The 65445-nt window shown below is 47.9% G+C and overlaps 1 protein-coding gene across 1 annotated transcript; it reads left to right on the top strand.

The window, feature by feature from the left end:
• The first annotated feature begins 37423 nt into the window (after window positions 1-37423).
• Window positions 37424-61617, top strand: ATOH8 (atonal bHLH transcription factor 8). The gene is made up of 3 exons (XM_063157931.1): window positions 37424-37855; window positions 51962-52153; window positions 59994-61617. The coding sequence occupies exons 1-3, from the start codon at window positions 37424-37426 to the stop codon at window positions 59997-59999; spliced, it is 630 nt and encodes a 209-aa protein (XP_063014001.1). The 3' UTR covers window positions 60000-61617.
• Window positions 61618-65445: the final 3828 nt, after the last annotated feature.

Here is a 65445-nt window from a genome sequence, read left to right as displayed (position 1 = left end):
TCTAAAAATTCTTGGCATGTGCAGGACTTTTCCTACTTAGTGACAACCAACAGTGACCTAATTCAGATTTGACTGGACTAAGCTACAGGGCTCCAGTGAACCAGATAAGTCCCAGAACTTCACCAGAATCTGCCAAGAATTCACCAGAACTTCTGCCCAAATTGTCCTCTGGCCCCATTCAGCTTTGGGGTGTCAGTGCACTCCCAGTGCACTCAGAAACTGCCATGGGAAAAGGTCATGTCAGATAAAAAAAGTCCCCCAGATCCCATATTCCAAAGAAAATCAATACAGGCTCTTGGTGAAACATGTCCTGTGGTTAGAAGTTCACAGAATTTGAGCTGCCATTGAAATCACAGCAAATAAAGGTTCTGAACCACCTAAAATGTTCCATTAATGTCTGAATTATGATATCCCTTCTAGGAGAGAGAGCAGAAAAAGAAACTGAACATGAGAACTGAAATATGAGGGCCTGGAAATGTTGTGGTCCAGACAAGGAATATTTAAGTGAGTTAATCAGATTTTTTTTTTATTTGAATGACAGTGGTAAAATTCCAGACTACCCATTTACAATTAGCCATATTCTCAGAATCCCTCTTCACATTTACAACAGAGATGACTACATTTTCAACACAGCTGATAATTCAGCTCCAGCCCAGCTCTGAAACTGCCTTGTCCCAGACAGTCCATTTGGTAGTTCAAGTATTCTATTCTTGGGTTAGTTCAATATTTTATTAATAAAAAGCTTAACTTCAGTGATGTTTTCTTGGTTTTCGGTTAGTTTATTTTACAGCTCCAATAAAATATATAAAAATGAAATTGATACTGAGCCCATCTCTCTGGAGCAACACTGCTCTGAAACCTTGGAGGGCCTAGGGCAGATGCCAGCCAGGTTAAAAGGCAATTTCCCCCCCAATAAATCTGTGTTCTTGCCCTGGGAAGCTGCTCACAGTGGGAGTGGGGAGCTCTGCTGGAACAGGTCTGGCAGCAGAGAACCCCACAAGGTGTAACTGGGTTTAACTGGGCCATGAAATATCACTTTGTTGTGTTCCTGTTTAAATAGCCTCAGGGATGGAAATATTGCCACATGGAGGTTGTCACCCTTCCACTCCACATTTTGCTGTCTTCCACCTCCAGCACATCCCTCCTCTGCCCCAGTGCTCCCCAGACTCTGATGGAGAGATCCTCCACACCTGAACATCACCATCCTCTCCATGGGGCCTCCACTTCCTCCTCCTGGCATGTCCTGTGGATGGGAACAAGATAATTGAGAATTTGGTGCTTTTTAGGCATGTCTTTGGTGTGGATCTTCACTGCACAGCAGTCACAGAGACTCAGGTGCACTGCAGAGGCCACTGGAAGGAGCATTTTGGAGTCATAACTTTGGTGCTCAAAAAGATCAATGTAAAGTATTAAATCAAATTCATCCTTGGAAATTCAAAATTTGCATGAAGAGTTGCTAAAATCCTCCAGGGTATTTATCATTAACTTGAACTTGTTAGGATTTCCTGGACTCAGGAGCATGGTCCTTCCCCACACACTCCATCATCAGAATCGTGGCAACACTGTTCTATCTCTATGTTCTCCTTCTACTGCAGGAAAAATGAAGAAGGCAAATCTGTCTCCTCAATATTTGTCATTTGGCTCAGTTTTCCAGAATTCTTTGGCAAAAATCTTTTTAGAAAAGAGGAAATGGGGAGTTTAGAGAGTTTCTTTTAAAATATACGCGTGCTTATGTCTTGCTCTGTCATCACAAATGGCAATGTGCCAGAAGGCAGAGACCAGAGGCACCAGAAGGATTATGGAGTTATGATCCCTCTGTTTGGAGAGTGGGTAACAGTGCAGCCCTACAGCCTGGTCACATATTTCAGGCAATGCTTTCTGCAATGAAGACCCACATTCCAATGCTCCTGAAGATGCCATGAGCATTTAGCTTCAGTTTTGGACAGACCTTTTTATTTCCCAGTCCATGTCCATGTGTGACATACTCCCTTTTCCTAAATAGTTACAAGAATATTAATTTTGTCAGCTAAAAAAAAAAAAAAAAAAAACCTTTAAAACCACTCAGGTCTTCCACCTGTGGCAAATCATTTAAAATGAGGATGTTCACACATCACATTGGCAGCTGACAGATGGATTCACCTGGATGACAAAGGGAAATTACCTCTCCCACAAAAAGCTCAAGTCCTTCCTCGCAAGGACTCTCTCTGATAACACCAAGAAGAGTAAATGAGCACTTAGCAATCAATACCAAAAGTATTGCACTTGGCAATCAATACAAATACCAAAAGTGATAGGAGGACAGAGGACTTTCATTGTTTCTTCTCCCATGGAATTGCACTCTGTGATATCCATGTGCAGGGGATTTCTGTGATCTCTTCTTCCTGGCAGGCACCTGAACACCTTCCCATCAGCCCAAACTCAAGACTTTCTATTGATGACAGAGCAGAATTTATTTCTGCCAGCCTCCAAGAAGGCCATAAAAATCCAGAAATGTTAAAAATAGAAGAGAACAGTGCCCAGTATTTAACTAAAATCATACTTATCTATGATAAGCAAAGAGACTGCAGGACATGGAGCCTCACCTGGCCAGGAGTTCACTCTGCTCTTGCAGCAGGACAGACAGCCAGCAGAGAGGGCAGGATGAGTTGCCCCTACTCCCCAGAGCAGAGCAGATATTTATGGCTATTCTAAAAATTATGGCACAAGGAAATCCACAAGCTGGAAAGTCGTGCTGGCTGCAGCTCCATAGGAAACAGCAGGGCGGAAAAACAGAGTTTGCCAAATGGAAAAGGAAAAATCTGGTGGGGATGCTTTTTCTTTTTTTTCTTTTTCTTACTTAACAAAAAAATCAAGTTTCTCAGGATGTTTCACAATTGAAGCACATAAGAAAACTGTGCATGGCAGGGAAGGCAGCTCAAGTGGAGCTCAAATTAATGAATGATGGGCACTGTCTCAAGATTTGGGTATCCACATCTTGCCCAGCCTATCTCAGAGCAGCACAGACATCACATACTCCTTCCCTTTACCAGGCCAAACCTTCAAGCTGGCCTTGCTCACTGCAATAAATGTAACTAACAGGAGCATTAGGATCACGTTTCCCTCTACATCTTCCAAACCAGATTTTGCTTTTCCTCTCTCCACCCCAGATGCAGCAAAACCTCCATGCAGCCTTTTTTAAGCCTCGTGTTTGGATCCTGCTTTAGATGAATTCAAGCTCATCCTCAATGCTGGGCTGGATGCAGCACCATCCCTAATAATGTTACACGGCCCCAGCCTTCAGAGCACCAAATACTCAGACTTAGGCTCAGCTGAGGAGATTTTTGGCTTTCCTTCCTCTTCTGCATTGGTCAAGGCACGCGGAACAGGACAGGGCTTCTAGAGGAAGGTTGGAACTAGATAATCTTTAAGGTCTTTCCATCCCAAACCATTCTGTGATTCTAGGAAAAGTGCATCATTCAAAGAAGAAAAGCAAGTGATACATCCCAAAAAACATTGCATGAACACGAACCTCCCATACAACCTCCACCAAGAGTCTAAACCTTGGCTTTTGCCCTGTGGAACACCAATATCTGCATGTCCTCGGTCCCCTTCCCAGCCCTGTGTATATTCCCAGCTAAATAAAGCAGTAAACAAATAATTTCCAAAGAAAAAAAATTTAATTAATTTTAAAAATTTAAGATTTCCATTAAAAAATATTGTCATCTTTGACTGGTTTTAACAAATGTGCTGAGATTTTTCCATGACCTTAACTCAGAATCTCATCCTTGAAGGGCAGAGTTTTGTTCCCTCATTTTCTGTACAAGCTGCTGCTACAATGAAATCTGACTTGAGCTTTAGTTTTAATGATCTGACAGAGACCACTAGGGGAGGGCCTCTCTCATTTTTTACAAATAATCATAATTAAATAAGTCAAATGTAGTCTTTGGGAGACATTTTCCTGAAAGCTCCCATAAAAATAGCTTCAAATCACTGTAGATCCATGTCTTTTTAGTAATTTTAAATTATAAGAGGCTTCAAATACAAAGTTGGTTTTTTTTTTAGGTCACTTTTTAATTAGAAGATTGAATGATTTTTTGTTACACATATTTTTAAATTTTAATGAAAAATATTATTAAGAACACCCAATTGTGAAATCTTAACATCAATTTGAACTCAAACTCAGTTAGAACTCGGTATGCTCAGACCCAGGACTTTGAAATGACCTGTTATGGATAAGAGACAGGAAGTTCCAGTTTATGAGCAGTATTGTCTCACTCAGACCTTGGGGTCAGAGGATCTGCTGGGCCCCTTTTGGAGCCACTCCTGGGAATTTCAATTAAATCCATTTCCTAAACTCTGTGAAGAACCTCACCTTGGCTTGAGGGTCCCCCAGATACAGCAAATATCACAGGGCATTTTCCACCCTGAGGCATCCTGAAACCACAGCATCCAAGGCTCTCCACCCCTCAGAGCAATTCCATCCTTTCCCTGTTGGGAGGTGCCATTGGTTTGGCAGCTCCTGCATAATGCTGACCTTCAGAAGAGGAATTTCAGGAGACAGAGTCCAACTGAAACCTTACAGAAATGCCTCCTTTCCTTTGCAAACACACACCAGAAGCAAAATTTTGGGGCATTAATCTCGTTCCCTGCTTCAGGGAAAGTTGTTTTATAGAGAAAAGCCATCCCTGTTCCTAACCCTGTATAACCCAGCTAAAATCAAATGTCAAATCCCCAAAAGCATCTGTCCCTCGGCCAGAGGTTGTTTTTCTTCATGATGAATCAAACCTTCTGAGTAAATCACATGAATCACCAGCGGAAACATCCTCCTCACAGCTTCATCTCACACTTATGAATGAGGAGCTTGTTTTGCAGGTCCCCAGAGAAGAAATAAAGCCTTTATAGATCAGGCAGAGGCCCAGGACTTTCACAAATGTTTTGTTTTAATAAATTACAAACAATAAGGTGTCTCCCTCTTCCCATGAAAAAAGTTATGGCCAATTGCTTTACAAACCATCTCTCAATTTAGCAGTGCTTTTATTAATAAGAAAATGCCTGCACTGATGACATAACTCAATAACCCAGTTATAAATTGCATAAATCTGTTGCAACAGCTACAAATGAGCAGCATGATTTATGAGTGGGGCCACTGACTTCTACACCTGACATAAAACTTTGTAGGCAATCAGCCACATGTTTCATTTCAGTTTTATATTTGACATATAAATCAGGCAAGTGAAAGGGACTCTGTCCCCACCCCCCTGAAACAGACGGAGCCAATATTTTACAAGCAACATGTAAGTCACTGTAGCAAGGACACAATATGAGCTATGGAAAATATTATGCTGTGATTTCATTAGTTTCATTTGAACCAATGTGGGGCACAGTAACCTGCCTTGGAGAGCAGGGGGGAAAACCCATGCAGGTCACCATGGAAAAGCAAGTTTTCTTGCACTACCTGCCCCGTTTATTTCCAGGCCTTCCAAACCTGTGGAAGGTCAACTGCATCCCCTCCTGAGCTGAGCAAGGTCTGGCCCTGCTTTTAGGGTCAAGGTGTCCAACATAACCCCATAAAGGTGATGTGGTCAGCCACAGAATGGAGCAGAGCAGAAAATCTGACAGTCACTAACTGGATTTTTGAGGTTGCTTTTCACAGGTGTTAATAAAACAACTCAGCACCTTCCACAGGATCCCTTCCATCTTCAGATTCTACAGCAGATGTGCAAAGTAGCTCAGAGCTTCAAATTTGACCCTCAGCTCAATGCTGAATAACCATTTTTTTAAAAAGAAACGTACTGAGTACACACTTTAGGAGATTCAGGTATAACTGGCAAGTTTCTTCTGAGTTTATGTGTGACCCAAAGAGTCTTAAAACTCCTTAAAACTCCTTAAAATTCCTTCATTCATAAGTCAGATCTTTGTGCAAAGTGCTGAGTGAAATTAGGTAGTTAGATATTTGCCTCAGAAACCCAAGGAAAAGCTGCTCCAGTTGTCTAGATGCAAATTCAAATGTCTGATTTTCAGTAAGTGTAAAATCAGACCCACAAACATGAGAAAGTGCTAAAGGTAGGATGTACAAAAGTGAGATGAAGTGTGAAATAATATATAACAACCTAAAGAAAACATTATTTTAAACAAGTGGTATAAGTCTGCAGTACTTTCACCCAATTGCATGAGTTAGTTTATCTCAGCTGGATGAAGCCCTGTCAAAGCTTTTTATATGATCTCCTTCAGGGATGCGAATTTTTCCATAACAGAGGTGTTGGCCATTTCTAGAAAGCTCTTGCAATGAGTCAGTCCTGTACTGCTTTTCCATTTTCTCAGAAGAACTCTTTAAATACCCTTGAGGCAATGGAAAGCCATCTGGATGGGCTGGGACTGCCTGGTTCAGTGGTGCACAGCTCTGAGCAGGGGCTGGGGAATGGACTATCCAACGTCACAGCGAGATTTTACTCACAATTAAGTCCACTATTTCTTTACTTTTCATCTCCAGTGATTTTATGTGATATATTCCATAAATACATTCCTCTTGGAAACTTCAGTGGGGCTCTGATCAGCCACCAGGGTTACACCACTATCGGTATCCAGTGCAGATGAGGCTTTTGCATGTCCTCAGCTGGTAACCACATCTTGAACAGCACAAATTTCTGCAGACCCACTCAGATTGTTAATGTCTTGTCTACTCTAAAAAAAAATATACACTCCAGCTTAACCAGACACCATCTGATTTCTCTAGTGTGTATTCCAGATGGAAAATAGATGATTTGTTTATAAAGATGAGTTTCTAGGGCTATAGCTGAGATCTCATCATTTATTTAAAAATGAGTTGTAAAAATACAGGAGAAAGCAAGCTTGCACCAGCTGAGAATTCCCCCTGCTGCTCATGACCTTACCCCTTCCTCCTCCCTGACAGGGTACAGAGTTGATTTCCCTGTACACAGAAGGAGCACAGGATGCTGGAAAGTTTACACCTCTGAATGTTTGTCCTGATTAAATACGTTGAGTGAGTGCTGAGAGAAGGATAATTAAAATGTTCTCTGCATGCAAATTGATGTTCAGCTGGGGGTGGTGGGACTGAAGCAAACAGAGCAATGGAACAAATCAAGGTCAGGGTCAGACTGAGCTGCCAGGCAGTGCTGGGACAGTGTCAGACCAGGTCTGGGTCTGCCACCAGAGCAATCCAGCACTCACCTTTGCAGAATGAGTTGTTTGTCAGGGATGAGCTGTTTGTTGGGAAAACTTGGGACTCCCAATGTGAGATCAGCAAGCTTCTTTTATTGAAGAGAGAATCAGACATTTATACAGCAAGTAATAAGCTTATGAATATTCTGTAACTGAAACTATCTATTGGCCACACTGCAACATCAGCTCTTCTCTGTTCCTTAGGGGTTACATCTCTCTTTTCTCATGTCTCTTTCACTATTTATCATATTACAGCTAGGTTTAAGGACATGCTATCTTGCAGGTGCAGGACTTGGAATTAGCCACAGCCTTGTACTTTTCTAATTCTTAGCTACTCTCTCAACACTCACCAGTATTTCAGGCCATGGCAAGGAATGCACAAGGATAAATGCGTCCTCACAAGTCCATAGCCCAGTTTTGCTTATTTAGCAGCCAGCCTTTTCAGACATAAATTGCTCTCACCTCCTGCTCTGTGGGTCTTTTCTTAGACTTAAGTTGTGCTTGCAATAACTCCCTGTAATAATGGTGCTGATGTTCTTCAGTGGCCCAAATGAGGATTCCCATTTCTAAAAGTCTCCCACTGGAGATCACATTCTTTTTTTCCTCTCCCCCCACACATTGACTTCAAAACATGAAGTGTATTCAGGAGTAGCCAGCAATGATTTACAAAGGGAAAATCAAGCTTGACCAACCTGATTTCCCCCACAGTGAGGTGATGCACAAGGGCAGAGCAGTGCATGTTGTTTTCTTTGAACTAATATATATTTTGTCATTGCCTCCCATAATATCACAAAAGATAGGATTACAAATTAGAGGTTCAATATGTGGGCAGTAAAATGGATTAAAAACTGGTTGTTGCACTAAACTGAGGGGGTTGTGACCAATGACATGAAGTCAAGTGGCAGGAAAATCACTGAGGATGTGTCCCAGAGCTCTGCTCAGTTCTGGGCTCCCCCAGCGCAAGAGTGACACAGATTTATTGGAACTTTATTTATTGTGACCCAGCACAGGGCCACAAAGATGATTACTGGATTGGAGCATCTCTCTTATCAGGAGATACTGAGACAGCTGGGACTGTTCAGCCTGGAGAGGAGAAGGCTCATGGAGATCTTATCAATGTCTATAAATACCCAATGGAAGAGAATGAACATGAGGGATTAGACTTCACTGACAGGACAAGAGCGACTGGGCGCCAACTAAAGCACGTTAAATATTTACTGGGAGGAAGGTCAAACACTGGACCAGGTTGCCTGGTGATGATCTGGAGATAATTCAAACCAGACTGGACACAGTTCGGAACGACCCTCTCTGGATAACCCTGCTTGAGCAGTGTTGGACTTGATCTCAAGGCTGGACTGGATCTCAGGGTTGGACTGGATCTCAAGGTTGGACTTGATCTCAAAGCTGGACTTGATCTCAGGGTTGGACTGGATCTCAGGGTTGGACTTGATCTCAAGGTTGGACTTGATCTCAAAGCTGGACTTGCTCTCAAGAGCTGCCTCCCACCACAACCACTCCATGATTCTGTGACTCTGTAGCAGCACATGGCACAACAGCAGCACTCATCTTCTTTGAAAGCAAACAATACCCAAAGTACAGCATTGCTCATTATTAATTGTTCATTAGCACAGTTCTCATCGCTATAATAAAGTATGTCTGTTTCCAGACTCTGCTTTCAGTTGCAATTTGACACACTATAATACAATAATTATAACTGGAAGTGCAGCAGTGATCAGATCCAAGAAGCATTTTGGCTGCAGACTCCCAAATTTTCAGGAAGTTCCAGTGCAGATCTGCACCTTGCACCTGGTTCCTGTCTGTGTAATGGGCAGAACCAGCATTTCTTATCTGAACAGCCACCTGCTATTTCAAGACAGCCCAAACCCCACAGCTTTGGAGATATTCTTGTTTAGAGTCAGACTCAAGGTTTTCTAGCCAAGGTCAAGTCTGTTGCTGTAAAATATTCTACCTGCTCCACTGTATCCTGCATCTCTGAATGTATTTTAAAAATGCAGGGTTTAAAATATTTGAAGAGGAGACATTGAATTAGAGCAGAACAAGGCAAGAATAAAAATGTTTTTAAACAGATTTGATTTTTGGTTTTTTAGCAAGTTTTTCAAATTGCTTTTGGTGACGCATATTGCTGAAATGGAGCCAGAAATAAACTGTTTACAAGAAATTTTTTTCCAGTAAGTGAAAATCCAATTATTTTGATTTGAAGGTTTTGGCATTTTGTTTTTTATTTTAATAAACATTTTTAAATATTTGGGAGATGGTTCTCTAAATGAAATAAACAACCAGAGTCTGCAGAGGACTGCTCTCCCAAGGTGATGGTCCTTCTCCAGCTGAAGAACCAGGCACAAGAGGATAAATCCTGGGTCCCAGGTCTTCAATGAGAATTTTTACATCATAGGAAGGTCTGGCCTCAGAAGCTGAGAATGCATTTGCTTGGCACCTGTTTCAACAAGCATGCACTCCATTACAAGTAAATGTGCATTGTTACAGTAACACAATTGCCCTGACAGAGTGTAAATTCAGACTGAATTTTTTTCATTTTGCTTTCTGCCGGGCACTTCTGGTGGCACTTGTTCCTGCATAAAGTTGCCTATATCCCCACTGGGGCTCTCACATACATGTATCACCTATCTGCCTATATCACACAGGAATTCTCTTAAACCACAGCTACTGTGGGTCAGCTCTGAATGAGATTTTCTGAAAAGTTACCCTAAAACAGAGAGCATCATTTCAAGAGCATTATTGATAGACATTGTCTGCCTGGGCTGACAGTGGACATTGTCTGCCTGCACTTCAGGGAGGCCTTTGACACAGCCTCACTTCAGGTCCTCAGAGAGAAGCTGTTGTTCTAATGCTGGATGAGCAGGCAGGGATTTGGCTTGGGACCTGGTTGAGTGGCTGGGACCAGAGATTGGTGGTCCATGGTGTGGAGTCTGCTTGGAGGGCAGCAACCAGAAATTGCACCCAGGGGTGACACACAGAGTCCAGCCCTGTGCAACCCCTCACTGACACCTGGGATGATGGGCAGAGGTTTGGAAGGAAGTCACTGGTGTGCCAGAGGGTTGTCTGTCCATCCAGAGGGACCTCAGCGGGCAGCAGAAATGGGACAACAGGAACCTCATGGAGTTCAAAAATGAGAAGTGACAAATCCTGCACACCTAGTGAGGGAGAAATGCAGGCACCAGGACATGCTGGACACCACCCAGTGGGAAAGCAGCTTGATGGAAAAGGACCTGTGGGTGCTGCTGAACATCGAATTGGGCATGAACCAGCAGCATACTCTTGTGGTCAAGGTCAGTGGTATCCTGGGCTGCATTAGACAAAGAACTGCCAACAGGTCCTCCAGAAGGGTAATCTCACATATTCACAGAATTAAGGCAAAATCTGAAGTTTTCCCCATCCTCAGTGCAGCCAGTCAGAGCCACTGTGGCACATGAGATGCTGTGGTCCCCGTCTCTGACTGCTCCCCATCAGCACAATTTCATGCATTTTGTCCCATCTAGTTTAAAAGATACCTTCCAACACAAACCATTCAAGGATTTTGTGTGCTGAGCCTATTACCTTTTTTTTTCATGATTGTGTGGGTCCACACAAATAATTTTGGCTCCTAACTTTAATAAAGAGAACCCTGCACTCTTTGCCATGCTATGCAAAACGCTGCCAGCCCATGTTGGGAGGGTTAGAGTAACCTGCATGACCACACACCTCTTGCTGTCCTTTTTACTCCGTTTACTGTGTGCCATTTTGGCTCAGGAGGGTTTTCCTTGAAGACAGACCTTCAGCAGTGCTGGTGATGGGGATGCCATAGGGAGGTGCAGTGTCCCATCCTCACTTGCATGCCAAGATATTGTGGGCCACATCTCAAGTACAGGCTCCTTGTCCTCCTGTTACCCCTGGCAGCAGCACAAACCATGCAGCAAAGCTGCTGTGTCTGCCCTAGAGGCTGCTTCGCTTTTGTGTTGAAATTTCATGAAGCCCTAATAACTCTCACTCATAACTTTACAACCAAAACCTCACTGCTATTGACCCTGAAAAAAATGAATATACAAACAAAAGTCTGAGAAGTGAATGCAGAGCTGAAGTAACTTGCTGATGAGGACTGTATTGGCTTTATGGGTGAAGCATGTAAGCTCTGAGTCTCTTGCTTTGGTTTATCTGTGGTGATGAAGAAGAGAGAAAGGCCAGCTGAACACAGGAAATAGGCAGACAAGATCCACCTGTCCTTAGCTATTGGTTATCTTTGCTACCACAAGGACTCTCAGGAAAGAAAACCTAATATCGGACAAGATTTGTTATAAAAATCATCATCACCATCTCCCTCTTACCAGTTTACCACATTCAAAATGGTGGTGTTGGGTAAACACCATGCAAAAGAAATTACAAATGTTGGTAAAAAAATCTCCTCCATCAGAGTTGCACAAGTCCTGAAAACACTGAGCTAAAGCACATTGTGTAAGTGGCAGTCAGGCATAAAACCAAACAGAAAACATCACAAGTTTGGTTCACAGCTCAACAACAGCTCCATACATCCTCATCTACCAAACAAATAAGGAAAATAAAATGCTTAAAGAAAAGCATTGGGCCTCTGTTTTCCCTTCCTGGCACTCAAAACTTGGCCCCAGATCTACTGTGCATTTCACTGACTACTGAGAATGTGTCTGACAAACTTCAATTGAGTTTTGGGCATTTAAGTAAGCAGCTGCTATCCTCCATAGCATTAACTATCCCCAGTCCTGTCCAGTTCAAGAGCCAGAGACAGTGCAGCCCTCCTTCAGCTGCTGGAGGTGTTGATGGTTGCTTGTTGCTGTTCCTTTGGTTTCTTTCAGCTGGGGCATTCTCCTCTGGGAATTAACCCCATCAGTCTTGAAGGTAGCCTTGCAAAAATAGGATTTATGTAAATTAATGAATAAGTTCCCCAGGGAAACTGGGGATTACACACCCCTGGAAGCATCCAAGGCTGGAGGGTGCTCTGAACAACCTGGTCTAGTGGAAGGTGTCCCTGTCCATGGGGAGGAGTTGGAACTAAATGGTTTTTCTAGTCCCTTCCAACCCAAACCTTTTTATGATGCTGAGATAGGACATGTTTGGAGATAAGATATATAGAGAAAAAAGATATATAGAGAAAAAAGCAGCAATGCCCAGGGGAAAAGGGAGGAGACATTTTAATGTTTCAGGAACATTCAGGTTCAGCCCCTGAAGTATAAATGTACTAATCCATTCTGATTTCCTGAAATGATTGAATGCATACTTTAACAATATGGATTCTTGCTTTCAGAGCCCAGCCAGCATAAATCACAAACGTGCTTTGTCTGCAATATATATGCCACATTTTATCACCTTGGTTCACGGCTGATACTTAATTTAATGCTCACCCGTTCATATAATATATTGCAGGATATGCATCACTTCACGGTTCTGCACCACGGTGCTCAAATTGCCCATGGTATTGATCTATATGAAGATTAAACCTCAGCATTCCTTAAGAGCCTGGGCTCTCAGAGCACTAGATGGTGCTAGAGAATGCTCTTAGCCAGCTCCGGGGCTGCATCCCCATAAAATCCTTCCATGTACCATGTGCTTTGTGCTGTGTAACAGCATCCTCTGCATCCAGCACCCACATTCTCAGCAGAGCTTCAGACGGGCTGCTGGCATTGCTCATCACTTCTCCTCTCTGGGTGATGAGAAGTTGTTTGTTGTTGCCAGGGGCAAGCTGTCACCCTCAGGAGTCAAGCACCCAGATCATGACACTGTCTTCAAAAACAGGGCTCACATAAATTTTTAAGTGTACTTTTGTTTGCATTCTGCTTCCTAAGCCCAAGGAGTGCTATGATGCTATTTATGTGCTCCCTGGGAAAGCATGGCAGTGCTGGGCACTAAAAAATCAGAGCCAGGCATGGGTCTGAGCAACAAAGTTCAAACCACAGCTCAGACCTGACTGGGGGGAGAAGGGAAGTTTGGTTTTGAACCATGCAAAGTAAAGAAACCACTGTTAGAAACCAGAGGGAAACCACCCTTGCAAACCAGAGGGAAACCACCCTTGCAAACCAGAGGGAAGCCACCCTTGCAAACCACCCTTTCTCCCCAGATGAGAAAGACAATCAGGACACAAAGCAGGGAGTTGTGCCACTCTGTGTCTGCTAAAAACTAGAGTAATTTTTTTGGCTAGAGCACATGCTGGGAGAGGAGGGTTTTGGGGAGACCAGAGCAGCCTGCACCCAGCAAGAGGTTTTCTTGTGTCATTGAGGGCAGAGGGAATTTTTAGCTGGTCCCGTAGGGTTATGCTGGGAATGTGTCCTGTGACGTGTGCAGAAAGGGAAAGCAAGCGAGCTGCACTTCACCTCAGAGATGACCCTGGCACCAACATCAATGGGTGATTTTGTCACCAGCAGCTGCACCACGTGAGGACAGGCACTTGGAGAGAAACCCAAGTGCTGTTCCTCCTGCTGCCAGTGCCCAAGGACGTGGGGTGTCCCAGGGAACCAGGGCACACAGACCCTGGCCGCATAACAAGGGTGATACAGGCACTTTCCCACCAGGACAGCTCAGCTGTGAGGCTGCACACTGAGCTCTACAAAACCCAGGTGTTCGTGGGGCAGCCATAGAGCCTGGAGCTACTGACGCCAAAACCTTGTGGCTTCAATTCCTGCATGGGCCACTCACTTTGGAGCTGGACTTGGTGATCCCTGTGGGTCCTTTCCAGCTGTGAATACTCTGTGATGCTGTGTTCAAATCAGCAATATTTCATGGCTCTGGTGCTGTGAGGTGCTGTGAGGTGCTGTGAGGTGCTGTGAGATGCTGCCCAGCTGTGCCTATCCACGGGGTGGGCACACTGTGGGATGGCACAAGGTGACACCGAGCCACAGACCGCTGCTGGCAGCTGGAGCAGCCACTGGGACACAGGGACACGGGGCAGCCTTGGGGTTGTGCTGGGGGCACCATAGGGACACAGGGACACGGGGCAGCCTTGGGGTTGTGCTGGGGGCATAGCTGGGACACAGGGACACGGGGCAGCCTTGGGGTTGTGCTGGGGGCACCACAGGGACACAGGGACACGGGGCAGCCTTGGGGTTGTGCTGGGGGCACCATAGGGACACAGGGACACAGGGCAGCCTTGGGGTTGTGCTGGGGGCACAGCTGGCAGCCAGCACCCCTCCTCATCCTCCTCCTGCAGGCAGGACAGCAGCTTCCCCAGGAGCTGACACCACACGGGCTGGGTCCCCTCCTGCCCAGACAGCACCAGCTGCAGCTCCCCCATCCCACCAGGCTGCAGGATCAGCAGGGACCCATCCAAACCACAGCTCCCAGGGCAGGATGGACAAGGCATGGTGGGGCCCAGCACATGGTGGCACATCTCCTGTGGCTGTTCTTCCTAAAAGGGATGCAGCTACCACATGTTGATGCAACACCAGGGTGCAGCCACTGGCCATGCCCTGCCTCATCCCACCAGGAGTGTCCATGAGGAGCAGTGCAGAGTGAAAACCATGGCTTGTAAAACATGGACATCCAGGTGGGTGTCATGGGCCCTGCACTTATGTGCCCCTGATACCACAGACTGACAGCACCTCCTCCTTTTGGCACATTGAACCTTGGTTTCCTTAATGACACGTGTTCCCATTCTGCTCCTGCTTGATGATGGCATTGAAACCAGATGGAAATGCTTTGAAAACTTATATATGATGTCATGGAATTACAACATCATCACTAAATCAACCAATCAGACAACAGCTAAAGAATGACATATCCAGGGAACTGAACTTTGTTTTCAGCACCATTAAGATGTTTGAGGGACACACTCCGATCTCATTAGGCCCACAGCCTGTTTTGAGATGTCAGTGGAATCATTACCATTTTTCTTCTTGTTGAAATCAAATGAATTGTTTGTATGAATTTCAAGAAATCCCTCGAGCACTTAGAGAAGGTGAAACTACAAACCAAAGGGGAAACCCCACTGCTGGGCTGGCTCTCCCAGTTCAGCAATGTGCTTAAAATCTCTGCACTGCTGAAGGAACTTGCCATGGTGCCTCATCCCTGTCTCATGTTATATCACCACAGCCTTCTAACGTCACACAAGGAGGGAAATTTGCTTTTAATTGATTGTTAACCTACCCGTGTCCCTCTGTGTGCCTTTTATTTACATTAGCAGTCTGAAAGAGCAAAGTATTCCCCTTCACATTTCACTCTGCTGGAGAAACGGGTTTGCTGTCATCACTCCTCAGAAGCACAGCCTGAGACCCGCTTTCCCAAGCTCTCCCTTCCACCATTTGTCTTTACTACCTCATAGCTGTCAGCTTTTCTTCTAGCTGCTACTATGAAATGAGCACAGGGTCGTTTTGGCCAAAATCCACTCAGGAATCAAGAGTTGGAGGAGGAGGGGAGCAATTGCTGATCTTCGAAGGGAAAACTGGAGAAATCTGGGAAAGTATCAATTGAGTGTTACAACCCTCAGCCTCCAGATCAAAAATCACCATTAATCTTACCCAATAATACATTCAAAGGAGCTGTAAGCATTTATTCCAGCATCACCAGGGTTCTCTAATCCTTCTGCCACAAAGAAACCTCTTCTCTTCCCAAATAATTTGAAATGTGGAGAAACCTTAAAGTGGCATTCAGTTCTCCTATTGCAACAGCTGTATTAAACAAAGATTGAGATTGACTGTGCTCTGTGACTGCCTGATCCAACAGGATTTTCCTTAAGCAATTTATTTCATCCATGCTGCCTCAGTTTCCCCACCTGTAAAATGGACTGAGTGGGAGCCTCTGGTTTGACAGTGTGTGCCAAGATCTGTCCAAGGAGAAATGAGTTTTCTAAGAGCTCACTGATTTTCTTTCCCAAGCTGAATGGGTACTCAAACACATAGAGATTTAGGTGAGAAACATTCCCAAGAACCTGAGAGAAGTAAATAGCTCAAATTACTACAGAGAGTCCTTGTTTGACCATCCCATTAAAAACCAGTACATCATGTTCAAGCTCTTTAGATGTTAGATGTTTTAATAGACAATCAGATAAATACATTTATTTTCCCCAAAGAAAGAAACCTTCTGCAGAAAAGGCCTACTACATTCCAATGTACTGCAACTTCCAACTGGGCCAGAAAGTTTAGACATTTCTTTCCAGGCTTTTGGTTTCTCAGAAGATGGAGGCTTTTCACTGGCTAGTGAAAATTCAGATGATTGTGTCAAATACTGCCAGGATTTCAGAATGAAGGAAGAGGTCCATCAGGACCAGAAAGAGAAGGCAAAGAATAGGCAAAGTATAGGCAAAGAGAAGGCAAAGAGAAGGCAAAGAGAAGGCAAAGAGAAGGCACCTTTCTTTACTCTGTTCAAGCATCTTGGCATCCTGCTGGGTAATTTACCCCCATTTTGGGGACACAGAGAGAGCCCAATGAAAACTTGAAGATGGAAGGGGGCTGAATTCTCACTTTTTCAGTGAAGTCCTAGCTAAGAACAGCCCACCAGAGGGGTGCTGGCTCACTGCACAATCAGATACAAACACTCCAACACCCACTCTGCGCTCCGAGTGGTGACCAGTGGCGGCCCCGATTGTCACCTGGGCGCTGCTGGCGCTGTCCCCACCTGCCTGGCACCAGCCCCCAGCAGCCCCAAGCCGGGTCTGCCAGGGCACTCCGGAGCCAGGCTGTCCCCTCGCTGCCCTCCCACCTCCCCCTCGCCGGCAGCCAGGACTTTGTGTCCTAAAAGCTCATTCTTTCCATAGCGTAAAAAATAAACCAGCATGTGCTCCTCCGGCTCCACCACGGCCCCGGGTGGGTTGTTGTTGTTGTCGCCGGGCTCTGCCTCTCCTTAAATAACAGAATCACAGCGGGTCTGATCCTGCCGAGTGCTGAGTAACAGCTCGTCCCCAATAAATTAGGCAGGCGCTCAGCGCCGATATTCGCATCCGTGTCCTCCCGGATTATCGGGCTCTCCTCCTCGCTCTCTGCCCGGCCCCTCGGGGAGCAATTATCTGTGAATGAGAACAGAATAACTCTTTTAACAGAAGGTTTCCACACTCGCGCACAAGGAGCGCTCTGAATGGATTTATCATGCTTGCTAAAAAGGGAGGTGGCAAAAAATCCTCTCTTCTCCCCCTCCCCTTTTTTTTTTCCCCCCTATATTTTAAGGAGAAATCCCTGAAGCGGCAGCTGTTCCCTGGTGGCTCCACACACCAGGGGGAAAAGAAAAAAAAAAAGAGGAAAAAAATCGAGAAAAAAAATGGATATAGTAAAACTTTTTAAGGGAGGCATGAATCGGTTCTTCAGAAAAACAAGGCAGCGGTGCCAACTGGAAATGTTTGCTTTGGGGGTGAGTTAGATGGCTGGCGTCAGCCAGGGCTAAAGACATGCCAGCGGAATGCAATATTGGGGAAGCAGCAGGTCACTCAATCACTGGCAATTTGCCCAGGAGCAACTGGATGCCTTCAGATTTTTCTTTTTTTTTTTCCTTGTGTGTGCATGTTGCTTTTTTTTCCCTTTTTTTGCTAGGCAAACAGAGCCCCAGCAGTTTTGAGGCTGGGGAGCTGGAGAATGGTATTTCTGAAAGGCACGTTTTTCCTGCAGGAATACCCCCGTGGGTCTGCTGGCCTGCACAGCGGTGACATCTGGGACATCTGGCAGAAGTGTCTGTGTCGGGATGGAGGCTGAATCCTGCTGCAGATGCAGAGCAGTGGGCAGCCCCAAAGAGGGGATGGAGCAGAAAGATGGGGCAGTGCTGCCAAAAATACCCTCCAGCAAACTAGAATATTTTTTTCCTCCAGTAGCAAGTATCAAACAATACAGAACAAACTTTTATTTGTACTTTTGGGAAGCAGTAGGATTTTTTTTTTCAAGGTCAATATGCTTTATGGGAGTGGAGAAATGAGGTAAAAGACAAAAAGAGAAATTTCCCCTAATGAACAATGCCCATTAACTCCCCACAGCACAGGAGGAGGGAAAGACCCAACAGGCATTTTTGTCTGCACATCTGTAGTTTTTCATTGCTATATCATTTGTGCAGAGGGCCAGGCTGCACACAGAGCCCAAATAAACCAGGGAGGGAAAGTGTCCCAGCAGGAGAGGCTCTAAACGAGGTGCTGGTGCCTGACTTGCAGCAAGCAGCAGCATTAGGGATCTGCCTTTTTGCTAACACGGGAAATCAGCGCGCAGCCAGCAGATGAATGCAGCGCAGTCACCAGCACATGATGGGCTGATGTCGGCCGTGGCAGCTCTCCAGAGGTAAAAAGGAGCAGCAAAATTGCCCTCCTTGTTGCCTTCTCCATCCATATGAATAAAACCCAATGTGTGAGAGGGAGGGCACTGCTTGTGAAAGCAAACCAAAGACCAAGTTTTACCTGAGACTCCAAACTTGCAGGGTTCAGTCCCACTCTGAAGCATTTTCACACTCAAACAGCACCATCATGCCCACCCAATTTCCACCACAGTTTCACCACTCCACAAAAAGTCACTCGGGAGATTGAGGCTGCAGGAGGATGAGAGGCAAACTCCTGCAAGAACAAATCTTACCAAGCCATGAAAAAACTGGAGAGAAAGTAGAGATGTTGGGAAGCAAACCACAGCTATGGTCAGCAGGTAGGGATCCCTGAGGGGTCTCCTAAGCAAGGTCTGTACCTGAGCTCTTCTGATGTCTCCTGACCTGGCAGCTGCCCTTGCACAGTTGTGACACAGCCACCAGCCCACCCAGGTCCAAAGACCACTAGGCTTTGAGCTGCAACACCAGTGCAGGACACAGTACCCATTTGAAATGCAGCTTTTCCCCCCCGCTTTTGGTTTCCAGAGTCATTGGTCCAGCAAAAATGGTTTTAGTTTGATCGCTCTTGTCTCCCTATCAACACCTTTCTTTTTACATTTTCATCCTGGTTTTTACTCTTGATCCAGCTATGGGGAGAAGGAACTAAAATGCCCTCAGCATTCAAGGTCTGCATCGCTCTCCTTTTCTGAGTCCATTTCCATCTTATTAAGATGGATCATTTGAACAAGAGTTTGCCATTAGATCACTGGACCAAGGCTTTATTTAATATGGATTGAATCCTCAGGTCAGTCTCCAGCTTCTTGTGTGATCTTGAGAAGGATTTCCTCTCCCCAGATCCTGCTACTGTAAAATGGATATTGTAACTTTTCCTCGCTGTGTTTTTTTTAAATCTCAAGAAAGAGACTGTCTCACACAAAGTGTATGCCCAGCAAAACAGTGACAATTATTTGGTTATATTGTAAAGTATCTTTAACCTCTATTTAACAAAATACCCAAGTTCCTGACAATATATTGGCAAAAAAAAAAAAAAATAAAAAATTCACCAACTGTCTTCCCACATGATTAATTCTTGTAAAGAGTGTCACACTGGTGTGTCCAGCCCTTACAACTAATCTAGGTGCTGTAGTTGTCCATTCAACCTTGACACTAAATTGCCTGCAAGTGCCTTGCTCTTCCCAGGACACCCCAGTGTGGTCCAAGGGAGCACTGATGGGCAGTGAGGAAGGAAAGGGAGGACACACTCAATCACTCCAAAGGATAAAAGTCACGGTGAGTTCTGTCACCCAACCCTGTGTTCCAGGGCTGCAGATCGAGCCAGGGTGGCCAACAGAGTCAGGCAGGACTGAGCCATTTTCTTCTCCTGCCTCAGTGCTGCTGTGTAACTTGGGGAAATAGGTTTTGTTTCCCACGCCTCAGTTTCCCCATCTGGAACAGGGAAATAATTGTCTTGGCTTCTTTTTAAAGGCCTTTCACACGAACGGCCCTTTTAAAGAGGTAAGTTGTATTATAAGCAACGGACTCTCATGTCTGCCAAGAACCAAAAGTGATATGAGGGAGATGAAATTCAGGCCACCTCATCAGCAAAGCATGTTGACCTGGCCTTCAAGACAAGGTTAGGGCTCTTGGTGAGAGCCCATTCCTTTTTGGGATGGAAAGGAGTGGACATAGACCCAGCACATGCTTTCCTATTATTAGGCATTTGTATCCATGTATTGCTGCAAACATGTACAGCCCTCAACAACCCACCAAAGCAAGGGCACAGCAGCTCGACCTCACAATGGGGGATGAGGAGAAGCTGCCAGGTAATTTCCCTGTGATGGCTCGGGCAGGATGGACACAACCAGTCCTCACCAAGCCCCAGCAGCTCCACGAGCCCTCAGTGGGACTGGAGAGGGACAGGAGCAGGCAGCGGGACCTGCCTGGGGACCAGCTGGGCATCCCTGGAGGGCCAGGTGGGTGGCTCGCGTTTGGCCGGGGGAAGCAGGCGAGGTGCAGGTTCGTGAGGAGCTCTCAAACAGGGCTGGAAGCACGGCCGGGAGCTGCTTTGCACGGCGGGGCCAAATCCGCGGCTGGCAGCGCTCCGCTGTGTTTGTGTAAGGATCCGGGCCTGGCCGCGCTGCGAGGCACCGGCTGCGGGGCCGGCATGCCAGCCTGGAGCCCAGACACCGGGACGGTGCCAGATGCCGGGCATATTTTGTCAGCTGTGCAGGCTGTGAGCTGTCACACGGCGCTGGCCGTGCACCTGTGCGACCCCGAGCCGCTGGAACAGCCGGGAACAGGCGGGCTCCGATCGCTGAGGGCTCGGATCGCTGAGGGCCCGTCCCGCCACGGGGCTGAACAGGCCTCACCCCCCGGTAACCGCGGGGCTCCACTGCAGCCGGCACCCATGCAAATGTTAATGCAGCACTGCTCCCTGCTCGCCCATACAAATGTTAATGCAGCACTGCTTGCTACTCGCCCATACAAATGTTAATGCAGCACTGCTTGCTGCCCACCGGGGTTCGGGAGGAGCGGCCAGCCCGGCTCCACCACGCCCGGGTGTAGGGGGATAGAACATAAGTAAATAAAGGTAGTATAGGATGTAATCTTACCCCCTAAAGAGTTGCAGCTCGGTTAATTATTAAGGATTAGGAGCAGGCCTGATTTTAACAGGCCAGGCCTGTAACCAACAAGAAGAAGAGTGTTATAAAAGAGTGGATTGGTTGGCTGAGGGGAACTGGAGTCAGTTGGCTGCTGTGAGGACAAGGAAGAGGCAGTGCCTGGAGGAGCTGCTTACAAGAAACATCAAGGAGGTACAAAACTCCAGCAATATGGAACCCTTGCAATGTAATGACAATAGAACTCTGGCACTATAATGACAACACCTAGCTGCTCTGGATCATACGATGCCCAGAGCTTCTCGTGCTTCTGGTCCAGCCCCTGGAGCTGATGCAGCTCTGAAGGTCTCCCAATGCAAGTGTTGAATGTTTGGGATCCTCCAAGCAAAGATGAGGCCAGTGTCTTTGGAGAAGAGCTAACACAGTGACAACCAACACAAGTGTGTTAGTGTCATGGTTTGACGCTGGTGCAATGCCAGTGCCCCCATGAAGATATATTCTACTTAATGTCTGCTGTGAGATGTGACCAGAACTAGAGCAAAGCAGGAGCAAGAGCAAAGTGAAAAAGCCAAGCAAAAAGCAAGAGTTAAGTGTGTTTAGTACCCAAAGGCAAGAGCTGCAGCAGGCACTGACAATTTGGAGGTTAAAATCCTCTCAGACATGAGAGATAGCATCTGAAGGGGTCAGGGAGGGAGGCATTGAGGACAAAGCTGCATTTACATATTTTATCACCCCCTCCACAACAACATGAGCACCAGCCCTGAGCAATCCCTGCACATCCAGAGGAAAGCTCCTGCCATGTCCAGTCCCTTTGCAGGAAACACTCAGTGTGTGATGGCCTTCACACCTTCACATTCTCTCCCTCCTTTCACTGCTCACCCAAAGTAAGATCAATCTGACTAATAACCAGAGTTAATTAGCATCAGGATGAAACATCCAACATGGACTGCAGACTCTTAGGAAATACATTTTGGTGCCTTGAGACACAGAAAAATGATTTCTCAAGCATCATGTGCACAGCACAGCCAGCTATGTGACTTTTTCTCTTTTTCCCCACCAGTTCTTGGTTCTCACATGAAGATGGTTTTTAATGCCAAAGCATTGTGCTTCATCTCTCTTTATTTCAGGCCACAGGCTCACCACATTTTGGACTGGTTGCAACCCATCTGGTTTCACTAATACTTCTAATATAATATTTATAACTAGCTAAGGGCTGATCATATGACGGGTGTAATCCATAAGTCACGTGCCAGTTGTGGTTATTCTACACCTCAAGCCATTTTTCTGTATTTTGGTGTCCATAGCCTGCTGGGGTATTTCTATGTTTTGTCAATGTTGTACCTTTACATGTTCGAAGAAGGGTGTCTCAGTAACTGAGAGAAAAGGGATCACTTTTTCTCCACTCAGAAATAGGAAATGAGATGAGATAATCAACCAAAGCCTCTGCTTGCCATCATCTTTGGATTTTCTGAAGGAACTTGTGCTTAGGAAAGTTGTTGAATCTAAACAAAAGCATCTTCTCAACAAGTTCCTCCTTGCCACTGCCAGCAGGATCATCCAACAGAAACCAAAACCAGGTCTGACAGCTTTAGCTCAGCCACAGCCAGCTGTGGGAGCCCAACTCCATCTTCAGCAGACACAGGACAATTCCTGGCAGACCATCAGGTGCCAGGGAGGAAGGATCCTCTGTATTAAACAGGGAGTTCCAGCTGCATGCAGGTAACTTCCTTCTTGTCTTGTTCTCTTTGCCCTTCTTACCCCACATTGCCAAGCTGGGCAAGTGAGAGGAATCTCTGCAAAGATGCTCAGACACATCAAGAAATGTTCTTGACCCGTCCCAAATAGCACATCATAAAATACCTTGAAGAAATTTTGAGTGAGACCATATTTGAGGGGTAAAAACCTAAACAAACAAGCAAAAAACCACTTTTTCCTTAGTTTTGAAAAAAATGAATATCATTAGTGTTAAGCCACTGGCACCAGGCTAGGATCTGGCCCCGTGTGGCTGCAGAAGGAGACTGAATTCTCCCTTTCCACGGGTGCTTACAGCTGGCCACAGCCTGCAAAAGCAAATGATTTAATGATTCATGCTGGCAAGCAGGGAAGGATGACTTCAGGTTTGAGCTTCCCACATCACCTCTAGCAGATCCAACACGTCAGTGGCCAAGACCATTGCACAAGGCAGAGCCAAGAGGTGCTGCCTTCTCAGTCTCTGGGACCTGAGCATTTTGTATTTGGGTTCCCCCCAAACAAAAGAAGGAATGATGAATCTGACTCCATGTTCTCAGAAGGTTACTTCATTATTTTATGATACTATATTATATTAAAGAATAGTATATTATACTAATGAATACAGATTCATTATGTTGAATGCTAAATGCTATGAATGCTAAAAAGATAATAATGAAAACTCCTGACTCTCTCCAGAGTCCTGACACAGCTTGGGCCTGATTGGCCAAAGAGTGAAAACAACTCCCAGCAGAATCCAATGGAACAATGACCTGTGGGTGAGCAATCTCCAAACACATTCCACATGTGAGAACAACACAGGAGAAGCAAGTGAGATAATTATTGTTTTGATTTTTCTCTGAGGCTTCTCAGCTTCCCAGGACAGAAAAATCCTGGGCGAAGGGATTTTTCAGAAAATGTGAATGCCACAGGAGCACAAAGCTGGCTCCCTCTGTGGCACATGGGAATTCAACACCAAAGCAGAGGCTGTGCATCAAGCCCAGGAGAAGCTAAACCTCTCCTTTTTATGCAGAGCCTTTCAGCAGCAACAGCCTCTTCCCCGTGGGTCAGTTTATTCAGAACTCAGTAATGGGATTAAGGAGCTCTTCACTGCTTGGATCGCTTCACAGTGGGGAGATCCAAAATCAACGGATGAAAAACAGGATAAGTCCTCCTGCAGAGGGAGCAGGATTGTTTGTGGAACATAATGATCAAACAATGACTCTGAGCACTTCAAACCTGCCATGCCTGGAGACACGTACCCCAACCCTGGGGGCGCTGGGCACAGTGCCAGCGCTGGGTTGGGACCCCATGGGGGATTCTGAGGGGCTCTCTGTGCTTGAAGGTAGCAGAGGTGACAGGGAAAAGGAGAAGTCATCCTCTCAGGCAAATCTCAGCTGTGAACCTCAGGGCTGGAGGCTCAATCCCACGAGGAGCTCTTGAAGGAACTTAAAAACCTCAATTTCCCCAGAATTTGTGACTGAGCAGCCCCAAATAACACATCCACCATCATATGAATGTAGTGTTTGTGAGGTCCCCAGGACAGGTGAGAGATGAGGAATCTGACTCCATGTTCTCAGAAGGCTGATTTATTATTTTACCATATTTATATTATATTAAAGAATACTATACTAGAACCATACTAAAGAATACAGAAAGGATACATCAGAAGGCTTAACAAGAATGATAATGAAAGCTCATGACTGACTCCTCAGTCTGACACAGCTGGCTGTGATTGGTCATTAAGTAAAAACAATTTACATGAAATTAATCAAACATTTACCTGTTGGTAAACAATGTCCAGACCAATTCCAAAGCAGCAAGCACAGGAGAAACAAATCAGATAATTATTATTTACATTTTTCTCTGAGGCTTCTCAACTTCCCAGGAGAAATCCTGACGAAGGGATTTTTCCAGCAAATTTCACAGTGACAATATGAGGATGTACAAAACACTCCTCCCCACTGCAGAACTGGGTTTCCCCTTCCCCACAACACCGTGTGCCTTGTACCTTGCACAAACCCTTATCTCCAAAAAGAAAGATACTCTCAAATTCTTGCAGTATCTACCTTGCCAAACTAATTTTCTGGTTCATCCAGCCCTCCTGGGATCTGGCGCTGGAGAGGGAGAATTGGCTCAGCAGCAGCAGGCACCTAGAGCTTGTGACATTAGAGCAAGGCAAATTTTGGAAACCATCAAGCCTCCACCATCAAGAACAGGAGTCACTCAACCAACCTCTCCAAGAGCCTTCGTGGGTGAAAATATTTCACACTAAAGGCAGTCATACATTTAACATGCACACATTATTTCAACTCTGACACATTTTAGGGGCTTGTCAGAAATTCTTATTAGAGGCTTTGCACATGTCTTGTTTTTCTTCAGTCTCTCCCATGACAGGGAGTGAAGTTGTGACAGTCAAGACCTTACTAAGGGTTTCCAATGTTCACACAGAGCTTGACACCTCAAAGTTACATTATTCAGGGTCCTCTTCATCTGCAAGAGTGAATGGACTACAGCTGGTCTGAAAAATTCAGTTTTCTTCTCTCACAAAAATTCTGACGTTTGCTTAAAATAAATAGAAACAGCTAAAAATAAACTTTCTGCTTTTAGATATACAACTTCAGTAAACATATGAAATTTCATGCCAGAAAGAGACACTTTTCAAGGAAAAATTATTGCTTAATCCACAAAGGCATTTCTGACAGAAAGCATTTGAAAGGTAAATATTTTGGAGCAGCCCTGGAAATGCTCTTTTGCCTAGATCAGTGCAGTGCACATTGCCTATTTTAACTATCAGTTGGAACACAGATATCTGGACCTTTAAACAGAGAAATTTTTATTATCCTCCCCTCCAGGTAAGCTCTGTAATAGATCCTCAGAATGATTCTATGCTTTCCTCACATCCCATTTCCACCTTGATTGTGACCAGGTTTGATACTCATCATGATACATCTGTGGATATGAAAGCAAATTGCTATCTCAGGAATGTATCAGGGGCTCTGAATGTCATCAGGAGCAATCAGTAGCAGGAAAAGGGTTTTAAGTTAGGGTAAATGTGAAAATTAAAGAGCCTCAATGCCTTGTTTGACTGTGCATCATGTTTGGCTCTGCTCAAAGGTGGGTGGAAAGCACAGGAATAAAAATGTCCACATGAAAACTGGAGTCAGATCCACAGCACATATTTCACCAGGCTCCTGTTTCAGGGCAGCCAAGGTTGGCTTTCTGATCAGCTCAGCCCCAGAATCACAAAGAGAAACATTATCAGCTCTTTCTGGTGTGCTAATATCCAATTTATTTTTCAGCAGTGCAATTTCCTGCCTGCTCTTTGAACAGCTATCAAAGGACAAGACACCAGATCATGGCAGACATTCTTCTAGTGCTGACATCTGCTAAACTAGTCAGTCTGTTCCTATACAGCCCACTCAGTGCATCCTAAAATATTTTATAAGCCACCAGTGGAACAGAGAATGGTAATGTGGGTCCCTGACCTTTATTTGAGCCACCTTGATGCTCAGTGCAGATGGGGAATCACAATCCAGCAGCCAGAATTTCTGGGTCCACTCAGTTTAGGGTTTCTGTTATCTCCAAACCCAATGAAATCATTTCATGCCATCTGGCACTTCATATCCTTCACAGCTTTTCATCTGAGAGCATTGGCAAATCTGCATATGAAACTTAATCCAAAAACCTCTGAAAACCAATGGATAGACAGTTTTGGATCGTGTCTAAAAGTGCAAGACTTTATTTAGCAAACTTCAGGACTTTATTTAGAAAACTGCTTTCTACAGCTTTGCTGGAAGGTGTTTGTCCTTTGAACAAGCTCTCAACCAGCAGCAAACACATTCCAAAAAGACATCTGGACACCTAGGAAAAGGTTGGTCCCATTACATTTGGAGAAGCCCAGAAGTATCACTGCTAAGCCATTGCTCAAACTCATATGTGTCAGCTTTGTGGCTATTTTTGCTTTGGGTGACACCATTGATACCATGAATAAATATCAGCCTGTTTCACAAACATAGGCAAGTACAGCAAGGGACTACTCAGAGCCCATTTTCAGAGTTATTCATGGAACCTGGAGTCTCTGTGTCACTGCCTCTCATGTCCTCTCTGGCTGTGTCCCAAAATATTTCCCATACCAGTGCTGACTTCTGCCTTAGTTTTGAGGTCTGCAGCCAGGGGAATAAAAAAAAATGCCTAAGCACCTGATTGTTTTCTTGAAGGTTTGGTTGCAGGTTTGCCTCAACCAGCCACTGTTTAAGGAGCTCTTTTCAGTGCTTTCTGCTCCCTACCATCCTTCTGCATCTCCTGAGCATGACCTCTCCTACCCCTGGTTCACATCTCCCTGACTTCATTCCCATTCCATCTGTCCTTGTCCTGGCTCCTCCCCTGTGCCATTGCTCTTACCAATCTTTAACTTAATCCCAGGCTAAACTTTTATTTTCTTATTGAAAGAGTTCCTAGATGTGTTTTGGCCAAATTTCCAGCCCATCATCTCGCTTATCCAGACCATTGTATCCTTCAAATTCATATCCATTGACCACATTGTTTTCATTCACTTCTTATGAGCCCTGCCCAATCCTGGCCACCTTTCTGAGACTCTCAGCCTAATTTCTCTTTCTCTGTATTCTTTTGGTACAGTGTTCAGCAGGGCCCTGATCAGGATGGAAGTGAGAAGTTCACAGACCAAACTGTCAGAAAGTTGATAATGCCCACAGAGTATGCATTTATGTGCTGTGAAACATGTTAGGAGGCCAAGGTGGAGAAACTGTATTGCAGAACTGCCTTGAATTTTGGCAGGGGTTGTATTTTATATCATATTAAATGTAGGAAGACATTTACTGGCTCGTACAAACCCAAGTCCTGCATTAAACTGATGTATTGGTTACCAATCACATCTTTCATATTTTAAGTAATTGAGCTTTTTCTCTACTTTCAGGATGCTGACAGGCAGTAACACAAAACTGAAGAGTTGTACTGAAAGGAAGCTGAAAGGGAAAGTTAGGAGTCAAATGGTTTCAGGACTCACAGACTTTATTTGAACAGCACCTAAATGTCAGTGGAGTGAAAAACAGAATAAAGTCTATCAGAGGCAAAGTATGGGAATGAAGTTCAGAAAGGGAATGGGGAAGAAACATGCACGCAGGTAAGCCAGTGCTAGAAGTCAATATAAATTTATTAAAAAACCTTCTGAAAAGCAATTTTCTACAGCTCTGAAAGCTCATAACAAAAGCTGCCTCACAGCAGGTAGTTTTCCAGACAGCTGTTCAGACTGATAGATGATCAATATGGGATAGATGAGCACTCAAGACACATTATCTCCTGGTGGCAAAGTCAAATAAATACTGAGGATGCATCCCACACTGCAGCCCTTCCTTCTCAAGAACACATCTGCAGAGATACCTCAAACTGAAACATCAGTAGGAAAGATTTTCCAACAAACTGATAAAATGAATAGGATCAATCTGCAAGACCAGACAGCATTCACCCAAGAGCTCTGTGGAAATCCAAAGAGGAAATTGCTGCATGGTTATCCATGGTGCAGAGCCAGCCAGCTGTTTGAATCAGCCTATGCCAAAAGAATAGAAGCAGTAAATGTGATGCAGAATGAAAAAGCAGTTTCCAGAGAAGGAATGAATAGAGACAAGTGTGATTCCATGTAAGGCAAACTGATAAACATTCTAAAAAGAGCATTAGAGACATCAGAGAGCAAGGTGCAATGGGGAAGAGTCAAGTGTTGTATCTGTAGGATGAAATTCTGATTCACAAATTGAGTTTTTGGGGCTGTCACTGAGGGAATGGGGACATGAGTGATGCCATTCGCTTGACTTTACAAATGTGAGAACCTATGAAAAATTTCATGGTAAGAGCTACCCTGGATGATTTTCTTAAAATGAGAACTTAGTGCTCCATAGGAATTTAAAAAAGCAAAGAGAAAATTAAAAACTAGCAGGAAAATACTTGAGAGCAATATCACAAATTTTTGCACATAGCTCCAATGCAGCAATCTCACAGAGGATAGAACAGAACTACAAAAGGCAAGAAAGGGCAACCAGACCCCAGAGACAGGGAACAGTTTCCAGACATAAGAGCCAGAGTAGTCTGAAACCCTTCATCTTGGGAGAAGAACCAGCAGAGGGGATCTGAGAGAGGTCTGTGAAGTCATGACTTGCATGGAGAAGGTGAACAGGAAATAACTGCAAATTATTATCCAAAATAAGTGCACCATTTCTCAAAACTTCAAGGGACAGACAGGCACTAATGAAATTATGAGGCATCAAGTTAAGAACAGAAAAAAAGGACATTACTCTCACAAATGAGTTATGGGACTGTCATGGGCACTAAAAATTACAAATTAGTACAAATGGGCTTAAAACAGTAATGGTGGCTAGCTCCAGCAGGGCTGTTAAACACAATAACCCAAATTTAACCTCAGGAGATCCCTTTGGCATTTTGCAATTCCCTGGCAGCTGACTGCCAGAAGCTGGAATGAGGGTACCACAGGTAGCACCACTCTGCACTCAATGCGCTTCTTATTTTTTTTTTTTTTTTTTTTAGTTTTTCCAGTTTCTTAGAATCTATTTTATGATTTCAAGATAAGTCACAGCAGCATGACCCTGGACCCTATGTCCTTATTCACTAATATATCACTAAAGAACTGTGTCCAAACATGAAGTTCAAACTTAACCAGAGACAAGGTGCTACATGAGATTTTGTGGAAAAACACACAACTGGTATGCTCAAATAATAAATTCAGCCTTTCTGATGAATGATTTATAGAAGAAAATAATAAACTTTTGCAGATGTAAGACTTCCATGAAGAGGAGCCTCCCTAAGCATCCTCTGCCTTTCCAAAACCTCAATTTCTGCACCATGGTGTGAACAGCCCACTGGAGATGTGGGCACATGAGCTCATGTAAATGGAGCTGTGAGTGATGGTACTCCTCCCTTTTCACCATTAAAAGCTCTTTCACACCTGGAGAATCTGACCAGGATTCTCCAGGTATAAAAGAGCTTTTAATGGTGAAATGAATATGGAGTAATAAATAAATAATTTGGAATAAATACGCCTCTAATTGCACACTCTTTACATAACCACTAAGAGTCACTGGGAGTTCTTGGCACCTTGCAGACCACAATCAACAGCCACCATTGAAAAATCTGGCAAACAAATGTTTGCATTGCCCTCACCCACAAAAGTAAACTTCCACCCCAAATTTATAGGTTTTAACTAAAAGAGAGTCTGTCCTGCACCTATGTCCTATCTAAGGTCAACTGTCCTTTTTCTAAAACAAAAGAATATCAAGTGAAAGACTTTAATATCTTCAGGCCTCAAATTTTTTACTTTTCTGGTTGGTTTTTTTGTTTGGGTTTTCTTTTTTCCAGGGATCCTGAAACTTCAGAAGAGAAAAGCCTAGAGAATGCTGTGTGCACATGGGGTAACTGAGTTTGAGCTGATGTTGATACTGGGCATCTTGCTGGTGCTGCAGGGCCAGGGAGCACAGGGAGGAGGTGGGCTGGGGCCAGGATGGGCACGTTACTGCTGCTTGCCAGGAGCCAGGAGATCAGGAGCACCACAGGGAACAGCCCTCCAGGGGATTTTGGCAGAGCTGGGACTACACCTCACATCCATCTCCACACACAACCCCTCTCCTGACCACAGCAACAACCTCCCAGCCTCAGACAGGTCCTAAGCAAACAAATGGGAGGATTTTTATTGGTTTTAATGATGTATGAGGTCAGATGGAGCTGAAGCCAGAACAGCTGCCAGTGCGACTGTGCATAAATCAGTGCATTGGCTCACAGATGGAGAAACAGTTGAGGTTTCTGCAGGTCCTTACCCAGCCATTCAGCCTCCCATACACCTCACACCCAAGCAATGCTGGAGCCAGCACAGCTCTGGTGCAGTCCAGGGTGAGCTGTCCTTGGCCTCAGCGGCCCCAGGGTCGCTGTCCAAGCTGGCACAGCGTGGCCCAGCCCCTGGCACTCACTGGAGACACTTCAACAGTCCCCCCTCAGCTGGGGAGGCACTGAGTCACTGCTTTGGGTAAGGCAGCACTTCCACAGGGCTAGAATAAGAACTTCAGCTTCTTTTCATTTTAAACAGCATTGCTTTTTCATAAAATTGAGCCTCTCCACCTGCAGCAGAGCGCATCCAAACTGATGCAGTCTGCTTTGCAAAACTGCCAAGGACCCAGTGTCTCCCACCAAGCAGTGTGGTGGTGCATCAGAAAGTCAGATACCTGCTGGGGATTCAGGGCTTGTAGGGCAAGAGGGATCCAGTTTGATTCTTTAGTCCAGCTTTCCACACAGATTCATGCAGTAACTCCTGCATCATGTCCCCAGCTTAAAATGTAACATCTATTTTTAAATTGAGTCCAGTTTTTATTTCTACAATTCCAACAGTATAGACTCCACTATTCTTTTATGTATTGATCATTATGTTTGGCACAACTGCATTGGTCTTCTCACAAGGCTCATTTGTTGTGCCTCTGGGGAATCACTGCAGTTCTTTCTGACAGACAGGAGAGCCATGGGACAGCAGCAACATCCTCCTCATGGAGATGTGGACAGGAAAGAAAAGCATCTCACCCTCTGCTCTGTGCTGAGATACACTGGCAAAAGATATTTTCCAGACCTCAGATGAGGAGAGGAGAGGAGAGGAGAGGAGAGGAGAGGAGAGGAGAGGAGAGGAGAGGAGAGGAGAGGAGAGGAGAGGAGAGGAGAGGAGAGGAGAGGAGAGGAGAGGAGAGGAGAGGAGAGGAGAGGAGAGGAGAGGAGAGGAGAGGAGAGGAGAGGAGAGGAGAGGAGAGGAGAGGAGAGGAGAGGAGAGGAGAGGAGAGGAGAGGAGAGGAGAGGAGAGGAGAGGAGAGGAGAGGAGAGGAGAGGAGAGGAGAGGAGAGGAGACTTAAATCTCATCATTCTAAGCTAAGAGAATAAAATTAAGCTGCAGACTGTCATAAGCACTTCTTTCCCTCTAAATGCATATTGACTGTGTCAAGTAAAAAAATAAGCATTTAAAAAGAAATACAATTTGGAGTCAATGACAGATATGATTCCAATTTACATTGTGTGTGAATAATTCTCATTTCCTATCTCATTTCACTATCCTTCCTCAGTTTCATATTATCCAAGAGGACTCCCATAATCCTGCCCATGCACATTTGCCAAGTCTCCAAATAGCTTTAAAAAACCCACTGATGAGAGACCACCAACTTTACGGGTTCTTACAACTCCCACTGTACATTTTATGGGTATTTAGAAATGCTACAGGGTTTTCATAATGCTGTAGAAATTTCACTTCTCTTCACTAATAATAGACATGTGTTTCAGCAGCCTTTCCTCACTTTTCTTCTCCTTGCCTCCCTATATTCTCAAATTGCTGCTTTTTAAAATGTATTTTTCATAGAACTATAAAACCAGAGACTTTTTTTTTTCATTTCTTTTCTTTTTTTCTTTTTTTTATCCTCAGATTAAGGACTGGACAAAACTTTCAGACTGCCAAGCTTATGCTTTCTTTCTTTTTTGTTTTTTTTGCTTGTTATTTAAATACTTCACAATAAAAGAATGTGCTCCCGATGGAATTTTTACTGCAAAAAGAAAAGTTCTCCCTTTCTTCTTTCTTATAACTTGTACATTTTGAAACACATACTGAAGCTGTGAAACCTCCTGAGGAAGATGGCTGCTGAAATGCTGTCAGACTATTAATGATAATGTCAGGCTGCATGACACATATTTAAACATTAAAAGAAGAAAGATTAAGGCTGCATCTCAGCCTCACTTTGATGATTCAACTTTACATTGATATCCTCAACATGCCACTTGCAATCAGACTTCTGGTTTTGCTCTTCAACAGCATTTTAAAATAATTCCTCTTGCCTAAGGAGGACATTGGAAGCTGTACATGAGAGTGGATGTTCCTTTTGAACAAGGGCAGAGCTCTGTTTTTTCACAGGGTTTGGAGTGTGTTCTGGTTTTCAGAAGTACAAAGCTGTCACCAGCTGAATCATCCTCCAGAAATGTTCAGGATGCTTTCCTGGGGAAAATGTCCCATCCCTTGGGCACTGCTTTGGTGACATCCCCCAGCACCCACCTGCAGCATGTCTTTCCTGGGCTCTGAAGACAAGCCTTTGCAACATCCCAACTGCACCCACAACTAATTCTTGCCACCTAGTAGCTTATTTCAGTGTCCTTTTCCTTCCTACTTTTTTTTTTTTTTTTTTTTAATATATTGTCTGAAGACACATTCTGGGGTTTCACAGTAATTTCTTACAACCACATTAGTTTTTATCAGGGCAGAGAGCCACCCAACAGGCTGTGTCACCCAGTGGCAGAAGGCAGAGACTGATTTAGGGTATGGGGCTGATTTAGGGTAAAGTGAGAGCTTGACCCTGTTTGGGTGGAGTTAATCCATGGCTGAGTAGCTCAGTGACACAGGATGCTGGGAGCACAGGTTAACACCTCTCCAGTGATTTTTACCCAAGACTCTTATGTTCTTCACAGGGGACTGGCAAAGGGTTTACTTCCTTATTTCCAATGCCTGACAATCCTTTTGGTCACAACATTTTTCTTAATATCCAACATAAATTTCCCCTGGTGTAATCTGAGGCCATTTCCTCTTGTCCTTTATCTCCCCTTGAAGGCAAAGGTAGCAGAGCTGCATGACAAGTGGTGCTGGTGCTTATGCTGAAATTATTTTCTCAGTTGGTCTCAAAGCACAGGAGCAACCCCTTTCCCACCTCACCAGTGTGTAGCCATGGCCACATCACCACATCAAAAAATGCCAGGTATATCAAACAGGGCTGGGCTGGGTTAGCTTTGCTCAGCCAAGCACAGAGAATCTCAGAGCTGGCAAAGGGAAGAAATGGGAGTACAGCAAGAAGGAGAAAGGGCAATGGGATAGGACAGTGGCACCATCAGCTTGGCTGTGCCAGAGAGGAAACCTTCCTTGGAGTGTATCTATGTCCTACAAGCAAGTGCATTATCCATATCTGTAAAAAATGGATCCACAGGACACAGCAGGGCTGCTAAAATGATACAGCTCTGAGTGCAGACAAAGCTGACATAATGTGGTCTGCAGAAAGGAGAGGTCAAAAGTTTCACTACCAGTCATAGCCACGGTGCTGTCACTGTGCATTACTCCCCCAGAGCCAGGTGATTCCCTCCATCTGCTCTGCACCTCATGCCATCCTTCTGGCACGCAGGCACAACGCAGCAGGATGAGCTGCTGCATCCATATGGCTCAGAGCAGGCAGCACCACCTGCAGATTTGTTTGCATTTGCTCCCAAAAGCCATGTTTCTCCGGTGGCATTGCAGCAGGACACACTGCTCCCAGCCCAAATTCCAGTGCCAGCACAGGCACAATGCTTTGTTTTCCAGAGGCCAGGTGGGAGCTCGGGCATCACTGCCCATCCCCACTGCCTGCGGCTCTGGGGCTACCGTGGCATGCCCTGAAGGGATGGGTTTGCTCTTCAGGAAACTCACCTTCGCCTGATGAAAGAGTAACCCTTCATCTAAACAACTTAAGCTCTAGAAAATGTTGCACAAACTCTTTCATGCAGTTTAAATCTCTCTCCCTTCAGTCTAGTCCCATGCAAGTTCCAGTTTCAACCTCCGTGTAGGCAAACAGGAGCAACCCAACCGGATGATGACACAGTCCCCACCCAGACTGTCTTTCTTTAACAAAGGAAGGTGACTGTTGGAACCCAGGAAATTCCTTTGGCTGCCCTGGAGGGCTCGAGCCCCTGCCCAGGGGGCTCAGAGACCTTGGCACAGAGCCCAGGACCCCTGTGCCTTTGCTTTAGCCCTTGGAAAAAACAATTGCCAACCTTGTATGAAGGATTACAAGCCATGACAGTTTAAGTAGAATGATAGTGAATTTATCACGGGGTGAAAAATAGATTTTCTGGCATTTTTAGAATGGGGGTTCAGGGGGCAAGATGGAGAAATCTGACCGTGTCCAGCCTTTCTCCTTCTTCCTCTTAGCCTCCATCTTCTGCTGTGATGGTGGCACTTTGGGATTGGTTTACAGTAGAAGCTCACTGTCTAACATAGGTGATAGGTATTGGGAAGTAATTGTAAACATTGTACACGTAGTGTTTAGTATAAAAAGACAGCACCACCTCTGAGGAGGGCAGAGTGCCTCTGACTGTCTTGCTGAGAGGACCTCGGCGAGACAGGAGAAAGAATTTTATAGATAAGGAACAATAAACAACTCTGAGACCGAGAAGTGAAGAGCTCTGACTCCTTTGACCGCCGGGCTGGGAAAAGAGACTTTCCAACGCATCTCAGGGTCACTGACCAGCAAGACCCCGAGAGGTGAGCAGGGTGGGAGCAGGTTTGTGCTCACAGTCTGTGCTCTGGGGCTGGCAGCTGTCACTGCTGTCCCCTCTGGGAACGGGCACGGGCACCGCTCGGTGCGTCACGCGGAGGGACAGGGCCCAGCGTGACTCAGCCCTGAGCTGGGCCACCCCGGCCATGCTGTGATACCCATAACCACGGGGATACTAAAAGGAGAGAAGGGGAAGGTCTGACAGGGGGTTATGTGACTAGGGACACTCAGGTTTAGGTTTCTTCTTGGAAGCACTCCGAAACGCAGCCACCAAGGGAGCAGCTACACAACCAGCACTGAGAGGATAAACATGCCTTAGGGGCAAAATGAGGGGGGAAATGGTGTAAATGGCTGCAAATGCCTTTGGTTTTAATGGCCTTCATCTATTTGTTGCCCAAATGGATTTGATTCATTGAGTCAAGCTGGAAGAGCGAGGGGATTTTAGGGAGGCAGAATTTAATGGCTGATTTTGGGCCATTTAGGGCCAAGTTGCTCCTCTCGTGAGAAGAGCCCCCAAATGTTTCACAGAGGCTCCCACTGAAGGATAGACCCTGCTGGAGGGGCTGGTGCTACTGCCACTCACTGGGATGCTTGGGAGAAACACGGTCAACTGAAAATCCCTTTGCTGGCTCTCAGCTTTGAGAGTTAGAGGAACTAAGATGAAAGATGGAGAAAATAGTCATTAAGGCATGCCCTAGCATTAGCAGCAATAACTCACAGGCTCTAGCTGAGGATATCAGGGCGGTTTGCCAGCACCACCACAAGGCAGGGGGGTGCTGCTACCCACACTGGGAAGTCAGGCACTTGTGAGTTCCACTGACTCACCTAAAGTCCTTCTGCAAGGGAAAATCAAACTGCAGGGACGCTTGGGACGTGGGAGGCAATGGGGGAGGCAGCACCGCTGTCACAGATGCGGTGCTGAACCAGCACTCAGCACATCTTCTCCAGCGCTTTCTCCACAACCTCGGCTTTCTCCACATGAGGAAACCCCTCCAATGTTTGCTCCGGGGCAGCCTGGCCACAGTAGCAAGAGGAAATTAGTCAGCAGGCAAGAGCTTGTGTTGCATCACGGACCTACAGGAGGTCAATAGAAGATCCTTCTCCTCACCCCACACAGTGCTGAGGGCTGCTAGGTTGACACACCACGGGAGGAAGAGGAGGATGAAGAGGGTAAGGAACCAACATCCCTTCCACTGCTGTGAATTCAAGCATCTCACACTTGCATCCCATTGATTCTCAGTACAACTTAATGTCTAAGGGGTTTAGACAGTTTGAAAAGCCAGGTGCCTAAATAACAGAGATACTTTTAAACATTACAAAGGATCTCCTGAACTCCCTTCCACCTCAAAATTTTCCTACAATCTTGACAAATGCAGTTTATTCCCAGCTGTGCCACAGCTCTGACTGTGAACTGCACCTCTCCATCCCTCCCTCCCACCCTGTCTGCCCACTCTGCAGAGACCCCTGGCCCCCCCAGGCTGAGGTGAGGGGAATTGAGGTGTTTTGGGGCGCCAGCAGAAGGCAGCCCAAAGCTGACAGCAGTAACCCACGAGCGCAGGCTCCCTCGTTAGCCGTGTGAAAAACAGGGCAGGCTGTTGCTGCGGAATAATTCTTCCTAGCGGGTCCGAGTCGGTGGCGGGGCAGCCACCGGAGGATTCCGCGAGCGGCGGGAGGGATGTGGGGATGCGTGTGCGAGAAACGCCGGAGCTCCCCCAGCTCCCCATCCCGCCGGGGTGCCCGCGGTGCTCCCGGGCACATTCAGGAAGGCGACGTGAAGTCAGGCACCCCGTGCCTCGCAGATGAGGGTCTTGATGCGGAAAACCAGTGATAAGGGAGGAGAAGCGGAATGAAGCGGGTTGGAAACCGAAGCAAATCCCAGATTTCCCTGGGGAAGCGAGGCAGGGGGCTGGGGGAGAAGCGCACACGGTGGGTCGCGGCGAGTCTCCGGGGGGCAGGATTTCTCTTCCATCGCATGGAAGAGCGAGATTAAAGAAGAAAGTGGGAGTGGGGTGGGAGGGGAGGGAAGGGAAGGGGGGGTAGGGGGGGATGAACAAAGGAGATTGGCAGCACAGCTGTTTTGGGAAGAAAAAAAAAAAAAAAAAAAAAAGCCAGCCTTCCTGTTTCTTTAAAGCCGCTCATCTGCGCGGCTGCCGGCGGCGGGAGGCAGGCGGGCTGTGCGGGAGCTGCGCGGAGCTCGGAGGAACGCACGGACGGACGGAGCTCCGCTGCCCGCCGCGGCCGGGCGGGCGCAGATGGGCGGCAGCGGGGCGGCGGCAGCGGCAGCGGCAGCATCGGGAGCGGCGCAGCAGCGGCGGAGCGGCCGCGGCTGAGCTTCGCCGCGCAGCGCCCCGCGCCATGCGGAGCGCGCCGCTGGCCGAGGGCGAGCCCTGGCCGCGCCTGTGCCCCGCCGAGCTCGGCGGGCTGCGGCGGCTGCGGCGCAAGCACGGCGGCTGCAAAAGTTTCCGCGTGGAGCTCAAAGTGCTGAGCGGGCGGCGGACCGCGCTCCGCGCCCCCCCCGCGATGCCGCCCCCCGCCGCCGCCGCCGCCGCCGCGCCGCCCGCCTGGGAGCCGCGCAGCGCCGCGCTCGGCCCCGCCGCCGCCGGCAGCGCCTTCCCCGCCGCCCCGCCGCCGCCGCCCGCCGCTTCCCCGCGCCCGCGGCCGGCCGAGGCGGCCGGCGTCTCGCCCGAGATCAAAGCGCTGCAGCAGACGCGGCGGCTGCTGGCCAACGCCCGGGAGAGGACCCGCGTCCACACCATCAGCGCCGCCTTCGAGGCGCTGCGCAAGCAGGTACCTGCCGCCGCCCGGGCACCGCTCCGCCCGGCCCGCAGTGCCCGCGGGGCACCGAGCAGCGCTCCGCCGGCCCGGCCCGGGCTCTGCCCGCCGGGACCCGCGCACCCCGCGCTGCCCCGGGGCCAGGGGAGGTGAAGGGCAGGAGCCGAGTGGCCGCCTGACAGGAGGGGAAGTCGGTTCAAAATGCCTGGAAGTACCAACCCTAGAACTGTGCTAACGCTCAAGATAAATAAATAAGGGCCTTTAATTTGCTTGCAGTTAGAAAGTTTTGGACTTTTTTTTTTTTCCTCTCCCAGAGGGAGAGTGGTGTAGAGAGCGAAAAATAAAACAAACCTGATAAATCCCTCCGAGGGAGAACAGAGTGTGTAGAGAGGCACTTGGTCAAGCTGGGAGCTGGGGTGATGCTCCTGTACCTAGAGCACGTGTACTTGCCAGCTGTGCAGCTGCGGTGAGCTGCCCCAAAGGGATCACCGGGAATTTGGGCAGCACCGTGCTCCTGTTGACTTTGATCCCTCAGAGCCCTTGGGGTTCTTGCAGCAGCTTCTGAAACGTTCTATGTGCCCTGTGTGCCAGGGATAGCCGAGCTGAGCTGTGGTCCTCCACCAGTTAGCTTCCCATGGCTTTTACTGTAGGCTGTGTTTGAAGTGTGTCTTGTGCTGGGCTTTCTTGCTGAGAGGACTTGAAAATCCTGATGGTTGGCTGTAAAGGATATGTTCACAGGGTCAGGGTGGCACTTTTGAAAGGTAAATGAAAGGTTTTGGTCAAAATCCTTCCATTACCTGCCCAGGATGAGGAGAGCTGCATAGAAGCCACAAGGCTCTTGTATGTTCTGCACAAGGATAAATCAGTGCCCTGGCCCCCGTACTCAGCCTTCTGTGCATGTAGGCACCGTGTAGAGTGCAGTGATAGACAAAGATGTGCTGTCACACTGTGCAAGCCCAGCTGTGCTGGCTTTTCTGCCTTTCTGTTAAACGTTGATGGGACTGGTCCAGGTGTGCAGGAAGGAGGAGATGCGCAGGGCTCAGAGGGTGGTAAGCTGCAGATGAGTCTGTGAGAAGTGTTCAGCATCACCTCTCCCAGGATGGTCCCTCCAGCCTGGTGGGAGCAGCGTGCTCTGCTTGCAGGGGAGCTCACACACACAGGCTTTTCCCTACCGTCTTCTGGACATTACTAATCTGAGCCATTCCCCAAATGTGCTCACTTTAGGACTCAATCTGCTCCCCTGCTTAGAGGAAATCTGCTTGTTCCTCTCTTCAGCATGCTGCCTGGAGCCCTTCTCAATGGCTGCTGTGTCCTGGGTAGTTGCACCCCAAGAGTTAATCCTTTCCTGTCATCTGCTTTGGCAAACAGATTTCAGGGGCTGAGACCAGGGCTGTGTGTCAGGAGAGAATCGCTGGTGAACAGCTAAACGAGAGCATTTCTGATCACTGTGCTGTGGTGGTATCTCACTGCTCCTGTTATAATCCCAGTAATCCAGTATGTGCTGGGTGCTGTCCCCCGGTGCTGAGGCCACCCCTTGTCTGTGCAAACTCCAGACTTGATATATTTTGTTTCTGTGAGCTGCTTCCATATTTCAGTTGTTTGGTGACTGTGTGTAACACGCCTGGAAGTGTCAGTCTGATTCTCCATGGACAGACATCTACACCACCAAAACCGCAAGGGGAAGTAGCACTGATTTCCCAAATCACTGGCAATCTTGTTCTAGGCTGAGCCTCAAGCACAAGTCAGGCAGGCAACAAATTAAAGCCGCACTCTTTGGGGAAATGGGCAACTCTTGAAAAGCCTCAGATTCCTGGCCTTGGCCCTGTCTCTATAAATCTCTTCAGCCATGGACTCAGCTGGGAGCCCAGGCAGCCTGGAGAACAAGCTGCCGTCCTCTCCTCCCGTGAAAGCCGCTCTCCAGGGTCAGCACAGGAGCGAACTGGCCGAGCTGTGCTCGCTCTGCAGAGAGAAAGCAATCATTCTCTGGGACATGTTTGCCACGAGGTTTTCCTAGCAGTTTGCTGAGGGGTGGGCTGGCTGTCCCGACCATCATTGGATGACATTTGTATTCATTTCTTGTTGGGCTGCCAGCGGCGCGCCGGGTGCCGTCGGTGACATCAGGTGACAGCCAGCTTCATTGCACACGCGCACGGCGCTGCTGCCTTGGCACTCGCAGAGGGGATTCTGGGGGGCTGCTCACATCGGGGGACAGGAGGGTCCTTTCTGTCACACCTTGGCCAGCAGGGCTGTGGAGATGCCCTGCTGGAGGCACACGCGGTAGGGAGGCTTTCTCAGGGCAGCACCGCCTTCCCCCACGCCAGGGCATGCCAAGGGCCTTCAGCCCCTTGAGAGAGGCAATCCCTGCGTGCTGTCTGCTGCAGGCCTCCCCTCTTGTTCCTTGGTTAGTCCTCTGTCCCCTCCTTGTCATCACATATCAGGCTCTTAAGCAGCTGGGAGGCTTTTCCTGAGGCACTGAAACTGATCCGTCCCTGCAGACGGGAGGGCGAGGAGCAGGGGATTGTGCCGTGCCTGCACACAGCCCACCCTGGCCCCGCGCTCCTTTGGCCGGGGTCAGGTGCTGCCCGTGCAGCTGCTGGGAGCAGGAGCCTTCCTCAGCCCCTGGTACCCAACACCCACAGGTGTCCCTGCTGGATGCACGAGTGGAGACAGCCATCCTCACTGGCACACGTGGGACAAAACCCCATTGCTGCAGGATCAGACCCACCACGGCCACGCTGTAGGGAGCCCATCCGTGCTTGCTGAGGAGGAGGAGGAGCAGGAAAGGGAAGTCATGGCTCTCTGCAGGACACTGTCCCTGTCTGAGCAGCCCACCCGAGGGCAGGCGCCTGGCACGCAGCGAGCGCAGCGCACAGATGGGCTGACGGCGGCGGCCCGGCGCTCCACAGCTGCCTGCATATGGCACACATGTTTTGGCTTGTGCTGGCTGACTCTCCAGATGGCAGGAAGGGGTGTGGGTGCTTTTTTTTCCTCCCAGTTCTTGGTGGAGGAAGAGCCAAACGCAGTTGTTTCGCACAAGGAGAGGCTAACCCAGAACCCAGCCGTGTCCCTGAGGACTGAGCTGTGCCCAGCTTGCCTCGGAGGCCAGGGCCCCTCAGAGGTGAGAGGCAGGCGGGCAGCTGCCAGCTCTGGGAAGCTGCCTGCTGTTGGGAGAGACGTGTCCTTGCCATTGTGTTCACCCTTGGTGTCGCAGCCACCAGGAACGAGGGTTTCTCTCCCTCTCTGTGTTGAGCTGCTGTACACCCTGCTGCCTATGCCATACAGCCACAGCACTGAAGTTGGACTGGAGAGCAGATGCTCCTGAGAATCAGCTTCTTCCCTCTGGTCTTGGTATTTGTGGTCTTCAGCTATTAAGTCTGGAAGAGATTTCTCCCCCTTTGTCCCCCAAGTATCATTTGTCTAAGTGATCATTCCACTGACAGCAGGCTCCTGAGGCAAACTGGAGTTCTCCTTGGAAAACACTGACCTGCTCTGAGGCACTTGGGGGTGGTGAGATACTTCTGCTGTACTTGGCTGTCCCTCTGCTGCTGCCTTTCTGGTGTCCCTGTGACTGGGCAGCTCCTGTCTGCAGCACTGCTCTCCTGCCCCCAAATGCCCTGGCAGGTGCTGGTCAGTGAATTCTTGCACTGCCCTGGCTGCTGCAGGACCCTCCACGTGTGACATGGGGTGTTGTCACTTCCATCCCTTTCATCTTCCTCTCCCTGCCAAGGTGGGTGGTTAGAAACCCAAACATCTCTGAGGCAGACAGAGACAGCACTGAGTTCACAGGGACCTGGGGTCACCTTGTCCTCCATGTGAAGATTCCTACCCATCCTTTTCATGTTCAAATTCATGGAGTGGTGCTACCGTCTGGAGGAGGCAAGATGTGACAACAACATTGCCTATCTTCAAAGCAACTGTTCTCCATGCAGTGCAATTCTGTCTCCTTTTTTTGTCTGCAAATTCCTGTTGGCAGCGAGAGACTCATCCTCCAGCAAGTCCCATCTGTGAAACTGAACCACTGTAACTTTTATTGCAGTATGGCCTTAACCACCAGGTTTTCTGCTGGAAGCCCTGGCCAGAAGGGAATTGTGCTCTTCACCATGAGACTGCATGGACAGCCAAGCAAACCAGTATGTTGCACTCCCAGGAGCTGGGACTGAGCTCCTCAGCTGTGCTGACAGCCCTAAGGTGGCAGCAAACTCTCCCTGGATGGATGGAGACAACCAGAGCAGCCTTCCTGATCTGGAGCCTGCCTGGGCTTGCACATCTGGTTTGTCTCTGGAGCACTGCTGTCCAGCTCCTCCTGACGAGAGCGATGCACAGAGCCACGGCGAGCTGGAGTCTGTGCCGGGAGCAAATGTGTCCACAGACATTTATCTTCCCCTGGAGTGCTCTGGCGTTTGCCTCAGTCTTTTCACCACCACGTTGCCAGGACATTCTCTGCCTCAGCAGCTGACAGCCTCGCTCTCTGCACTCGTGTGGGTTCTGGAGATGCTTTAGGTTTTATAGGGCTTTTTAGCTGCTGGAATGGAGGTTTTCCCCCCACACAGGGTTTTCCCTTTCACTCTGTGCCTCCGGCATGCACGTGGCTGCTGTGGCTTGCTGTTCAATCAGTGCAGAGAAGTCCCTGCTCCTTCCCGTTGGGAGCATGGTGAGACATCAGGAGCAGAAGCCTCAAGGCTGCAGGAGGAGATTTTGTGGCTGTGGGGACAAACTGTCTGCAGGGGTTTGGAGGGACAAACCAGGCAGTAAATGGAGGAGCTGTGGCTTGAGCAGTGCCTCAGCCACAACCAGCAGAGGCTGAGGCTGCTCTGTGGGCACATCATTCCGTGCTCACCCTCTCTGTGTGCCATCCCAAGGGTGGCTGTGGTTTGTCACCTCTGCAGGCGGGACCCTGCATGTGACCAGTGTCACTGACGTGTCCTGGCTGAGAGCTGTCCTTGGTCACCTGCTGGCATCTGCCAGCCCTATTCCCAGTGATTCATCCCTCTGTGATCCACCAGCAGGAAACCCTCGGGTGCCTTGAAACCCAGCTCCTGCAGGCAAACCACCCACTGAGCCCTGGGAGTGAAGGCTGGGCAGGAAGGTTGGGCTGTTGGAGGGATGCAGCTGCCCTTCAGGACAGCAGGAGCATCTTCCAGACACAGTGTGCAGTGCCAGTGCTGTGTGTTGTCACTGGGCAGCCCAGTGTTAACCAGAGCATCTCCGTGGCTGCTGCCAGTCCCAAGTGACACTGATGGATATTTGGAACCCAGAGTGGGGCAGCCCTGTGGTTTAACAGCTAAAGAAGATGACAAAATACTGCCCTGAAGCAACACAGGAGGAAAGAAAATAAGGGGGAAACCAAACAAAAGGACAAAAATCCTAAAAACAATGGCTGTGTGTCACCAAGAACAAGGCATTTTTGCTCCCTTGGCTGCTGTCTGGCTGATTTTATCCTTTGCTACAAATCCTGCTCCTGTCAGGAGGTGTTTGCTCTGCCTGCTGCAGCCACCCTGAGTTAACCTCTGTGTTTTCTTATGTCTCCCGCTGAAATTGGAGAAAAGAATCTGCTTTTCTCCATCAAGCTTCGACTCCAGCCTCTGCTCCCTGCCTTAATCCACTGTCAAATTCCTTTCTGGACTGCAGTGGGGAGGTGGGACACTTCTCAGTGCCTTGCAGAGATCTCCCCAGGCTCTTTGTTCCCAGCCTGCATCTCCTTTGGTCAGTGCCATGTGTGTTCCCCAGGTGAAATATCCCATCCTGGTCCTGGTTTGCACTGTTCCCCGTGCCAGGCAGGGATGCAAACAGAGCCATGAGTGTGCTGGGGGAGGTTCTGCTCCTCTGCAGCTGCCACATGGTGACTCATGGTGACAGCTCCTGGGGCTCAGCAGTGACAGCAAGAGAGGGGAAAATCCTGTGGTGTCCAAGAGTCACCAAATCCAAGCTGAGTTAGTGCCATTATCTCCAGTGGAGCTTGCTTTACTATTTACCAGGGGTTTGGATCCATTGGACTTCAGAGATGCAGATGGCCACTACTAAACTACCACCCAAAAAAGTGTTTCCCCACTATAGTGCAGCCCCTTTCTGAGGACATTTTCTGTGCCCAGTAGCCCTGGGATTTCTCCTCTGATAACCCCAGTAATTGTCTGTCTAGTTACTATTTTGGGGAGTGGTTCAAAGAACCAGCAATAAGGTAAGAGATGCAGCTGGACTGGGTCCCTGCTGCAGCCCAGCAGTGTGGTATTTTTCAGGCGTGATACTGAGGGAGTGTTCTGTGTGCCCCGAGGATGTGCAGGAGGCTTTGGGGGTGCAAAACCTCGGTGGGAAGTGCAGGACAACTGTCCCAAAGGGAGCAGAGCCAGGCCTGGGGCAGCATTCACCAGGCTGCCATTTGGAAGGGACTGCTGGTGAACTCTCCCAGCACCACACCTCGGTTTTGTTTGGAGGAAGCCAGTTCGTGCTCCAAGCAGTGAACTCATGTTTGTGTAATGCGAGCGACGGGGCAGCCAGGAGCTGGGAGGGAAGCAGGAGCTGGGATGTTTGACAGCCTGGACCCACCCAGGAGGCAAAGGCACCTCGGTCAGCACTGGGGCTCCTGCCTGAGCGGTGCTGCTGCTGTTCTTGGTGGCATTTTCCAGCTGATTTGGGCCTGGGCTGAGCGCTTTGCTCCCCGTGGTGAGGCAGGGGTGAGGCTTGCTTTCAAACTGCTGGGATTGCATTGCTGGCACAGGGCTGCCCCTTGCTGCCACTGCCTTTGGGGGCAGAGAAAGCAAAAGCCTCTCAGCCCCATGGCATGGAGCAGCTGCTGGAGTAGAGCTCTGTGGAACATCTGACACTGTGACCCCAGGGATGGTCAGGGGAGGTGGCTCTTCCCCTCTGCTCTGTGAGGCCCCACCTGCAGTGCTGCATCTACCTCTGGAATCCTCAGCACAGGAGAGATGTGGATCACAGAGGAAGCCACCAAGCTGATCAAGTGAATGGCTGAGAAAGTTGGGATTGTTCAGCCTGCAGGAGAAAAGGTTCTGGGAGATTTTTTCAGCCCCTTCACCCCTTTCCCTTAAAGGAAGACAAACGGTTTGGTACACCCTGTTGTCATAGGCATAATGGTTTTAAACTAAAATAGAGTAGATTTAGACTAGATATAAGGAAGGTTTTTGCAATGAGGCTTGTAAAACACTGGCACAGGTTGCCAAAGAGAGGTGATACATATCCCATCCCTATAAACATTCAAGGTCAGGCTAGACAGGTCTCTGAGCAACCTGATCCAGTTAAAGATGTCCCTGCACACTGCAGGGGGCTGGACTAGATGACCTTTAAAGGTCCTTTTCAACTCAAACTGTTCTGTGATTCTTTGGGGCCCTTTTCTAGCAGCAGTTCCATGGTTGCCATGCCATCTATCCACACAGCAAGGTCTGGCTTTAGATGTGGCTGGGTTCAAACCCAAGGGTGCTGCCCCAAAGGTCCAGGTCAGGGTAGTGAGCACCAGAGGAGCCATGGGTGGGTCCTGGTTGCTGCTGTGCTGCAGGAGGGGTATTTGGGAATCAGCTCTGAAGGGATCTGGTAGGACTGTGAAAGGATGTCTCAGGAGTACTTGCAGGCTTTTCCATCCTACAGCTGTGTAAGGCATCATTGTCACACCTGGAATATTAGAAGGACTCAGGGCCTGCAGCTGTTGAGACAAGGTAGGGAGACCAAGTCCCCTTGCTGGTGAACCTGAACACACCAAAGTCATTAGATGAGTCCTGCAAGCAGCAAAAGGACACATATGTGTTCACTTCACCCCCAGAACTGGGTGGAAAGAGAAAAGGGCTGGCTCTAAACCCTTCCCTACAATGTAACACATCTTAAATAGAGCCAATGATCTTCTGGGCAAAGCCTTCAGCTTGTTAAGGATCTTACTCATGGAATCACAGAAGGGCTTGGGCTGGAAGGGACCTTGAAGATCATCCAGTCCAAGCCCCACTGCTATGGGCAGGTACCCTTCCTCTAGCCCAGGTCATTCAAAATGACATCCAGCTTGGCCTTGGGATGAGGCATCCTTTCAGTGATGAGCATCCCCACGTCCGCAGCAGCTCTGCAGATAATCTGAGATCATGCAAGAGGGGCTGCCCCTGTCAGGGCTGACAAGGCAGGGGCACTGTCAGTCCTCTGCCCCACCCTGCCACTGCTCCCCAAGGTGCCTGAGCCCCAGGAAGTGTCTGACTCACCCTGGGCTAGAAAGGGATGTGCAACAGCCAGGACTGTGAAGTACTGGACATTCACATGAACCTCTGGAAATGTTTTTGGCAGGAAGCTCAGCACAAACAATGAGGCAGCGCCGCTGGGCTGCGTGTTGGGATGCAGGGAGAGGCAGCCAAATGTTTTCCTGGGGGAGGGGGGCAAGGAGAGGGGCCCTGATGTGTTTTAACTCCCAGAATAAAAAATAAACCAGATGAATTAGCAGGCAGGTAGATTCAGCAGCTTATTATGGCATGTTGAGGAGCTAGCTCAGGAGGGCTTGGCTTGTGCTGCATCTCAAACTCTGCCTTAGAGCAGTGCCTTAGAGCTCTCCACTGCCTTAGAGCTGTCCCATCTTCCCTGCTGGGCCTGGGGGGCCCAATTCTGCCCTGTGTGACCTTCTGTGGAGAGGATCTGTGCACGTCCGTGCTGCTAAATCACATTTGGAGCACAGTCACAGAGACATCTGGACCCCCAGCACTCAACACCCTTCTTTACCCCAGCATTTTCATGCAGTGTGAAAGCAGGCTTGGTTTCACAGATGTTATCTGTACAGGTCCAGAGGGTGTTTTTGGAAATGGTATCTATTTTATAAAGACAGAACTACACAGAAGCTCAATGATGTGAACTGGCTAATGCTCCCAAAGTGCACAGGATGCTCCTGGTTGTTCTCTGCAGAGCCATCACAGTGAACACACTCTGGACCCTCCTCTCTAGCCTGGCTGCCCCTGGCTCTGGATGGACCTGCTCAGCTCACAGCTGCCCCATCAAAGCACTGAATTCTGTTCAGTTCAGGCATGAGGAGCTAGAAGGTGACAGAAGGGAAGGGTTTGGTCCTTGCCAGGAGCAGGACAGATACCTGCTCACGTTCCTGCCTGAGCACACTGTGTCACCCTAGAGATGGGTGACACTTGTGCCCTTTCACCATCTCCTGCTTTCCCCAAGCTCCTCCTGCAGCCTCCTCCCCTGTGCCATGTCAGAAGCAGATGCCAGCCCCTGGCTTTGGTGGGGGACAGTGATGCCCTGGGGAGCTGCAGAGGGTCCCTGCCCCGCTCAGGAGGGCTGGCTGCAGGTCAGGAGCACAGCAGCCTTCCCACGGACTTCAAAGGGAGCATCTCTGGTTTTCCAAGGGCGCTGCCTCCGAGTCTGAGACGTCAAGGATAGACCAGACCTGTTAGGTCACATCCCTTTCTGTTTTCCTGCCAAAGAAGGGCTCTTCTGCACAGGAATATGTCCCAGGAGCATTCATCTTGCCTTGCTTCAACTCCTGCCAGCCTGGGGATCGCTGATAAGACCCATGAGACTCTGCAGAGCCCTTTGCAGACACAACTAACAAACATCCTCTGGCTGGAGCTCTGGTCCCAGCCCACTCTGTGCTGATGTCCCAAAGCTGAGGATGGTGCTGGTGTCCTTGCCTTTCTCGCAGACAGCTGCATTCCTCAGGGCTGGTGTGAAATTTCAGTTGCAGTTCCTTCCTAATTCCTTTTAATCATTGCAGATTTTGCAGGCAAGATGGTGAGCTGTGCTGCTGCTCCCCAGAGACCGGTGAGGTCAGATAAGGGAAATATTTCCATTAACTGCCCAGGAACTCGAGCCTGGCTCCCCCTGGCTCTGGATGGACCTGCTCAGCTCACAGCTGCCCCATCAAAGCACTGGAGTCTGTTCAGTTCAGGCATGAGGAGCAAGAAGGTGGCAGAAGGGAAGGGTTTGGTCCCTGCCAGGAGCAGGACAGATACCTGCTCGCGTTCCTGCCTGCCAAAGTTCTGTGTGGAGGCTCTGTGGGAGCTGGCAGGGTTACACCTGCAGGGCCACACCAGCCTCAGGTGTTTTTCCCACCTCTAAAACACTCTCTCTGTTTTAAGTTGGATTTTGAAGATTTCTCTGTGTGTCACTGACACCCCTTACTGCAGTTTGTACAAATCTGTCCCCTCTTTCCTGTAGACTTTGTGTTAAAGAAGAGGTAATACCAAAGTTACACACAGACACACTTGGGGAAGTTTTGGCTCTGGTTTTGAACTAAGTGGCTCATTCCTCTCTTAATTTCCCATGTTTAATTCAAAAGGAAACATTAAAATGGCAGGAGCTGAGCCAAGACAGGGAGGGTTCCTATGAAATAGTTTTTCTAACACTGTTACCATGGCAAAAAAAACTCTTATCTCTTAATGTTGGAGCCCTGCACCCATCACAGGACTATCTGAACACCTCAAGGTGAAACTCTTCCCATGGGCATACAGGGCAGCTCCAGTTTGGACTCTGCTGCAGCAGTGTGGGAAAAGTGCTGTGTAATCCCAGAGGAGGGTTTTGTCAGCTGTGCTAGCACTGAAATCTTCCTTGCCTTTTGTAGCAAACACGTCCTACAAAATAGTTTGGGTTTTGTTTTGTTTCTTTTTGTTTCCTTAAGAAAAAGAAAAATCCCAAAACACAAAAGAAAGAGCAAAACAGATGAGGAAAGGAGACGTTGGCCTGCCGGCTCGTGTTGTAACTGGACAGCGTCTGTGCATCAGCCTCAAGGATTTCATGGTCTATTTTCCTTCCACTCAATTTAACTTCCCTCTTGCTCTAATTCTGAAATTACTCCCACATTTCACTGAATCCTTCCATTTTAGTTTCCATCTTGCTTTGTTCTTCCCTGGTGCTGTTTGATCTGGGGTCTCTGCTGCTTCCCTGCGCTGGCGTCCAAAGAGCCCTGGGTGTTCCTGCTGCTGCCTGGAGCTCTTGCTTTAAAAGAACTCAGCTCATTGCATCTGGCACCAGGTACTGAGGGCAGGAGCATTGCTGGGAGCAAAAAACAGTGAAGGCAGGGATTTAGAGAGAGGTTTTGTCGGACAAAAAGGAGCTCTTAAACAGAATCTCTGCGATGTCCTTGCCCATAGCAGGGGGAGTGTGGAGTAGGTGACCTTTAAAGGTCCCTCCCAACCCAAGCTATTCTGTGATTCCTTGTATTTTCAGGGGTATCAGTAGTAGATGGTGCGTATTAAAAAAAAGGCCATTTGAAGTTTTATGGCTGGTTTCTGGAGAGGCACCTCAGCCACATCACAGCTGCAATCCTGTGTTCAGTTTTGGGTCCCTCTTTACAAGGACATGGAGGTGCTGCAGTGTGTCCAGAGAAGGGCACAGAGCTGGGGAAGGGTCTGATGAGGAGCAGCTGAGGGAGCTGGGGCGCTCAGCCTGAGAAAAGGAGGCTTGGGGGGACCCTCTGGCTCTGCACAACTCGTGACATGAGGGTGCAGCCAGGTGGGATTTGGTCTCTTCTCACAGGCAACAAGTGATAGCACAAGAGGAAATGCCCTCAAGTTGTGCCAGGGGAGGTTTAGACTGGATATGAGAAAAATACCTTCACTAAAAGTGTGGTCAATCATTGGAACAGGCTGCCCAGGGAGGTGGCAGAGTCACCATCCCTGGAAGTGTCCAGAAAATGTGTAGGTGTGGTGCCTGGGGAGAGGGTTTGGCAGTGCTGGGTTAATGGTTGGAGCCCATGTCCTTAGGGTGTTTTCCAGCCTAAAGGATTCTGTGTGTTGTACAAGACATGGCCCATAGGGTCAACAGCCCTAAAATCCTTGTGCTCTTGGGAAAGGGTGAGCCAAGCAGCCAGTTTGGATTTCCATAAGCACCATGGCAGAGTGTTCCCTGGGGAAGAAGAAACCAAAGAGCTTGGCTGGGAGCGTGGGTCAGTGGTCAGTGTAGAGGCAGGGAATGGTGGGTAGGGAAACTGGGCCAGTTCCTGCAGGGAGGGACGTCATGGGTGGACAAACCAGGATCTGACTCTGAGCTCAGCCCTGCTTTGAACAGGGAATGTCAGGTTCCACCGCCTGAAATTGCGTCCGTGTGAGCTGTGCTGAGGTTCATGACTCTGAGTGATGAGGTAATCGTATGGCAGAAGAAATGAATACCACACAGATAAAGTGGAGTGATGCATATGGAAAAACCCATACCAGAGTCTACATGTGAAGTGATAGACCCTGAACTGAGCATTATTTCAGAGAAAGGAGACCTTGGGGTTTCTCTAGATGGTTCAAGGAAAGTCTCAGGTCAGTGTCTGGCAGCAGTCACAAATCAAATCAGGAATTAGGAAGAAAGGAACATTAAACAAAACAGAGAACATAAGCATCTGTTAGATACATGCACCCACAACATGAACACTTTGTGTTCTTCTGATCATCTCCTCTCCAAAGGGACTGGGAAAGGTTCAGGAAAGAGCAGCAAGGGTCATCAAAGATATGGGATGGCTTCCATAGAACTGTCTGCTGAACAGGATTAATCCTTTTCTTTTGGAAAAGAGGCTGAAAAGATGATGGTGAACTAAAAAACATATATCACACACGAGGTGAATAAATATCTGTTGTCCTCTCTTCTAATACAGAACTGTAGTACCTCAAGGGAAGACAGTAGGAGCCAAGTTCAAAACAAGCAAAAAGAGAAAAAAATTTATATAGACTGGAGAGAACACTTTGCAAAAAGATGTTGTGGCTCCTCAAAATCAACGGGGTTGGTTCAGCTTACCAGACCAAGTTCATGGGCAGAAAAGATCTATTGTGGGTTGCTAAATTTGGGGATGGCACATCTCGCTGTAGTGATGGAGGTGATGGTAGCTGGAGCCTGATAGAACGCTTGGGGAAATCCTGTCTATGCCTGAGCTGTTCTGCTCCTCCTTTGGCAGCTGTGTGTGGGTGCTGGGGGGTTTGTGGAGGGGCTGAACCCATTTTACCTTCTGTAAAGTCAGAGTAAGCATTCCAGGGGTGATCCCATCTTTGTGTTCTGCGGAGGAGAGAGAAGCTGAGGCACGGGCGTGGCAAGAGGAAACAAAATTCCCCAGCCCTAAGCTGAGTGTGACACCCTAGAGGGCTGTGGAGAATGGAGACTGGTACAGAGGCAGGTGGTGGAGAAGCACTGGGGTGTGCCAATGATTGATGATGTGAAGGCTTTGACAGGTGGTCAGACAACCTGAGGGGCTCGGATGGGTTTCAGATGAATGCACAGCTTCAGTTTCCTGTAGGCAAGAGTCTCTTGCTCATTAAAGGCTGAGTGACCTTCAGCAATTTTGCAGACTAGAAAATGGGGTGCCCAAGCATGTTGAATTCAGAACACCTCTCTTTAAGCTGGACATATTAAAGTTTTATGCCTAAAATCAAGTGTAGAGGTAGTGTTTTTATAGATCATGATTGAAAAGCAACCCACCCTTCTGCAGCAAGAACCACATTCTGCTCAGTTATTGAGCCCCATTCAGAATAGTTTGAATTGTTCAAATGTTTCACGTTGCAATAGAAATCTTTAAGGGTGAAGAAATAAATTGCATAAGATACACCCAGCTCCCTGAAACAGGCTCTGTTTTGGTCTCTTTTGTGGGGTGAGGTACCATGATGGAGCGTTAGAAATTAGAACAGGTAGAAATTACTGCTCACTCAAGGTCCTGCTACTCAACAACATTGTGTTTTTGCACGGGCTGGAAGTCACAATTGTTGATTTTTGAGCACAGAAACACCAGGTTGTGATATAACTGCTCATATCTTCTTATTGCCTTATTCTGCAAGAGCTGTGATGATACGAGAGCTGATTGTAGGGAGTAAGTTACTCAGGACAAGTTACTGGGAGGCATGGGGATGCAGGTTTCTGAGAAACAGGGCCTCCAAGAGGTGACCTGAGCAGCAGGCAGATGTCCTGGGCTGTATCCTGCCATCACATTTTAAGCAGAACTGCCCTGCTGAAATCAAGAGGCTTCGTGCTGCTTTCATCCCCATGGAGATCAGCAGGGGAGTTCTTCTTAAAAACCTGTTGGGACCATATGGTATTTTATCACTAGAGTTTCTATTTGTGTTAAAACTGCGAAGAAAATAACTGAGAGTTGTTTTGTCATGCTTCAAGCGAGATGTTTTGTTTATCTGGCCTAATTTTTAATTATTTCTTTTTCCCTGTTGCCCTTTCTAGGTTCCCTGCTATTCTTATGGTCAAAAGTTGTCCAAACTGGCCATCTTGAGAATAGCCTGTAACTATATCCTTTCCCTGGCCAGACTAGCAGACCTGGATTACAGCGCTGACCACAGTAACATGAGCTTCTCTGAATGCGTGGAGCAGTGCACTAGGACCTTACAAGCAGAAGGAAGATCTAAAAAAAGGAAGGTATGTTACAGCCTCTCCCCCAGCTCACCCCCTAAAAAATGGTAAAAGTTACAAAAGGGAGGAGGAGAAAAAAAAAAAAAAGAAAAAAAATCCAAAGTGGTTTCCTTCTTTTCTGAACCTTGTGAAGTTTGCCTGATATTTTTTATCCCTCGCCTTTCTCTCTGTGTGTTTTTCTCCTCCATCCATCTGATCTTGTAATAACCACATTCCTCCCTAATCAAAAGCTTTTCTCTCCTCCCCGCTCTTCCCCTCGTTAGTCGCCCATCGTGTGTTTCAGCACGAGCTGATCCCATTAAGAGTCATCTTGGGACTGTTACTTGTTAAACCAAACCTGCCTTGAGTCGCCTTTGGGAGCCTGTGAAACGCTGTCACCCTCCCGTGTTTTCTGTTTTGTTTAATCTCACACTTATCTCCGAGAAAAATCACCCGACAACAAAAAAAAAGGTAGCTGATGGAGACATTATATGTATAAACACATTAGTAAGATGTATGACCTGAAGGACATGTGGGTATCTTGAGGAAACAACGTTAAATCTAATTACGCCTTGCATTCCTTTAGGTTACTTAACACTGAACCAATTAGGTGAAATCATCGTCAAGCGGCGGGAGGAAGAAGCAGAGCGTTCTGCCAGCTTTCCTCTCAGAGAGTGACATGGCTGAATTAAAGGAGTGATTGATGTCTTTGTTCAGGCTTTTATGACAAAAAGAGTTTTGTAAACTTGAATTGAACTTCCCCCTGCTCCCTGAGCTTGCTTGTCAGGCAGGATAATAAATCAGCAGGATTTTAATGGATGAATGGGCAGCTAAGCTGGGGAGCAGGCTCCTTCCCCGGTGTTGTTAAGATCTGCCTCTGATTCGGGCAGGTTTCCTCACTTTTCCTCCTCTTCAGCCCAACAAATCATCCTGCAGCAACTCAGTTTATAAATAAACACAATAGCACACTCCCTGTTGCTTCCTCTGGCTGTCAGGGGCTGTATTTGTGCCCACGGAGCAGCAGTGCCAGGCAGAGAGAGACACAGCCCCACGTGCCCACAGCCGACAGCTCTGCTGGGGCTGGGAGGTGTGGGGAGCTCCAGGGCACAGCCCCAGACTGGGGGTTCACCCTGGGCTCCGTAGTGCCACAGGCAGTGGTGTCCCAGGGACACTGAAGTGGTGCTGCCAACCCTGGGGCAAGCTGAGAGTTGGTTCTCGGGTCTCCTCTCCAAGTTAAGATGGGGGAGGAGAAAAGCATCATTTTTGGGGCTTCAGCAGGTTGCTGGTTGGGTCTGGGGACCCCTCTCCGTGTCAAGAAGAGGATGAGCATCCTTTGTGAGGCTTTAGTAGATTGCTAGTTAGGTCTTGGATCCCCTCCCAAAGTCACAAGGGAGGGAAGGAAGAGAATGAGCATCCTTGATGAGGCTGCGGCACATTTCTGGGCTGCTCTTCAGGCTTTGGGTGCCCAGTGGGCTGAGACCCATTGTCTTGGTATATGTAAACCAATGCAGGCTTAAAGACAGGAAACAAGGAGCCAGATTTTAAGTGGCTCCAAATCCCAGGGTGTTTACATCTGAGGGTTAGAGCTGGGCCCATCCTTAATTTAAAAATTAAATTAAGAATTGAAAGAATTAAAAAAACACCATTTATGGTGGTTCCCTTCAGAGTGGATGCATAGAGAAAAGCCCCAAGCCAACCAAGAGTGCCTGAACAATGAACTCTACCAGGGCACCTCCCAGGCACCACCAACCCACAGAAACAGCATCACCAGGAGAAAATCTGCCTTTTCTCCATGTTCTTGAAGGACACCCACCCTAAACTTTCTCCAAAAGCCCTCTCAGAAAAGAAAGCCAGGCTTGGTACCCAAGGCAGAGTCTTAGTCCCTGCTCTGCCTTGCTTTTCTTGCTGGACATTATAGTTCTGCTGCCAGTTTAGGGCAGCCCGAGAGCACACAGATTCCCTTAAGGATGACAAGTACAGTTTAATTTCCATCAGCATTTGCTCAGGTGATGGCAGGAGCTCATCCAGCTGCTGATGAAGCCAAAACCAGCAGGTACCACTGAGTAACTCTGGTAAACCCCAGTAGATGGGAGTGGGGATGCAAAGCCTGCGTTGGGAGGACTCATCTTGCACGTCTCCCTTTCTCCTTGAGCCCAGCAGACCGTGAGCTCAGGGGAGGAAAAGGCTGTTGTCAGAGGGCAGTTACAGATGTGGGATGGCTGTGCAGCTGGTCCAAGCTCTGGGTGTCAGGTGGTGGGGAGGCATGTCTCTCCTGGGGGGTCTCACACGGGCAAATGGATGAGGGTACAATGGCTTGGCCCAAAATCGCTGCTCCCTCATTCATGTTGAGATCGGCACGTTTCTGTGAGCTCTGTGTGGTTTTAATCAGGTCTCTGAAACCACTGCTCACTGAGCAGTTCCTCTGAATTATCGGCTTTGGGGTGGTTGTTATTTTGTTACTGTTTTGTTTTGAGTTTCCTTTTATATTCTCTCTTAAAAAAAATCCCAGCGATCCTGAGCACAGACCTCCTTGAGCTGCACCTTAGGTCCACAGCACCCTTATCTCCTGTCATCTCCATTTTATTGTGTGTCTGCCTCTCTCTCAGCTCTCTGGTTGCAATGTGCTGTGGCACCATGATCTTTTCACACAAAAAAGTAGCTGGTTGGAGTTTGTTTTGGCAGGCAGAGACTCCAGATGTTGCATTTGCTGGATTGTGCATTGCCTTTTGCTTTGTTTTTGGGGGCAAATTATCCTGTGTCCCTAACGCTAGGTTGTTGTTCATATTTTGCTGTTGCAATAGGAAATTTACTGAGTGGTTTTACCCCCCCGCCCTTTCTATTCCCATTTTTGTTAATTAGAAAAGTTGGCTTTAGTCTTTCAAAGTTGACTAGAAAAAAGAAAATCCCCTTTTCTGTCCTGACTGCAGTTATAAGGTGATTTTAGTTCTTGCAGTTGAGGGTGCTTGGTGATGGGAGATCTCATTTATAAGCAACAAAGGAGGCTTCAGATGCCTTTTCTTAAAAAAGAAGAAAAAAAGCTGACTGTGGGGGGGTGTTGGTGGTGAATTCTGATGATAGTTTTCATTCCTTAAAGCTGCCTCTTGCTTGGTTATAAATGATCCGGACTAAGCCTCGTCCTTAACCGTGCACCCAAGAGTTGCACCACATTGGAGATCTGGGTTGCAACACCCTCAGCAGAGCCCCAAGTCCTGCAGGGGCCACGCTGATGTCCTGGGAAAAGGGGGGAACTGCCTTCAGCTCCGGCCAGGAGCATTCTCCAGCAGCGCAGAGAAAGGAAAGGCAGCAGCAGCAAGAGAAAGGGAAGGCCAAGTTTTCCTTAACCCCAGGGTACCCCGTTTCTGCATGGCACGGGATCCTCAGTGGCCAGGGGGTATCTGAAAGCCTCACAGGGATTCTGTGGTGTTTGGGGTCCAGCTTGCTGCTCCCAGAATCTCTTTTTTCCAGGGCTGAATCCTGGTGCCCTGCAGGAAAGCAGCTCAGGGTCAGGATAAGCGTGTAGGGTGCATGGCTGGGGGACTCTCCCTGTTATTTGTAGGGTGCAGAGCTGTGCATCAGAGCCCCCCAGCTCCACAGGATCTGACCCCAAAACTGTGGGGCAGAACTTTATTCACAACCACAGTCACTCAGTGCACACAGAGCAGGATCCAAGCACAGACCAGCACCCCAAACCCCAAACCCGTGGCAAGGCTCCTTTCCCTTCCCCTCAGGATCAGCCCCGTGCTAGGCCGCAGCGGCCATGGGGGCCCAGCCGGAGCAGGGAGCGATGGTGAGGGATATTTTCTCTCTCTCTCTCTCTCTCTCTGCTCCATCCTCCCCCCGTGGCGGCTCTTCTGGCAGTCTCAGACTCCAGATGTTCGGAGCGCGAGCTGGGAAGTCCTGCTGGCGCCACTTGGGGCAGAGGGCAGGGGAAAGGCACGCGAGCTGGAACCCGGAGTACTCAGTCACTGCAGGACTTGGCGCATTCCCCAGCTCGCTGCTGGCACATTCCCCAGCTCTCTCCTGGCCATCTGTTCCAAAAAAACACTTTCAGAACCTCATCATCACTCAGGATACAACACTGCGAGCAGCTGTTAGCGAGGCAGAAGGGGAGGAAAAAAAAAGAAGGAAAAAAAAAAAAGAAACACACACACACACATTAAAAAAAAAAAAAAAAACCAAAACCATGCGAAAGGTCTCTTTGTGAGAGAGGAAACTGGGTTATGAATAACAGGCGAGCTGTTGGAGCTCAATAAAAGTTTTCGGCTGGAATTTAGTTTCTTGTTTTTGTGCCTGTGTGTGTGGATGAGCACAGACGCAAGGAATTAAAAATTAAAAATAAGCTGTATATATGTCTTTTCCCAGATAATTAAACTATATAGAAACATATATGGAACAAAAAGCCAAAAAGCTTCTCTGTTTGTTGCAGCCTGCTGCACTAAAAGGGCTGACATTATGTATGTCATTATTGCATTATATAAAATAGTTATTGTGGTGTTGTGCCATGCCTTGATGCCCCCTCATTGCTACTTTGCTAAAAGCAGAGCTCCTGCTGTAGGTAACACTTATTCCTGCCGAAAAAATTAGAAGGAGGGCGTTCTGCAGGCGTATTTACCTGCAGGAGTGAACAAGTTAAGCGTTTATATTATAAAAGAGAAATGGTAGTGGCAGACTTGATTTGTACAGCACTGAAACCATTTGCTTGGAGCATATTTTTTTGATAACACTGTATCATGACTCGTGATTTATTTTGACAAAGCCCTGAGATAAAGCCACAGCTCCCACCCCCTGGTTTGTGCAGCTGATCCTGGCTGCAGGGTCTCGCTGTTATTGATCATCTGATATTGATTATCAGAACCATTCAGAGCCAGCACAGTAAAACCCTGATGATCTGCATGGCATTTCTTTCTCGTGGCTTCCCATCCTGTGTGGGGAGGAGGAGGGAGGGGGTCTCATAATGAGATTCGACCTGCCTTTCCCCTGCAGTTTGCCTTAGCAGAGGTTCCTCTTTAAAAATAGCTTCATTTCCCTGCTCGGACTTGCCGGCGAGCGCGGGCAGCCAGCCAGTCTGCTCCCCACGCCGCCAGCTCCAGGGAGGAGCTGCACACAGGAGAGCCCAACCCGCCCGGAGCCACCTGTCCCTCTGTCCGTCTGCCACGGGACAGCATCCCCGGGGGCACGGAGGGGACCTGGGTCTGCCCGGCCACGGGTTATCCCTGCTGCGTGCTGGGTGAGGGGTTACCCACCCAGGGGCCTGCTGATAAACTGGGCAGCGAGAGGCTAGTGAGGTTAATTTGTTTGTCGCTTGTGCATTGCATGTCCCTGCAGCCCAAAGCAAGGATTGCAGGTGGGGCACGGGTGCTAAGGCTCGTGAGGAGTTCATGAGCAAGATCACCCAACTCTGGACAGGGTACCCCAAGGGCACTGCACACCCTGCATCAGCCCACTGGGGCATTGAGCATCAGGACCCCAAAGAGCAGGGCCCAAAGCTTTTCCTGACAGAAGGATGTGATATGGGACTCAGTACCCCAAGGAGCAGGGCCCAAAGCTTTTCCTGACAGAAGGATGTGATGTGGGACTCCCCTGTTCCATCACAGCACCCCAAAAGCCCCTTTGCTTTAAAGTCACATCACAGCACAGGGATGGGACCAGGGATTTGCTCCCTTGGTGGGAGCAGGATCCCAGCATAGGATCCATCCCCTCTGTAGCAAGGGTGTTGCCAAGAATAGGGTAAGATTCACCCCACAGATATTGGGTAACTGCAGCAGAAGGAAGATGTGAGTAGAAGAGACAGGAGAAGCCCTGGAACAAAGGCTGACTCAATTCCAGAAGTGCTTTGATTTATGGAGATTGAAATGCTCCAGGATGCTGCAAACTCACCAAGGTCATTGGGCCAGTTGTCAAATTCAAGAGCCATGGGAGTTCTGATGTTATTAGTTTAAAGCAGACCCAGGCTCATAAATCTGTCTTCAGAGCTCCTGGCTGAGTGAAAAAGGGTGGAGGGGGAAATAAAAGCCTCTTCCCACCACGCATAACCCATGGCCAAGCGTTGGGCAATGCCTGGGGACCCGTCCAGTGGTGCCAGTGAGGTGTGCTGAGCATCTCCATCGTGCTGCAGGGGATCTCTCCATTCCCCTTCCCGTTTCCTGTGTCTGGAAGGCACAGCACAAATGCCCTGGCCTGGTTTGTGCATATTCCCTCCTGTTCCCCCATGGCTGATCTTCCCCAGCTGCAGCGACTTCAGAGCAGAGACCTGGCCCTGAGACTCCTCTTCCTAAAGCCATCCTGCTTCCCCAAACCCACAAATGCTTTTGATCTCTCTGCTGTCTTTTAATATTGATGACAGCAGTCATTGCTTCCCTTCTTTCACATTTTCTTTCCATTGGTAAATGTGGGATAAATTAAAAAACCTCCTTTTCTATTACAGGTTATTAATATACATTACATATTATTGAAGGGTCCCAACAGAAACATTGGCAATGCATAAGGCTGTTTGTCATTCTCCCACCTGAACCTCATTTATTCAAAATCCCAAATAAAGCCTTGAATCAGAGCAAGTTCCTACATTTTCTCTAAGCAGCTCTAGGTAGGATTGTCCAGAGACAGCTCCAGGAATCCGGGGTCCAGCAGACACCAGCATTCATTGCATGGAGGATGACCTGGGTGCTTTTAGTGAAATATTCTTATCAAGAGAAACCTTGATGGTCCTGGGGCAGTCCTGAGCTTCCCTGGGTCTGCACTTGACAGGAGGGGGTGAAAAGGTGGATTTTAGGTTCCCCTGTCCCTTAGCCTGTCATGGATGACCAGCTGTAATCGTTGATATCACAGCAGCTGCCCTAATGATAGCCATAAATCAAATAAATACAAGCAGGTTACCAGCATTTTATACCCTGATGTTACAATGTCCAGCGGTGGAAAAGGACAGGCAGTACAGAAACAAAACAGACTGGGGAAGAAAGTTTTTCAGGCCAGGCTTTAAGGAGTTTGACCCTGTTAGGACTGACAGAAATGTGGCTGACCTGTTCAGGGAATTGGTGACTGTGTCCAAAGGACTTTCAGAAGCTGTACTGCACCCTGAAAGGTTCTTAAATCCACTGGCAAAAAGCAAGAAACGCTGGTAGCACTAGCTAAATGTGATCTCATTTCCAAGTTTCTAATTCCTAAGTTATTTAAAAGAGGATTTAGAGCCCACGTGATGAAGGCAGTTTGGACAATGGGGATGTGATCTCATGAAATCCTCAGGCCCTGAGGATTTTCTTCTGTTTTGAACTATGTTAACCATTGTTTGTGGGATATTTGTGGGGCTTATTTTAATGCCGAAGGGGGTTTAGATGAGATTTCCTTGTCTCAAGCTGCCACGGTTTGGAGTTGACCATTTTCCTATGGACCTGGCCATAATATTCTGTAGCCCAGTGTAATTTCCCAAGTAATTGCCACAGCTGTAACAGGCACATGGGACAAGTTGCAGTCCCACAGACCGAGCAGCTATGCCTGCAGAAAACTCAGTGCAACAACTAAGATGTGGAAGGAAAGCCCATCTCCTGCTTAAACCCTTCTAGCTGCCGCTCCTTTGCTTTCTGAGATCAGCTCCTGAACTGAAAATAGCAGATATTTGCCATCACTTCTAATTATTTATTTGTTTCGGCAGGCAGGAGTTAGACCCAGCGCCAAATCACTGTGTTGTTTCTCTTCCCCAAGCCTTCCTCTTCCTGTCTGCCACCCCCTGTCCTCTGTGCAGGCTCTGGCCTCCACTGTGGCACCCACAGATGGTTCCAGTGTGAGCGCAGCTCTGGAGCATTGCAGATGCACGGGCAGCGGTCCCCACGGACGAGGGACTCGCTGATCTCATGGTGCTTCTCTCTCCTTGCAGGAGTAACAACCAGCAAGGGAGGATTCACAAGAGCTTCCAGCCAGAGCTACGTCTGGTCTTGGCAAAGGTTGCACGATCCAGATGAAGACTGAAAGCAGCTTTTTTGCAGAAACCCCTATTGGAGATGACGATTGGCCAAGGAACTTTCTTAATCTCTGGAACGGAAAGGAAAAAAGGAAAAGGAAAGGAAAAACAAAAGGACAGGGATGCTTCTTATTGTTGTTAAGCCAGCCACCTTTTCGTACGTGCAATTTATTTAGCACTTTTCCCTTTGCTTAACTGGGAAATGTTACCCTCTCAGCTCATGTGTACAGTAATTTTTTGTTGTTGTTGTTGTTGCTGTTGTGCCAAAGATTTGATGGAGCTTCTACACTGTGTCTTATTTTTGCCTTAATGTTAAACCTTTGAGCCAAAGAAAAGTCAGAGGAGCCATTCAGATCGTGGCAAGCAGGCCAGCCAGCTGTGGGTGACAAAGCCCAATTTCTGTACCCTTCTGTGAGTTACCTCTTATTTCTGCAGCCTGCACTTCCCTGGAGCCAGCTTTTGGTGTGGGCAAGAGCTGGGACAACACCAAACCATGCTGTGGTGTTCAGGTTTCCTTCTTCCTTTGAGCTACTCTGTAGTTCTGCCTTTTGGGCAATTTCCTGATGTTCCTGCCTGTGCAACACATCCACGGGGTAGAAATACTGACACGAAGTGAGAGCTGAAACAGGAGCTATGAATTTATTTTTTTTAATAAAGAAATAAAATTAAACAAGCGAAAGCAAAGTGCCATGTAAAGCAAAGAGAGAGAGAAAAAAAAAAAAATAGAAATCATAAGAAAGTTCAGCCAGGCAGAAAGAAGTGCAGCAAAATGATTCAGCCGGTGTTTCAGGTTTGTGAAGTCGTTTTTTCCATGGGGTTTTTCAAGTGGTCAGAAACCCGTGTAATGCAAAAGCATTTGAATCCTGTACTGTACCTTTCACTTCAAATTGAAGTAAAAAAAAAAAAAAGAGAAGAGATGGAGAAACATTTGCTTGGAGTAAGCAGACTTTATAGGTAATGCAGTTCGTATGCAGGACATCTGCTAGTGATGGAGGGACGGAGCTCTGTGTTCAAGTAAAAACAATATGAGTTCCCAAACCAAGAAGATTAACATGTTTTGTTAATCCCAGGGGGAAATGCTGTTATTTGTGAGGCCAGATTCACATCCTGGCCCTCAGTGTGAATCGGGTTCCCTCCCCTGTGTCTGACTTACTCCACTGGGGTCTGGCCCAGCCCCGCCAGGCACTGGGGCAGGCAGGAGGCACTGGGCAGGGGAGGGAACAGTCTCTGTTTTACTGACGTGATTTTGCAAAACTTGAGCTCCTCAGTGCCTGCCTGCTCGTTTCCCAAGCTGAGCAATGGGCTGGTGAGCCCCGAGCTGGGGAGCTGCTGTGCCAAACCTGGGTCTGGGGTGCCAGGCTGCTCAGTGCCAGCCTGTGCCCTGGCTCCCAGGGAGCTCGAGATGTCCTCTGCCACATTTCTGGGACACGTGGGACAGCTGTGTCCAAACCCCCTCCCAGGAGCTCATTATATGGCTCCCCCTCCACTCTCACCGCTGGTCATTATTAGCAGCCCAATAAAATACATTTTTAGATTGTCATTTGTATTTCTTTATTAAAGCACAGTTTTTAACGATGTCTTTTATTATATACATTAAAGCCAGCTTTTTAGCTTGTAATGGGGAGAGGGGCTGAGCTCACTGACTGCGGGAAATGCTCCAGGGCTGTTTGCACTCATGTCAAAGGACTGGGTTTAAAGTGCTTTTGCTTTCAAGAACCAGCAAGCAACTGGACCTTGTGTGTGTGGCCCAGCCAGAGAAAACAGTGAGGAAAACGGAAATGGAAGGCAATAGGGAAAAAACAAAACAAAACAAAACAAAACAACCTCACAAGATGACCTGAAGGGAGAACAGTAGGTTTTGCCATGGCCATGCTGCAATTCTCCCTTCTGGGTTTTGAGCAAGAGCAATGGGGACAACCCCAAGTTGTCCTGGTACACACAGGAAACCCTGTGGGCATTTCATTCTTTGAGCAGAGTGAAGCATTCCCTGAGCATTTTTTAATTTGAGAAATGCCATCATATTCTAGTTATGAGTTCTGCAATGGCTCTCAGTTTGAGTTAATAATTATCAGTAAAGCAAGGTCTGCAGGGAGAGCCAACAATACAATACTGCTGATAGGCTTTATTTACCCTTTTTTTTCCTTTCAGTGCCTGTTGTAGATAAGAAATTTGCTGCAAATACGTAAGTCACAAGCTGGACAGCATCATTGGGTTGCAACTGGGGCTTGAGGTCACACAGTATTTTTTGTCCCCCCGATTAGGGAAATATTAACCCTTGGGATTATGTTGCTCACTTAAAAATTCCCAGATTCACTTTCCTTAAATATTCCCTGCTATTCCCAGATGGCAGGGAGATGGCAGAGAGGAAGTCCCTAAAAGCTAAAAAATTAAACTGGTTTGCCTGATTTAAGTGAGCAAGACTCCAGAGAGGATGTGCGGGTGCTTTTGAATCGCAGGGAGGTCAGGCAAGGTGAGAGGAGCAGCAATGCCACCCCTGCCACTGCCCCTGCACCTCGGCCCAGCCCCACCAACCAGCCCTGACAACAACAAGAAGGATAAATGTTTACAAAGGGTGGCAAACACGTGAGTCTGAGCGCTGCCATGGAGCTTTCATGGGCAGTGGTGTCAGCTGAGGTACTGAGCTGACCTTGCCTCGCTCCTCCCCTCCCCGAGAGGTCTCTCTCTCTGAAGATAACAGGGGATGATGTTTGTTATCATGCTGGAAAAGCAAAACAGCCCTCGTGCCGTCGCCTCCCTGGGGCCAGCAGAGCCAAAACCTTTGCTCCCAGTTGGCGCCGGCTCCCAGCTCCGCGTATTGGGTGGGAGGGCACAGGAGCCTTGGACACAGAGCCCACAAAGGGTGACGGCTCTGCTCACTGACCCTGACCCACCGTGGGAGCAGGGGGAGTGATGTTCACTATGTAAAGAGGAGATATTTGGGTTTTTCACAGATGCTGAATGCCACATTAGACCCAGATGCCATAATAAATCAGAATTCACACACCAAAACAATAACATTGCCTGGCTGTAAAGCACTGCACCCACTGCTCATACTGCATCCACTGCAAAGTTGTGGTGGGTGAAGGGCATCAGCTCTTCCCCTTAATTCTGATCTAGCAATTGCTGAAGGAACTCAGTGGCCAAGTTGATACCAAACCAAAGGATCCTCTTATAAAAGTGACAACACTGCCAGACTTGTTCAAAGTACTGCTCAGGATTTGCAGCAGCAGTCACCTTTTACCTGCTTGTTAAATAATGTCCTTGCAGCTGCCAAGCCCTTCTTGCACACGGAGCTCTGTCCTGCCGACACCTCTAAATCCAAACTTTTTCAAGCCGGGTTTTGTATGACCACTTATATAACATTTGAAGTTGCCAGGGCTTGAAAGGCAGTCTATGAAGGCTGTCTGTGAAGTCTCAAAGATGTGTGGAATAATCTGCCCCATAAAGCCAGATTCCTTTCTTTTGAGGGTTTCCTGTTGCTCATGGTTGGCGGGGTTAGTAGAGATGCAGGGGAGTAATACGACTTTTTCCTCACCGTTTCTATCCTTGAACACTGAGCCCAAAGTGGCTTTCAGTGTTGGATGTAACCATTATGACCAAAGAAACAGCATGGAGTTGTGTCAGGGGATGTTTAGCTTGGATATTAAGAAAATGCACGTCGCCCAGAAGATGCTGGGAACTGGAACAGGCTCCCCAGCAAAGTGGCCACAGCACCAAGCCTGGCAGAGCTTGAGGTGTGTTGGGATAATGCTGTCAGACACACTGTGGGCTTTTTGGGCTCCTCCTGTGTAGGGCAGGGGAGTTGAGCTTTGATGATCCTTGTGGGTGCTCCCCAGTTCAGGACATTCTATGATTATATGATTTCTAGACCAACACAACCACATTTGCACAACAATCCTTGCCAGGCTCAGCTGAGCATCTCCTCCCACTGCCCCACATCAATAGAAACACTCCCACTCAGGCTAACCCATCAGTCTTTGCACGGCTGGGTAAAATCCCTTTGGCAGGCTGGTTCTGGCTGCCGTGGTTCCCATTCATCATCTCTGCTCTATCTGGGGTATTTCCACACCGAAATGTGGCCAAAACAGAAACTTTCTGCCCAAACCAAGGTGGCCAATGCAAACCAGGTCCTGTTAATAACTCCCAACAATGTGCCCCTGAGGACATGCCTCAGGGCAGACCCAAGCATACTGGTTTAGTCTCCTCCTGTTGTCACTTAGAAATGCTCTGGAGACCTGAGCAGAATGAGAGTGGCTGACCCTTGTCCTGCTGCTGAGGAGAATGGGGGCTCAGCATTGTAAATCCAGGTTAGTGTTGGCAAAGGTGCTGGTGGGCTGCTGCAGACAGAGCCCAGAGAGCAGGTTAGCCTGTCAGCAAAGGAAGCAAATCTCAGCCTAAACTGTGCAGCAGATATAAATATGTAGATGTTGAAACAAAAGTCACTGCCTGAACTTTTTGATATAGTAGTACAGGAAAAAGAAATCTCCGTTGTTTCTACGCTCCACCTCGTGCTGAGATGGGGCATCTTGGAGTGCTGGGACAGCAGTGTTAATCAACCCATTAACCAATGTGCACCAACCCAAATCACACATAAAGCCTCATAAACCCAAATGTATGAACACCAATCCCTCACAGAGCTGCATGCAAAGGTCAGGACTGGCCTTGAACCCTTCCTGTGTCCTAAATTCCCACCCAGGGCTGACAGATGCCAGCACCAACACCTTCTCCCCACAAGCCACGTACCTTTGGCAGGGATCACCTTTTAGGGACGTCTACTGTGACTCAAAGCACCTTTTTTACAAATCCTGGGCTGAGCCCAGCTTTACCAAGCTGGAAGGTGAGACACAGCTTGTGACAGTGTTCACAGGGGTTTCCAGGTGAGGGAAGAGACGAGGATTTGACTCCATGTTCAGAAGGCTTGATTTATTATTTTATGATATATATTACATTAAAACTATACTAAAAAGAAGAGAAGGAAAAGTTTCATCTCACAAGGCTAGCTAAGCTAAGAATAGAAAGGAATGAATAACAAAGGTTTGTGCCTCGGGCAGAGAGTCCAAGCTACCTGGGCTGTGATTGGCCATTAATTACAAACATCCAACATGGGCCAATCACAGATGCACCTGTTGCATTCCACAGCAGCAGATAATCATTGTTTACATTTTGTTCCTGAGGCCTCCCAGCTTCTCAGGAAGAAAAATCCTAAGAAAGGATTTTTAATGAAAAGATGTCTGCGACAACAGCTCACCTGGTGACCTGCTGCCTCATCTCCCTTTGCTGCTGTATTTATAGGATTCATTCTCTTCCTCCACAACTCTGGGGTCCTGAAAACCATCTCCTCCTTCCCATAAATAACTAGGAGATCCAT

This window comes from Melospiza melodia, chromosome 5 (assembly GCF_035770615.1).
Source record: "Melospiza melodia melodia isolate bMelMel2 chromosome 5, bMelMel2.pri, whole genome shotgun sequence".
In the NCBI taxonomy this organism is placed as follows: Eukaryota; Metazoa; Chordata; class Aves; order Passeriformes; family Passerellidae; genus Melospiza; species Melospiza melodia.
Note: the sequence above shows the minus strand (reverse complement) of the source record. Positions and strands in the feature narration are given on the sequence as shown.

Excerpts from the sequence above, each read along its gene's own strand:
- ATOH8 (XM_063157931.1), top strand. The coding sequence starts at position 37,424 with ATGCGGAGCGCGCCGCTGGCCGAGGGCGAGCCCTGGCCGCGCCTGTGC. Across the intron at positions 37,856-51,961 it reads TCGAGGCGCTGCGCAAGCAG|GTTCCCTGCTATTCTTATGG; the intron begins GTACCTGCCGCC and ends TGCCCTTTCTAG.